The sequence below is a fragment of the Perca flavescens genome, chromosome 13 (assembly GCF_004354835.1).
Source record: "Perca flavescens isolate YP-PL-M2 chromosome 13, PFLA_1.0, whole genome shotgun sequence".
Taxonomy (NCBI): Eukaryota; Metazoa; Chordata; class Actinopteri; order Perciformes; family Percidae; genus Perca; species Perca flavescens.
The window spans coordinates 8,304,821-8,376,680 of NC_041343.1; the positions used below are offsets into that span (position 1 = coordinate 8,304,821).

General features: G+C 40.6%; 4 protein-coding genes across 5 annotated transcripts in view; 2 read left to right on the forward strand and 2 right to left on the reverse strand.

Annotated features, from left to right (window-relative positions):
• Positions 1-429: 429 nt before the first annotated feature.
• Positions 430-6,021, reverse strand: ftr82 (finTRIM family, member 82). The gene is made up of 7 exons (XM_028595182.1): positions 5,188-6,021; positions 3,609-3,704; positions 3,134-3,367; positions 2,277-2,436; positions 2,115-2,171; positions 1,857-1,916; positions 430-1,759 (listed from the first exon to the last, which is right to left on the reverse strand). Exons 1-7 carry the CDS (start codon positions 5,776-5,778, stop codon positions 1,239-1,241), a joined length of 1,719 nt encoding a protein of 572 aa, XP_028450983.1. The 5' UTR covers positions 5,779-6,021; the 3' UTR covers positions 430-1,238.
• A 4,573-nt stretch (positions 6,022-10,594) lies between these two features.
• ftr83 (finTRIM family, member 83) lies at positions 10,595-16,240 on the forward strand. Its single transcript, XM_028595876.1, has 7 exons — positions 10,595-11,176; positions 12,185-12,280; positions 12,455-12,688; positions 13,366-13,525; positions 13,650-13,706; positions 14,310-14,396; positions 15,714-16,240. The coding sequence occupies exons 1-7, from the start codon at positions 10,601-10,603 to the stop codon at positions 16,238-16,240; spliced, it is 1,737 nt and encodes a 578-aa protein (XP_028451677.1). The 5' UTR covers positions 10,595-10,600.
• Positions 16,241-21,792: 5,552 nt separating this feature from the next.
• On the forward strand, positions 21,793-27,522 carry ruvbl2 (RuvB-like AAA ATPase 2). Its single transcript, XM_028595184.1, has 14 exons — positions 21,793-21,898; positions 23,102-23,156; positions 23,261-23,316; positions 23,610-23,751; positions 23,924-24,053; positions 24,138-24,204; positions 24,425-24,531; positions 24,622-24,715; positions 24,948-25,166; positions 25,241-25,359; positions 25,537-25,656; positions 25,750-25,879; positions 26,043-26,157; positions 27,108-27,522. Exons 2-14 carry the CDS (start codon positions 23,102-23,104, stop codon positions 27,131-27,133), a joined length of 1,380 nt encoding a protein of 459 aa, XP_028450985.1. The 5' UTR covers positions 21,793-21,898; the 3' UTR covers positions 27,134-27,522.
• Positions 27,523-41,242: 13,720 nt separating this feature from the next.
• Positions 41,243-71,860, reverse strand: part of spns2 (SPNS lysolipid transporter 2, sphingosine-1-phosphate) — a 69,073-nt gene continuing 38,455 nt past the window's right edge. The window contains exons 4-13 of one of the 2 annotated variants that reach the window (XM_028595973.1): positions 68,379-68,530; positions 65,547-65,613; positions 62,031-62,170; positions 60,857-61,003; positions 60,416-60,605; positions 57,497-57,562; positions 56,836-56,934; positions 53,269-53,432; positions 50,581-50,617; positions 41,243-44,098 (exon numbers count right to left, since the gene is read on the reverse strand). In XM_028595973.1, coding sequence (XP_028451774.1) covers positions 44,084-44,098; positions 50,581-50,617; positions 53,269-53,432; positions 56,836-56,934; positions 57,497-57,562; positions 60,416-60,605; positions 60,857-61,003; positions 62,031-62,170; positions 65,547-65,613; positions 68,379-68,530 — 1,077 coding nt within the window. In that variant the 3' untranslated portion in view covers positions 41,243-44,083. Of the gene's footprint in view, positions 44,099-50,570; positions 50,618-53,268; positions 53,433-56,835; positions 56,935-57,496; positions 57,563-60,415; positions 60,606-60,856; positions 61,004-62,030; positions 62,171-65,546; positions 65,614-68,378; positions 68,531-71,860 lie in introns of both variants that reach the window. The other variant, XM_028595974.1, reaches the window with a different exon arrangement.

Consider the following 71,860-nt stretch of genomic DNA (forward strand, 5'->3'; position numbering starts at 1 on the left):
AAGTCTGAGTTGTTTATTAGGTGTTCCTACCTAAAACTGTCCAGTACATCAGTCCTGCATTAAATCCTCTCTTCATGAAGATTATAATAGACAGATGTTGTTGAAACTGCAGAGGTGTTGAATCAACTCTATGATCATTTTGGAGGACGTAGTTTGTGGTGCTGTTGAACTGTATTACGTTATACACAGTGTACTCTGTTGAATAGTGATACAGCTACTTTTGAAATGTTTTAGAACGTGCATTTGTGAAAGCACAAACAATAAAAGGAATCAAACAAGTAGCTCTATCTTTTCATTTAAATTCATATCATGCAGAGCTATTATTTCTAATCTAATAAACCTTTAATTTGGCAATATAGATACAACAACATCTGGTCCTTATGTTATAATGTAGAAATTGATAAATAATTTCAAAAACACAAAAATCAATTCGTTCACATAGCTCTTTATTTAGAACTATAAAAAAAATAATTTTGTTACAAAACAAGACTTTTCTTGATATCAATAATATTCAGTTTTTTTTATATAAGTAAACCTACATACAAATTAAATAATAGGGGTTAGTTCAAGTGAAAAAGAAACTCAGCAACTGATGACAACTATCACATAATATCAAAACATGACAAAATGAAGTGACAATGAAATATTCCTTTGAATATGTTGAAACCATAATAATACCTGTTAATGCACCAATTCGAATCTTACTGTATTACTCATAAAGATCATAAGGGAGCAATATATTTTAAATGAACTATGCAATACTATTGGCTAACAATGTAATGACATCATATAATGATCTTAGGTTATCCCAGGTACATTTTTAATTTTTTAATTTTATGAAGTTAATGCATCTGTGGGAACACAGGTGTAGCTCACGTTTTTCACATAGTGACATGTCATAATAGTATCCAGAAGTTATGATCCTGAAGTGATAACACTTTATATTGTACTTGTGTGATTATGTAGTAATTATGTATTTCAATAATGTTTTTATAAAACTACAGTGACAATGTATTTTGACAAAACAATGCATTACGTAATATGTGATGTGTAGTGTTAAAAAATATATAGTCTATACACATTGGGGGGTGGGGGGCATTTAAAAAAAACAACAATGTGCTTTGGTACGGTTTAAAAAATTAGCAAAAATATATATTCCAAAACCATTGCTGTGTATTATGACAAACATGTGGAAAATATTTCCAGATTTTCAAACTTGAGAGCTTAAATACGGGTGTTCACTTGATATTGCAGATCCTGACTGAGGTTCCAACTCCAAAGCCTGGATAGATAGGCTCAACAAATGTAGTCTGAAACCTGTGCAGGAGGGTCATGGTGTTGCCTATGCTGTAAAATGCCAGCACACCAGCACTGTGGTCCAGGTACACGCCTATTCTGGGGGAGTGGGGGCCGCTGACGGCTTTGTCCACCCGGTTGTGCCAGGCAGAGTAACCCGTGTCAGAGCAGAGCAGACTCCAGGATTTGTCGTTGTATCCCAGCAGACACAGTGAGCCTTTGCCCTTCCGGCTGATGCTCTTGTAGGCCACTCCAATGGAGAACTCCCCGCTCCACTCGATCTCCCAGTAGAAGCGGCCTCCGTACAGGGCCTCCCGGCACAGCACCTGGGCGAAGCTGTCAAACCTCTCTGGGTTGTCTCCGTAGGGCTGCAGGTCCCTGGTGCGGATGACTTTTCTGTTGTTGTCTGAGACGTGCAGCTCCTTGTAGGCTGTGCTAGAGTCCAGTTTCAGCTGGCAGAAGTCTGGGGGTGAAACAACATACAGTATACATTTAGTTACAGAATTGTGTTCAGCTAAAGTGAACTGAATTGTCATATTTCAGGTACACCAGATACTAACATTTTACAAAATCGGCTCTGGTCTTCGGCTCTGGAGGAGTGTTGTCCACCATTTCTTTGCCTGCACATAAAGAAGCAGTGTGTTAGGTCAGTGTGACACTCATGTGCCTTTAATTCTTTTGTGTGTTATGTGTTTTTAACTCTATGATTCATTCACTTTGTGTTTTGCCTCAAGCAAATTAATGGCGACTACATTATCAACCTCAATAATAATGGACCTCCTTCAGTCCTTCATTACTAAAGGACATGACAGACTCACCCCTGCTCCTTCTTTCCAATGTTCGACTCTCCGTAGTGTACACTGGGACCTCATTCACTATAAGACAGAACACATTCATATTTAGTAAATTGCGTGTTTGTTTTTTTTGCCATGTTCTGCCCATTGTGTAAAAGTCTTGTTTTTCGGCTGCTAAGGTCACACCTGACTTGGAGATCTTAAGCAGCTCCTCTTTGCCAAACTCCTCCAGGCGTTCCTTGATCTCGCTCACAGCTTTCCTAACAGCCCCGAAGGAGAAGTCAGGGTTCAACACCACTTTCGGTATGAAGCTGTCATCAGTGGGGGTGCAGAGGTAGTTGAAGTTCTGATGACAAAAGAAAAGTGTCGTGATGAGGACGAATATACTGTACATCACCATGAAACCGTCTGAGTAACAGATAGAGGTGACCAAATGTACTTTTACACATGGAGCACGGTTTTAAAGTGTTTTAAACACATTGCTTCACAGCTAGATTCATAGTAAAGCAGGACATCCAAAGATAGACATCCGTCCAAATTTCCATTCACAAAAAGTGATGCTATTAACGCCTCTTAATTGCTTGTTGAGAAATGCTTACGCTAAAAAATGATACCAAGGACAGGCTTAACATGTTGTGACCATAAACAAGTAGGCTGCCACACCCGTATACAGAGATGGAAGAAGTACTCAGATCATTTACTCAAGTAATACCACAGAGTATAAATAATATGTTACAAGTTAAAGTCCTGCATTTAAAACCTTACTCAAGTAAAAGTTTAAATAATATATCTTATCTTTTGATAATATTTTTTTATTCATAATTTCAATCTTTAAAGTAACGAGTAACTCAATTTGTCAAATAAATAAAAAGTACAATAATTCCCTCTGAAATGTAGTGGAGTAGAAGTGTAAGGTAACATGAAATGGAACAACTCAAGTTAAGTACAGTTGTTGAGTAATTGCCCATATAGTAATTACTTCACGCTTTAGGCCCAAATCAGAACTCCATGTATTTCCTATTAAACAGTTTATCTTATGTTACCTGCAGGAAGTGGATGTGGTCCTCAGTGCTGTACAGCTGCTTGAGGCCGGTCTCCTTTTTCTTCAGTTCATCGATCTCTTGTTCCAGCCGCTCGATCAAAGCCTCGGACTGGTTGAAAGCAGCCTTCTCGTTGATACCAATCAGCTTGGTCACCTCTGACCTCATCCTCTCAATGGAGCGGATCATGTCCTCAAACATCTTCTGGCTGTCCACCATGGCTCTCTGGGCCGAGTTCTGCACAGAGCACCCAAGGTGTCAGTGTTTTACACAAGACACTGCTATAGTGAACGTCTTACAGCAACGTCTCTCTTGTGCATGGAAATACAAGGACTCAGAGAAAGAGAAAATCCTGCACACTGGGCTTACTGCAGCATCGCCATTTATTAAAGAAAACTAATGTTTCGGTCCCTCTGGACCTTCGTCAAGAGTATGGAAATACATGAAATTCAAGATATTATCAACATTTAAATCTTACCTTCAATGAATCCACAGCAGTCTTCAGTTCCTCCAGCTCCTTCACCCTGTCCTGGCATTTTTGTCTAATCTCAGCCTGGGAGACTCCCAGGAGTTTCTGCAGAATAATGGCACATTACACACCCATCTATTTCACTGTTTTGTAAAGTGTGCACTCCCATGCTGATTGGCTGTACTGACTTCTTTTAAATTATAAAGCAGAAAGTTGATCATAAAAGTTGCATTAAATCAGATTTGAATATCATGCTGGTTTATCGTATGAGATGTAACGCCTTGTATATGTTGGTTCAGTAAAAACATTCTTTCTCATCAAGGAATATGTGGGGAGGCCCTTTGGCATGTCTAATAAACCCTGCTCAAAGAATCTTCTTAATACGGCCAGCTTTTATCTCAGAGGGAGAGGGGGAGAAAAAATCTGTAATGGAATTCTGGCCATGTTTGGAATGTGAATCTACCGCTGCCTGACTTTTAAAGAGATGCTTCAAGGTGCACGCAGCACTGACATGCAGAATAGAGGGCTTCTAATTCAGCATTTACTCAAGCCCACCAACCCATTCTTCAAGATAAGCTTGAGGAATGTGGGGAATCTACGGGGGGAGTGAACATGAGAGGGGGAGGGGAGAGAGAGCAGGAGATGGAGTGAGATGTGTGAAACTCAGGTTGTAAATCTTTGGATGAGAGAAACCTGACTCCCCATGTTGTAACGAAAACAGTAGGATGACTAATTACTTCATCATGCCCCAAAAATCCTTTAACCCATATTCCTGGCTGCCAAAAAAACCACTCCTCCTAAACCAATCCCGCATAAAAAAAAAACTAGACAGCTCTGAAAGATGCAGATTTATACCCCGGTATCTGTTGACGCTCTTATCTACTCTACGTGCTTTTACAGGCAATGTGATTGGTTATTCATTTGAATGTGCATCGTGGTTACAACATCGTGATTGGTTGTGATCATGAGGTGTTGAAGGCCTTGACTCCCTGACATTCCAGTATCATTACAGACCCACTCCCACATGTGGGAACCAATGCAGCAGTAGGAAGTCAGACAATTTCTGTGTTATCTCTCCCACAGCTGGAACACCGCATTCTCTGAAAAGCAGCTTTTTCAGGGGCGATAACTGTAAGACCCTCCCCCGGCTTCCATACAGCTAATCAGAGAGCTGGATTTGTTTTGGCGGTGAGTGGCTGCCAGTTTAGCTGATAGCTTTGGTGAAATGGGTCAAAGTACATGCGCCAGTCGTAGTGCAGGAGACGGAGTAGGGAAAAACACCCTGTTGGCTTTAACTCAAAATACAGTGTTGATATAAATCTAATGTATCAAGAGTGTGCCTCTTTTTTAAAAGTGTATCAGCCTGTAAACTATACTACAGTTGAATTAGGAGTTTCAGCTTGTGGTTTCTATCATACGTACTGAATTCACTTGCTTATCTTTCTGACAGGAAATCCCACTTTCCATTCACAATCACACTTTCCATTTTCTGAGAAGTTTTTTTCTTCTTCCAACAGCACTTTTCCTGTGCCTTTGAATATTGAATCTAATAAAATAAGTCGTCAAAAAAGACAGGAGGATTTCTTACCTGTTTCTCACCCCTCTCTGCCTCAGCAGAAACAATGTCATGGCCCTTGTGTTCACTGACTGTGCAGATAGCGCAGATACACATCTGATCTGTTCGACAGAAGAGCTCCAGGGGCTTTTGGTGCTGCGGGCAGATCTTCCTGTCCAGGTTTCCCAGCTCGTCCACCAGCTTGTGCCTTTTGAATGTGGCTGACTCGTAGTGTGGCTTCAGGTGCTTCTCGCAGTAGGACGCCAGGCAGTTAAGACAGGACTTCACAGCCTTTAATTTCTTCCCAGAGCAGAAGTCACAGGGGACGTCACTTGGTCCGGCGCAGAAGTTCCCCTGGGGAAAGTTGATGTTGAGGTTCAGACCGCTCTTCTTGATCTTCTCAGCCACCATGCTCAGAGTGGCGTTGGGCCGCAGCACCGGCCTCTGGGTGAATGTGATCTTACACTGGGGACAAATGTAAATCCCTGTGTAGTCCGCCTCATTCCAGTAACCACTGATGCAGTCCATACAGAAACTGTGGCCACAGGGGATGGCAACAGGGTCCCTCAGCAGGTTCACACACAGGGAGCAGCTGAAATAATCTGGAGAAGTGTGATCAGCCATTGTGATGGGGCTCAAAGCGCAGTCAGATCTGCGAAAACAGACAGAGAGAGCCAGGAGCAGATAGAAATTCCGTTGAGTGTGCCTGGGAGCCCGCCCACAAAAGTTAGGTACAGCCTGCCAGGGACAGGACCGACTTGTATTTCTGAATTCCAGAGGTTATTGATTGAAAGCAGACAAGGCCGTCCCCCTGTGCTGTGAGTATATCGAGCCCTGCCCAGTTCAGATAAGCAGGTTGAGCAAAGAGGGAGAGGGAGAGAGGGCGGGCAGACAGAGAGAGAGAGAGAGAGAGAAAGAGAGAGAGAGAGAGAGAGAGAGAACAGAGTGAAAGAATGAATGAAATGTAAAAAGCACACAGCGACAACTAATGTGCCAGAAAAAGCATCCCTTCTATTTACCTCACAGTTTCCTTTATTCACATTTTTTCTCATGTGGCTCATCTGCAGCTGAATTGTGTGCACACTTCTCTGCAGCTGTATTTCCACCTATTGTTGTCAGACAGAATCGCCATTGTCTCAAACCGGTTATAGTCCGACAAACACAAACGCAGCCTAAAGTACTGCAGGAATTTCAGGGACCACCCAATGAACAAACAGAGACACTTTGAACTCACGCAGAGTTTTGAAGTTATTTCAAACACCAGGGATGTTGTTGCTCCTTCTATCACCCAAAACGTGTTAAATGTTTAACTTGCTGTAGGGAGTTTGTCCTAGAGCAGCACATGTTCAGAGCTGTAGTATTCACACTGTCCAGTCAGACCAGTCTGGGTACTTTTACAAGTCATTTTGTAACTGTACATGTGTAAATGTTTGTGCAAGAATATATTGAGACACCAAACGGAAACACACATGCACGAGTGCTTGCGCACAGTCCTTTCAGGTCCAGGTGTGTTGTTGCAATGGATGTTTTACATATTTGTGTGTATGCTTCGTCACAGGTTATGTTGCATTTTTTAATTCCTAAAAATATCCCTCTCATAGTGTAGCAAGGGGAAAAACTTCACAGGAGACCCTGACTCACGCTCTGTATCAAGCGTCTGCTGACAACATAGCCTCGTCTACTGTTTTCAATCAATAATAATGCTCCATTCTCAGTATTTTTCTGTCTTTTGTTAACATTAGAGTCCCTACTGTGAAAGGGCTCTTGCTTGAAATAAAGTTTTTTGTAGTCTACTTAGAATCCTCTGCCTGATGCAGAATCATATAGTAAAAAAAAGAATTCATGTTACTTTAAGGTTGTAAAAAGTATTGGCTGCACCTTCAATTCATATCTTGCATTACTACATGCACCAGGCAGTTTCACCTCTCCATATTAGGTCCGGTTTCTGATAAGCCAGTTTCTTTCCTTCCTGCAGAGTAAAGAGAGTGCTCTGTGCTTACAGATTAACTACCTGTTAGTGGCGAGCGGCACCGCCAGTGGACAAAACTTTGAACAGGGTATAGATAGACAAGTAAAGACTTGTGCACAGGTCCAAAGATGTCTGTTTCTTTCAGAAAGTTATTATGAAGCATGCACATGTATATGACACAAGACACAAGTCCCAGTGATCTTTGAAGTCATCTATAGCTCAGTCCAAGTTTAGCTAAAAACTTGGACCGCTTCCTGCAGGGCAAGTGCAGGACAACACAAATGTGTAGTTGATTAGAGGAAACAAAGGACCCACTTCACTGAGCGTGAGTAATAAAAACAGGAAAAAACAATGTTAAAATGTGTTCTGGGAAAACCAGTGGACACATTTGTTGATGCTGGAAGATACACAAAGGGTGAAGAGTACTTAAACAGACACAGACAAAATTGGAACGGAAAGGCAGCACACCATGAGTAAGCATCACTGTTGTTACGACAACCTCAGCCAGGGGATGAGCAAAAAACGGCACTGTGAAGTGTCTGTCAGAGTTGCATTCAAATAATAATAATAATCCCGAAAATAGCGCTCCCTTATTTTTACGGTGTTGTGATAATAATATGCATGATAGGCAGTTTAAGTCAAACCGGGTCAGCCCTTTTCTTAGAAACCATTCAGGGGATGTTCAAGGAAAGCATGTTTGCGTTTTAGGTTTGGGAGTAGGCCTAGCCTATAAACCTACAATGAGAGTGAACACATGACCACATCGGTTTCACTTGAGTACAGGGAGGTGTTGTGTAAGACTTGTGAAGAGTTGTAATGTGTGCACGGTAGTATATCATTCTTTATTTAAAAATTGTAAACATGCTTATAATCGCCATAATATAGGCAGATACTTCTAATAACAATCTGAACATATTAGTGGCAAAAACTGGAATTTTAGTAGACATACATTGACGGTGTGCATTTTGCCCCTTAAGGCCGTTTTATGCTTCTGCGTCGATTCGACGGCGTACCCCCGCAGACACCCTCTGCGTCTACGCCGGACCCTACGCCATAGCCTGACGTGCACCTCTCGAAAAATGTAACTACACGTCGCAGCGACACACGTCGCTCGGCCGTGGCTTGGCAGCGGTGCATTTCGCCCGACTCATTTCCTGGTTCTCCTTCTCCATAACAACATTACAACATTATATCAAGGAGAGGATTCACTTTTCCTGCTTTTCCCCTTTACGTGTGACGTAGGAAAGCTTTTTTGCACACCTCTTTTGTCGGGCAGGTGCGTAGGATATGATCAAAAGTAGCAGATCAAAAAGTTTAGAGAAAATCCCGCACAATGACCATTACGCAAGCAATAATTTATTTAGAAAAAAACGTTTCGATTTCGGTCTCAGACCCCTTTCTGTGCGAGCAACAGGTTCTTCTTGTGTATACATTTTCTATATTTTAGTTTTATGAAATCAAAGTCCACCTTCTGGCTACAAACAGGGTTAAAGGGCCAGCTAGGTTGGTAGAACAAAGTACAGATAAGAAAACATGCTTTGCAAGACAACAATAAAATATCCAAAATGAATCAAGACCTATTTTAGTGTCAGTTTAGAGGCCTGTTCCAGTCTGGTACTGGCTTCATTTGTAATCAGAGATAAGTCACAGTGACAACCATTTTCAGTTTCAGTTTTTCTGTTGTATTTGTCACTGCCATTAGAAATGGGATCAGTTTACACCTCTTTACATATATTATGTAATTGTACATTCCTTGTTACATTCAGTCTTACTCATTGCAATACTGTCTACACAAATGTATTTATTATATAATTATACTACTTTATTCATATTTTATTGTAGCCCAATATTTTTTATTTTTATTTCATGAGCATTGTTGGAGGTGCCTGAGGCCTAATATTTCCATTGCAAACGACTACTTCTGTTATTGTTGTGCACTTGACAAATAAAGAACCTTGAACTTATTTCATTCACACGCAAAGGACATGCAATAAATATTAACTTTGTCAAACTGTGAGATAAAATGTAATTATATAAATCATAATAAAGTCATTCTTGCGAAATGGTGACATCGCCTAGATCAAGTTGGATCTTTTCATTACTTTACAACTGTAAATATATTGTATGTTTTTGTTAACACTGATAGTTTTCATCTTATTATCATCCCCTCATCAAGTTAGTGTTGCAGCACTTGCATAGAAGAGTATGGCCATGTTTTTTTTTGTTTTTTTATCAAATAATATGCTACATTTAGTCTTGCATGTCAGCAGTACTTACTGTTGTTGACGGACAACAGACCCTATACTGCCTGGCACTCTGCTCGGGCCCTTGCTGGCTCTAACACAATGGAATCTTTTAAGCAGGCTTGCTTGGCCCTGCTGTTATCTGGGCTATCAAGTGTAGTTGCATTCCTATCTCCATTTCAACAGCCCTGAAACTCCATGCTGGCAGGAGGTGTGTTCGCTGTAAGGTGAAATCGGCAGAGGAAGGTATTTAGCTCAGAAGCGGAAACATTCTTAGAATTGGTTTTCAAGGAGCACATTTTTCTTCTTATAGTATTAAGGTTAAGTTTATGCCACAGAAATATAGTTCCAGCGTTGATTTACAGATACTGCAGACGTGCTGTCAAACCTCAGTAAACAAATGCAAAGTAACCCAGAGTTGATCATTAACTGGTTACAGGTGAGGTGAAGGTTAGGGAAGTCTCACAGGCTCGAGAAAGGCCAAACCAACTGAAGCGAACAAAGGTTTGGTTGATGGGCCTACTGATGAGACATTGAAGTTGTCCACCAGAAAAGCAGTTGTATTATTATTAGTCAAAGAGCTGAAGAAGAAGTGTAGAAGTCAGTTTGTACTGTGACTTGATTGGGTATCATCACATGGCCAGATGGAACACACTGTTTTGGGCATTCCCTCAGCAATTAGAGGCCACTCAGCTGAAGAGCGTGACACACCTGTGGTTTCTTTACACTGCACTTTCATAGATGACTATTTACTTTTGAATGTACCTTTTTTTTTTATTACTCATCTTTTCATGGCATGCAAATACTACTAGCATTATTCCAAACAGCACTTGTCATTTTCTGTCTGAACCCATTTCCTGCTCAAAAAAGTATGAAACCCTCAAGGCCTATATTGTTTATTTTATTTTATGTGTCTACATGAAATAAAAAAAAGCATTGAGAAACTACACATTGGCTGCCAACAGTCAAGGCCAAACCTATTTTATGATTACAAAGTCCATTCTTTTTTATTACGTTCTGTAACTGATGAAGGCATTCACTGTGTCCTGCTCTTGCCCCGCCCTTGTTTGACTGGTTTCGGCTTAACCAGTTTAGCCACCCTCTCTGTTTACTCTATATAACGTGAGCCCGTAGTACATGTTGAGTCACTTTGCCACTGTTCCGCTGACACAAGCCACTGACTGTCGACGCAGCATCTTCACTGCATTCGAGGAAACAGCACTTAACCGTCTCCATGTCATCTGACCAGGACAACTGCCACCTGTGTAAGGAATACCTCAGGGATCCCGTGTCCATCCCATGTGGCCACATCTTCTGCTCTGTTTGCCTGAAGACATACTGGGACCATGCTGACCACACAGGCTCGTACCTCTGCCCACAGTGCAAGGTTACCTACAACAAGAGGCCCACCCCGAGACGCATGGGAGGCTCCCGGCTCTCCAGCATTCAACGTAGTACTGAATCCTTTCCGCCTCCGCCTCCGTCCCCTGACTACAACTTTGCAGGACCCCAGGATGTAGGTTGCGACATCTGCATTGGAAAGAAACACAAAGCCGTCAAGACCTGCCTGATGTGTCTGGCGTCCTACTGCGAGAAGCATCTCAAGCCCCACTATGAGTCCAACACTTTTAAAAGACACAAGCTGGTGGATGAAATCGGCCACCTGGACAGACAGATCTGTCCCCAGCATCAGAAGGGTCTGGAGCTGTTCTGTCGCACCGATGATATGTGTATCTGTGTGCTGTGTACAGTGAAAGAACACAAAGGTCACGACATGGTGTCTGCTGAGCAGGAGCGGGCAGATGAGCAGGTACGTTTTACTTTACTTAAAGGGATAGTTTGGATACTTTGAAGTGGGGTTGTATGAGGTACTCATCCACAGTTATTGTATAAGCTACAGTAGATGGCAGTCAACACACCCCCCAGTTTGGAGAAGCAGACACAGAAGCAAAGCAAAGTACTGCTGTGGACGGGGGCAGCAGTAAAAACCTATTTTATCCAGTTCTCCTAGACTCCCTCTGCAAAAGTTCTTCTTCGGCATACTCTGGCTCATGAAAGTATCCTCTTGTCTCCACAGTGAAAGGCATTTTGTCTTTGCGGTCATAATCACTCTTTTGAATTTTCATGTATTTGTGTATTCTATGCTACTATCGCTGAAAGTCTGACCCAAACATCTCATCTGCGGCGTAAAGTTGCGCTTGAGAAAATGTTGTGCCAAAGGGAAAAGCTGTCTCATGGCAAGGTGAAGCGTTGAAAATATTCTAAATATAGCGTACACATAACACTTTTAACTTGGCCGAAATATGTTTTTGTTGCTGCCCCGTCAACAGCAGTACATTGCTTAGCTTCCGTGTCGGTACTCTGGTCTGTTTCTCCAATCTGGGGGCATGCCAACCGCGATCTACTGTAGATAACACACTATGGAGAACTTCTCTTTACAACCCCACTTCAAAATATTCCTTTAAAGTGACAACGCTGGTTTTCAGACTGTCACCAGCAGGTATACTAGGAATGCTAAAATGGGCTAAAATGGGCTTAGCTATCGTTTGATGTACAAAAGACTTGTGAATCATGTACCTATCATGATTTATTGCACCAGTGACACAGTTGCAGGTAATGAATGACAGAGCAGCTTACAATATATGAAACACGCCCCTTATGCAGGTACAGCTTCCACTGTCACCTTTGAGCTGTACACTGTTATAATAAAGTCTAATGTTTAAGTTAAAAAAAAAAAAAAAATTGATGATTTTGTTGAGTTCATGATTTGTGGAATTGCTGTCATCACCAACAACAACATCTATTGTTTTCCCCGTAGCAACGGCTGGGTGCCACCCAGGCTGAGATCCAGGAAAAGATTCATGACCGACTCAAGCAGATGGAGGAACTAAAACAAGCAGTGGATTCACTCAAGGTTTGTGCCAATATAATATAAAATCCAAACCAGAATAACCACTATACATTGAATGGAAGTTAAAATTAACTACCAACACGGACAGCATTCCTTCGTGTAGTAGTGGTGACAGCTTCTGTCAGTGTGCTACCAAACCCAGTTGATTTATGGCATGTGTCCTTGTTTCCTGTGCAGAACTCCGCCCACACAGCACTGCAGGAATGTGAGAAGATGTTTGCCGACATGATGCGCTCCATTGAGAGGATGCAGCAAGAGATGACCAAGCTGATCTCCTCCAACAAGAGAGCAGCACTCAACAACGCAGAGGGCCACATGGAGCGTCTGAACCACGAGATTGCTGATCTGAAGAGGAGAGACAACGAGATCACCCAGCTGTCCCGCACCGAGGACCACATCCACTTCATCCAGGTAACTGACCGCCGCTACCACAGAGGCATGCATTAGATACCACCTTCATGATATGGTATTGACACAAGACCGCCATCCATTCATTTGGTTTTCACCAGTGTGCTAACAGACTTTTGTTACAAAATATCGTATCTAATACACCGTATAACATACAGTCCCATTCTGTAAATGTAAAACAGAAAACTTCACTTCACTGGGTTCACCTGTACCATGTGATGCAATCAAATATGACAGCTCTGGCATGAATTCTACTTTTACAAAACTTATAATCTTTCAGCTTTTGTTGACACTTTCAAGAAGGTATAGATTCTACGTTTATTATTAAGGTCGTAGTGGGTGCTGGTGTTGTGCTGGAGTGCATTATATTGAAAGGTGTTTCTAATATTCTGCCCCTCTTATGTATGTAAATGGGGTGGCCAAAATATTAGAATCACCTCTCAATATCATGCAGTTCAACACCACTGCAAACTACAACCTCAATAATAAACATGCAGTTTGATTATTAATATCTCTCTGACATTGTCAATCACAACTGAACACGATCATCTTAGTAAAGGCAGAGTTTATGGCAGAGCTGTTGCATTGGATCACAATAGATTGAACAAGTGTACCTAATGAAGTGGCCAGTGAGTGTACATTATCATGACTGTTGTTTTTGTTGTCGTTGTCCTTATTAGAGCTACCACATGCTGATAGCCCAGACCGAGGCTGAGGAGCTGCCCACAGTGAGCGTCAACCCCTACTTCACCTTCGGCCCAGTCACTAAGGCCGTCTCGGAGATGAAACAGCACCTGAATGAATTCAGCAATGACGAACTGGTTAGGGTAGCCAAGGCGGGTGAGTTCAAAAACTTAGAATTTAAATATTCAGCTATATCTCCAAATCTCTGGTATCACTATGCACATGTTATCAACATATCACCACTGTTGCCATGTTAACTCAAGATTCTTTGTTTTTGCAGTTAACAAAATGACCTTCTGTCAGCTGGATGAATCCAAAAAGAGACAGTCCATAAAAAGTGAGTCAGCCATTTAAGAAAAATGATTTGCCTGTTATTGAATGTATGTGGACAACAAAGTAAGTGGTACTAATACAAGTACCACATTACTTTTAGACAATCCATAAAGCCAGCAGAGCTATGGTATTTAGAAATTGAGAGTTAAGCATCATTGGACAAGGAACAGTTAGATAGATTTACAACTTCCCTTTGTCCTTAATGGGACTTTGTGCAGTCCTGTTTGATGTTATTTATTAGAGGGTAGCCTGAGGTTACTTAGCAGCCACATGGTTAAATGTTTACTTTGATTAGGATGTCAGAACTGCCAGCCAGTTCACATTAGCACACTCCTCTGAAATATAATTTGGCTAAGTTGCAGTTCTACTCAGCTCCATTGATGATGGCAGTATCTGGGTTAATATAACAAGAATATCAACAGCACCCACATTATGTTTATTTTCTACCAGTCTTTATAGGGATAGCACATGTATTGTGCCGTTACTGTTGATGAATTTTCATTGTTTAATAGCATGATGTAATAGAAAGTAATTTCAGATCAGTCAAATAAAAACAATTCTTTCTTTACTATCAGTATTTTAACCTTACATGTATTTACTTTCACAGGCGAGGAAGCTGTAACAAGTTCTAGTGTACAAGTCTACAAGTCCATCCCAGTCCAGGAACCTCAGCACAGGAACGATTTCCTGAAATGTGAGTCACAGCTTCTTTGATACGGTTTTCTGCATGCAGTGACACAGATCACTGCTCTCCCTGCTCGTTTCAGTGCATGAGGCAAATTAAAAGCTGATGAGGTTCTCTGTCAGACCCTGTGGTTGACCACAAAATCTGGTTTTAGTAACTACTGTATGTCCCACAGTGTTGACAGAGACTGGGATTGACTCATTACAAATATATTAGCTGTCACTTACACAGCTTTGTGATTTTACTTAAGTTTGCAGTTGATGTGCTCCCTCCTTGTTTAATCTGAATGCACAAAAAAACTGATGTTCACTAACCAGTCAGATTAGAAAAAAAAAAAAAAAAAAAAATCAAAGTAATCATCATTTTTCCTGATATTAGAAGAATATTCTGTTTTAAGCAAGTTGCCTGGGGTCAGTTGTTACTAGTATTTAACTAAAACAACCGCGTAGTGTTTACGGTCACAGGAGAAGGGGGACAAAGGTTGTGGGTCAGTTAAGGTTAAAGATGCACTTTGTTAGATGGACTTCTGTTTGTGGTCAAACTCACAAACTGTTGATACCTCTGGCATTCCAGATAATAGGCCGGGAGATAATAGGCCGAGCAGATCTAGGAGAGGCCACCGTGTGTCCCACCAACTGTGACCCGCAGAGGTGGAGATAAACAGCAGGCAGGTGACATCCAACCCCAGTTATTATTTTGATTTCTGTGTCCAGCCAGAGGGTCTCACACTTTTCCATTTCATTTAAATCGTATATACAATAGGGGTGGGGGAAAAAATCGATACAGCATAGTATCGCAATATTTTCTGTGGCAATACTGTATCGATACACAGCCGCCAAGTATCGATCTTTTATGATATATGTGTTGGTCAGTTTGTCTGCTTGACAATCTGATTTTGCAGCAATACAATTGAAATGAGATGAACAAAGAGAGAAAGTTATTTTTTTAGATAAAACAGATGTTGACAAAGTTTCCTTTTGGGGACATCATTTAAAGTTGGGAAAAATTTGAAGTTGGAAAAAACTTAATGAATTGCAATATATCGCAAAATATTGCAATATGTTTGAAATCGCAATAATATCGTATCATGACATAAGTATCATGATGATATCGTATCGTGAGGCCTCTGGTGATTCCCACCCCTAATATACAACTAATTACATACTTTATAATATAACAATATAACAGAACTAGTAATCCAAATGCAGCTGTTGAGGGGTGCTTTAAGCTGCTGTGAAACTGAGGCTTTGTCCATCTTGGGGTTTCCTCATTTAACATTTAACCCTGCTTCCTCTTGTGACGTAAATGTTTAATTTGTCTCCCTAGATTCTTGCGACCTCACTCTGGACTCAAACACAGCCTACAGACAGCTCTACTTGTCTCGAGGGAACAGGAAAGCTGCACTCAAGAGAGACCCCCAGGCTTACGGTGACCACCCTTCCCGGTTCGACTCCCTGCCCCAGGTCCTGTGTAAGGACGCTCTCTCTGGAGGAGCTTACTACTGGGAGGTTGACTGGAGCGGGGAGGGGGCTGCCATCGGAGTCACCTACAAAGGCATCAAGAGGACGGGTTACGGAGACACCTGCCGCATCGGCTACAACCGCAAGTCCTGGAGCCTCTTCTGCTCCGATTCCAGCTACTCAGCCCGCCACAGCAAAGACCAGTTAGAGATCAAAGCCCCCTACTCATCACGTATAGGGGTGTTCCTAGACCACGCTGGAGGTACCCTCTCTTTCTACGCTGTAGGGGACACCATGTCTCTCATCCACCGCTTCAAGGCCTCCTTTAGCGAGGCCGTCTATCCAGGCTTCTGGGTTTGGTATGAGTCAGCCATCACCATCATCCGTCAGTGATTGAACAACACACCTCCAATGTACAACTGGGATTCAGTTTTGGTAAACATATTAGTAAACATTACTATTCTCTGATGATATGTTATAATTTTTATACAAGATTGGATTTTTTTTAGACTATATATACTATGTGTTGAGTATCAGGGGAACTGTTCTTGATGACTGTAAATATATTCTGCAAATCAACATGTGTGAAGATCAGGTGAATAAAGTGAAAGCATTTAAATTATAATTTCAAAAAATGAAGGCTGTACTTGATTGAAATATGTCATGTAATCATTTATATAGGTTATGATACACTCATTTTTTATAAATCAACATTTTCTAACAGAAATTAACTGTGATATCATTGTTGCATTTTTTACTTTTTCCTCTCAACCTGCCTATTAAAATAAAGGTCGAGATGGAAGTAAACTGTTCATTCATTCATTTATTCAAGCGTTATCTTATCAAAATGCAATGCTGTCCTCTAGTGTTTACTGGGTTTCAAAAATCACATCTTTTATGCCTTAAGAATATTAAAAATGTATAACCAACATCACCAACATTCAAAATAAGCAAAATAAAAAGAATCTGTTGTGAGACAGTACAAGTTGAAAGAATGTGTTAGTGTTGTGATTAATGCTTTGAGAGGCTCTGAGATGGAATTGTACAGGAGTAAGTGAGGTGCAACTGAGAGTCTGCTGGGTTTACAGATGGCTGAGTCTCATCGATCAGCAGTTTTAAATGTTTGTGGTATGCTGACGAAGGTTTGGTCCAGTCTGACTCTGAAGATCTTTATCACTGAGTTCCTGTATTCATTAAAATCTGGATTCAAGCAGTTTCAGTACTAGTGATGCAGCACATTAGCTTTCTTTCTTTACATAAGTGGCTGTAAAAGTGGAAAGTTAGACTTGATTATTGTAGGAGATAAAACTATATGCAATTCAAACTAGTGGCCATGTTTTTTCTTTACAAAATCGACCTAAGGGCTTGTAAATGAGTGTCCTAGATCCAGACTGAAAACCAGAGGGGACAGAGCTTTTTCAGTAGCAGGTCCTAAGCTCTGGAATCCTCTTCCCCTCAATATTAAAGCAGCTAGCTCTATTGAGTCATTTAAATCACTTTTAAAAACTCATCTTTTCAAAATGGCTTTTAACACAAGCTGAGCTGTGACATTGTGAATATTGTTTGTAATCATGTTTACATATGTTTTAATTATTATTGTTTCTGGGATATTATGTTTTCAGTGGGTTTTTACTTCTTCTTTTTGGCTGATTAGTTTGCTTTTTATAATGTTTACCGGTATCTAGTATCTGTACAGCACTTTGGGGCAGTAGTGACTGCTTGTAAATGTGCTCTATAAATAAACTTGACCTTGACCTTGACCTAATGTCAAAATGGCCTAATAATAAAACTGTAATCTTTGTCATTTCGTTTTCACTGGCAAAATTTTAGAAGAAACATTTTTTTTCATTTGGACTCTGGTACATGCATTTTGTCAGTTACATATTTCCATATCTGATTCTTCAAACCCTTTTCTGACGAACATGACATTAACTCTTTAACAAAAAATGTGTCTTGAACATCAAACAGCTCACTTATGTAGGACATAACATTGAACACAAGCCAACGATTAGACACCACGAAACATCACAACTGATGACATCGACAAACAATAGGTTTTGTTTAAGTTCTAATTGTCTAACTTTCAGTATCCTGATTTTGGATTGGGAAATCCTAAAACTGCGGCCTTAAGGGAAAGCTTTGAAGATACGCTACAGAGGATATGAAAAACTCCTCCAGGATCCTTGAGGTTAGGGTCAGCGGGTGAGTTTTGCCATTTTTCAGATATATTGCATTCCACAATTTATCTGAACACGGGGGTCAGACTGAAAGATACCCTCTAGACCAGTGTTTCTCAAATGGGGGTACGTGTACCCCTAGGGGTACTTTGGAGTACTGCAGGGGGTATGTAAAATGTTTGCAAAAATGCTAATTTAAAAATATCTCATGCTTAATTCCTAAATAATTATACTATAATAATGAATGAATTAAGTGATGGATTCTAAACATTTTAAATGTAGCATTTAAATGTTTTTGTCTAAAAAAGGTTGTTGTTTAGCCAATCTATCACTGCCGGCACTGTATTATATAGACTTTTTTTTTCTACCAAAAATGTTTACCGCTGGTCAGGGGGTACTTGGCTTAAAAAAGCAATTCAAATTGGGTACAATATTGAAAAAAGTTTGAGAAACACTGATCTAGACTGTCACTACAAAAATGAGTGATTTTGCAATTTTAGTAAATATGGTAGGTTAAGAGAGCAGCATCAATACAATTCTCCATCTACTCAAATCACATTAAAGGGTTTATGATTTTAGCTGCTGCTTTATACAAACACATCAGCAAGGCCAAAAACTAAAATTGTCATTGTGTGGGCCTATTATTTTATTTTACAGACAGAAACCCGATGACAGGCAGCATATACAAAGTTAGAGGTTTTACCCCTGACAAAATTAATAATATTGGTATATTGTTGAAATTCCTCTGGTGAGCAGTCATCATATCAGTGTCAATTTGCTGTAAATTCCCCAAGAGGGTCTGGCTGCAGACCTCCAGTGTCAGGCTGCTTCCGTTGCAGGCTCCACTCTCAGGCTGCCCCCAGTGTCAGGACCGGAAATAACAAACTTTTTGTGCGTGTCTTGAAGGAGTCTGGCTCAATCTGTTCCCACTTCATGTTGTAGTGATCACAATATAATTTACTCTAACGTTAGTTTAGCTAATAGCTAGTTCGGCGGACCGCTAGGTGATTATAGCGGTCTGCCGTTAGCCTCCACCGGGAAGCTAACGTTAGTTTAGCTAACGGTTAATTTGGCTAACCGCTAGCTGATTGTAGTGGTCTGCTGTTAGCCTCCACAGTTAAGCTAACGTTAGTTTAGCTAACAGCTTATTCGGCTAACCGCTAGCTAAGACAGCATGTAAACTTTATGTGCCAGTTAGTGTCCAAAACCAGCTGTAAGTTCAAAGATTACCTCTAGTTTTTATGTATTGTGATATCACCATGTTTCTAGTTCTACACCCGTTTCTGCAGGTGTTGTTTTTGATATTTTGAATTTCTGTAAAGAAGATTGCAGTGCCAATTTGTCATTTTATTTTCATTATTTGTAAATAAACCATCTGTTGAAAACGTACAAACCGGTGTCTCGGGTTTACTCTGTGGCTTGGGGCATAATAGCTGAGATTACTTCAGTATGTATAACCCTCTGATCGCTAAACTATAGCAGAGACTATGACTATATATGAATGGCGTTTATTTTGACACTTGATGTAGGCTAATGCGATAATAATGCTGGTAGACTTATAATGCAACTTATAAATTCATGTTTTTCGTGTTAGTGTTGATTAATTTTAAATTAATTAAGAATAAATCAACAACAAAGCGGCTTCTTCCAAAAGTGTGTATACGGTATAAGTTTCTTGCGCATAAGAGATCGTCAGATAACCTGATTGTCAGTCAAACGTTAATTAATATTGCTGCCACGAGGCAGTTACCCTGTTTAGGGCTACTTGTATTCGTTCAATAGTTTGTTTGATATTTCTGCCCCTTTTCCAGATGGTCCCGTCATCTGCATACAGGGAAAGTCCATAACTGGTCCCAATATCCTGAAAAATATCATTTATCATAATGTTAAATAGAAGTGGACTAATCACACTGCCCTGGGGTGTTCCATTTTCCACCTTTGTACCATCAGAAAAAGAATTTCCAACCCTGACGTGAATACTCCTGTTCTTTAAAAAATCTTGTATCCAATTAAGCATCCGCCCTCTGATTCCAGCCTCATAGAGCTTTATAACTAGCCCCTCTTTCCATAACATGTCATAGGCCTTTTCAATGTCAAGAAATATTGCCACTAGGGCTTCTTTATTTACCATGGCTTTCTTAATATCGCTGTCAAGGGAAAGCCCAGCATCCATGGTACTTCTCCCTCTACGAAAGCCACTTTGTACAGGAGTAAACCATCTATCCTTCTCTAATTTATACATTAATCTGTCTGTAACCATTCTTTCCATTACTTTACATAACACTGAAGTAAGTGCAATAGGCCTATAAGATCCTGCCTTAGATGCGTCTTTCCCTGGTTTTAATATTGGGACCACCACTGCTTGTTTCCAGGAGCTAGGAAGAGTTCCCTCTTGCCATATATAATTGATCAACGACAGAAATTCCTCCAACACTAGATCACTCAGTTTATTAACTAGATCATAGCTAATACCATCCTTTCCTGGAGCTGTAGATCTCCCTTTACCTATTGCTCTATGCAGTTCTTCTAATGAGAAAAAGACATTACAAATATCAGAATTATCTTCATTTACCTCTAGTTTAAACCTGTTTGGCTCCAAAGTCTCATTTCGTTTTCTTATACCTTTCTCGCCAATATTAGCTCCACTGTGAACAGCTTTAAATTTATTTTCACACATTTTAGCTTTATCCAAGTCACTTGTAGCAAACATGCCCTCCTCCTCTAACATTGGCATTTTCTTTATCCTAATAATTCCTGACATATAATGCACTACCCGCCATATTTCCGTTACTGACGTCTCTACCCTTAGTTTGCCACAGTAGTTCCTCCAGCACTCTTTTTTTGCAATCTTAATCACTCGTCTTGCCTTAGCCCTAAACCTTTTGTATTCTATTGCATTATACTCTGTCGGGCCCCTTCTTAATTTTCTATAAGCCAAGTTCCTATCCCTCACTGCTTTATCACATGCCCAACCCAGGGATACAGGGTTTCCGGTCCTGACACTGGAGGCAGCCTGAGAGTGGAGCCTGCAACGGAAGCAGCCTGACACTGGAGGTCTGCAGCCAGACCCCTCTCGTAAATTCGTAGCTGCTTTGCACAGAACTAGTTCAACCTGTCAAATCACTTGTGAGGCTTGAGAAATGTGCACAGTGCTCACCAAGGCTGTCAGCGGCCACTGTTACCTCACTCTGGGAAAGCTTCTGTGGGGAGGAAGTGATTCACTGTTGGAGATACAAAACATTCTGTAACAGTGGAAGTATGTTGTCATTGGCTAAACTGCACTGTTCCAGCTTATCCATGTCTTACAACTTGGGATTGGTTAGCAACATCATATTACAGGCTAGGCTACCACCCTGTCTATGCCCTGAACAAATTCACCCTATTTCCGTACTTTGTAGCCTACGAGTTTGTTTGTAAATCCTACAATGTGTAAAGGAAAGATAAAGGTAACATTTTATGTAGTCACAGGTTTTATTTAGTTTTTAGATACAAGTCTTTGTTAGTTAGCGAACAGGAGACGAGGCAGTGTGTAAAAATCTAGGACATTAAATAGCCTACCTTTCCTGGGGAGTGGGGACACCAAATGGGGACCATATGAGGCAAGCTGTATAATGGTTTAAATAGGCTAAAATACACAGTCCAAACCTACACAAAAGGGCAGCCCGACCACTCTTACTAAACTGCTTATAATGTCTAAACTGCTTATAATGTTTTTATGCGATCAAGAGACCACCCTGCCTGTGGTCTGTAGAGGGCAGTCAACTTCACAACTGACATAGAAAAAGAAGGACTTGTTTCTCCTCGGACACATTTACCCTGCGCACTATTAGAAAGAAGCGCCGCATTCTCACATTTCTGAAGTGTGGCTGCACAGGTGAGTGTAAATTCATACGATAACTGTAAATAAATAAATAGTACATGAGCCCTTGCTCTTTCACTTCCTGATAGCGTAGCATATTTGCTGTCGTTCAAATCCCTTTATTATCAAGTCCTCGGCTGGTTGTAACTAACGTTACAGAAAACCGATGAATGGAGCTAGCTAGTTTGCTAACATAACATTAGCTGGCGTTAGCATTAACGCTATATTTCGATGTAACGTTATATTAGCGCTGTCGAGAAGAGATGTAAGTTTTCTTTCTTCCGCATGTCGTTTACCTCAAGCTCACGTTGACAACTGGCATGGGTGTTTTTTTTTTATAAAAACAACAATAAGGACAAATTAAAGCCACATGCTCTCATGTTCTTGTGTTGTGTGTGGCATGCGTTACAACTGTCACTATGACAACCGGCTGGACAGGACAACCTGTGCAGTTAATTGTATGTGCTCCAGCTTGGTTAACTTGCTTAATATTAGCACTGACACTTGGTGTAAAACCTGGGGCTATTTGCTATTTCATTAGAAAATTACTTAATTAGCTTAAATAGAGGTACAAAGCACGGAAGGAAATAACTGATCCTGGAGTAACGTTACACATGCACTGAAAATCTCAGGGACTATTATAGAGAGAAGTGGAAAATATAAGTCCGGAATCTGGATTAGTGAATTGAATATTGTCTGTGACTTGGAATGTTATTGAAAAGGAATGAACCAAAAATCAAACTTAGATTCAACATCCTCTTTGCACTATTATGATGACTTAATAAAAGTGTCTGAGCTGCTTCAGCCATTGACTGTATAAAGTAGCTTTCAGCCCAGCTTCTGGAGTATTCCTCTGTACTCTTGGGGCAGAAGCCTTGTTCACTCCAACTTAATATCATGTGCAGCCAGCCTTCTGTAATAAACATGTTTACTGATTCTTTTGTTGATCTATTTTAGCCACATTTTTCTTTATCAGTTTCACTTTCACCCAGATGCCTTTTTAGATGATGTAGGCCACTGGAAATTTTTATGGCAGTGTTTCTGTAAGATGATATTTCGTTCTTTAAGGTAATAATAGTTAGCATTTCAGTGTTGCAAGCTGACTTCACACGATTACTTCCAAGTGTAATTTATCAAATCCCACTTTTGCCAACAGGAGTAGTATTAATTCTTTAAATATTGAAGTTATCTATGCCGTCTGCTTTTAACTTGATACAGATGGCGACTACAAAGGTTCCAGAGGTTCGTGACATCACGCGGATCGAGAGGATCGGTAAGCATCCACATTCACAGTGGGCCCAGAATGTTTGCCGATGCAAGGGGTACCTCTTCCTAATGTGCTTAATATTAATGTGATCATTCCTATCTTGTGTTTAGGAGCACACTCTCACATTCGTGGCCTTGGTTTGGATGATGCTTTGGAGCCAAGACAGGTAGTGTAAAGTCTTAAGTTCATAGTATGTGGCTGTAGCACTGGTTCCCTCTTTAGTTGGCATTTATCAAAACAAGAAATGTGTATAGATGTTTTTAGAGTATAACCCTGTAAGAAAATCCCATTTACTTTGCTTCCAGTGTAATCAAGTAATTGAAAGACTAGCTCAGTAAATGATTATGAGCAGAAATGTTGTAAATTTGGCAGATGTATTGGATTGCAGTACAGAATGATGTGCCGATGAGCATTAATATGTGTTTGACTGCAGTAATACCTGTTCCTATTCACCTCCAGGTGTCTCAGGGGATGGTTGGCCAGCTGGCCTCCCGTCGAGCAGCAGGGATCATTCTGGAGATGATCAAAGATGGCCACATAGCTGGCAGAGCAGTACTGATAGCTGGCCAACCTGGCACAGGAAAGACTGCCATCGCCATGGGTAAGGGCCATGTTGGAGGCTTTCCAGAACACAATCTCCTTTCATCATGATCCTCCACTGGAAGTCATATTGTTGTTGTAATTGGCTTAAGTTATTTTTTTCGTTAAAGTTCCTTTTCCCAGATTCACTAGCTGAGTATCGGTTCAGCTGAGATGTATTTTTTTTAATGCAGGCATTGCCCAGTCTCTTGGCCCTGATACACCCTTCACAGCGCTGGCCGGCAGTGAGATCTTCTCCCTAGAGATGAGCAAGACCGAGGCACTCAGCCAGGCTTTTAGAAAAGCCATTGGAGTGAGGATCAAGTGAGTGAGCAAACACAATAATTGTGTTTTGTGAGTCTCATTGTTTGAAATGAATGAAGTATTCATATTGTGTTTCTCTTACAGAGAAGAGACCGAGATTATTGAAGGAGAGGTGGTAGAGATTCAGATTGACAGACCAGCCACTGGAACGGTAAGCTCCTCACGCGTCTGCTCCAAGTGCACTCATAACTTTGTGTCTGTCTGTCACAATCATTAGATTGTGAAAAATCATTCTTAATGCCGGAACATAATATTTGATTTGCCAGAAGGCAGTCACTACTGATATTACAGGACAAAGGAAATTGAAACAAGTGTAAAACAGTACACACTCAATATAGACAAATGTATACATATTTAACTTTGTCTCGCAGGGTGCCAAGGTGGGCAAGCTGACTCTAAAGACTACTGAGATGGAGACAATATATGACTTGGGCAACAAGATGATCGACAGTCTCAGTAAAGAGAAGGTTCAAGCAGGGTGAGTTCTTTGATTTTTACACATCAGGATGACTCGGGCCGCTCGGATAGCCATACGTGATCTAAACTGTCTTACTTTGTTTTCTCTCAGAGATGTTATCACCATTGACAAAGCCACTGGAAAGATCAGCAAGTTGGGCCGCTCCTTCACCAGAGCCAGAGACTATGATGCCATGGGAGCTCAGGTATGCTGTAACTGTCACATCAATATCATTTCACTACTGCAGTCACTAATTCATACTCTCAAACAACAGTAGATATTTACGTAAATTTGCCTTTGTCGAATCACACGATGCATTAGCCTGAACATGTTTGAAATCCATTGCCTAATATCGCTACACTCCTTGTACAATAGTAATTAATTTAATGGGACGTATTTATGAAATTAATTTGATTGCATTTGTGTTATCCTTGTAGACACAGTTTGTACAGTGTCCAGAGGGAGAGCTGCAGAAGAGGAAAGAGGTGGTCCACACAGTGTCCCTCCACGAGATCGACGTCATCAACAGCCGCACACAAGGCTTCCTGGCTCTCTTCTCCGGAGACACGGGGGAGATCAAGTCTGAAGTCCGCGAGCAGATTAATGCCAAAGTGTGCGAGTGGAGGGAAGAGGGCAAGGCCGAGATCATTCCTGGGGTAGGTGCAACTGTGTGTGTGTGTGTGTTTGTTTATATTTGTACCAGACTAATTTTCTATGTCTGTGGTTTCAGGTGTTATTTATTGACGAGGTCCATATGCTGGACATGGAGTGTTTTTCCTTCCTGAACCGTGCCCTGGAGAGTGACTTGTCCCCAGTTCTCATTATGGCCACCAACAGAGGCATCACTCGGTACTATTGCATCTACATTTTCCTCCCATCTGATTATTTGAGATTTTTTTTAGGAATACACAAATATGGTTTCTATGTCTGATACCATTTTTTGGGGGAATCTTAATTCTTATAACTTGTATATTTTTTTTTTTTTTTTTATTCTTTTCAAATATTTATCTCCTTTTTATATCTTAGTATCCGCGGCACAAACTATCAGAGCCCTCATGGCATCCCCATCGACCTGCTGGATCGCCTGCTCATCATCGCCACCTCCCCTTACAGCGAAAAAGAGACGAGGCAGATCCTCAAGATCCGGTGAGAATCTGCGCCCGTCATCTGTGAGCGGACTAGGTTTGCTTCTTCCCAGCGTTTATGAAAAGGAAATCAACTCGCATGGTTTCGTTTCAGGTGTGAGGAGGAGGACGTGGATCTGAGCGAGGAGGCTCATACCGTCCTGACTCGCATCGGCATGGAGACATCACTGCGCTACGCCATCCAGCTGATCAGCACTGCTGGACTGGTGTGTCGCAAACGCAAGGTAAACTCAGTCTGAACAAGCAGATTATATTGCTGCGGCTGTAACACATGTAAAATGTAGCAACTTGTTTTTTAAATCATTAGGACGGATTTTTTTCAGTAGTGTAGTCATGAATTCCTGTAGTCTCTGTGTTGATGTCATCTCTGTGTCTTTGCTTCTTCAGGGGACAGAAGTTCAGGTGGAGGACATCAAAAGGGTTTACTCTCTGTTCCTGGATGAGGCCAGATCCTCTCAGTACATGAAGGAGTATCAGGATTCCTTCCTCTTCAATGAAACACGTGAGTTTGTGGTTCATTAGGGCTGTGTATTGGCAAGAATCTGGCAATACGATACGTATCACGATACATGGGTCTCGATTCAATATATTGCAATATATTCCGATACTGTGTGTGAGGCGATATATTGGGATTGTTTTAAAGTATAATTTTAGAAAAACTAATGTTTAAAAAAAGACATGATGTGCATAAAAGTCAAAGAAGTTTACTTTAGGTAAACAATTTGGTACACAGAAAATCAAACTGGCAGTTTGGGATTGTGGTTCACGGGTTCTTAGTGAGCAAATTTTGAGCCATAGCTACATTGTTAGCTTCTAGCAAAAAGTCAGACACTGTTAGGCAAGGACACTAGTGGTGTGTCTCAGCATAGCCATCTAGTAGTAGGGGGTTTAAACACAACATCACTGTGAACCGCTGTCTTACATGAATATTTTTTAACGTAAACTAAAAATCTATTGCGTTTTTGAAAATCGATACAGTATTGCAAAATAAAATATTGCGATACTCAAGTGTATCGATTTTTTTTCATACACCCCTATTGTTCATCCTCTATGTCTCTGGTAGTGGCCAAAGTCCTTTGGATCCCACACAGCAACAGTTCACATTGATGCTGCATTCACACATGTTTAATAAAAGTCAAACAGTGGGGCACCTGGGTAATCTGCTGCAGTCATAAGAGAAGATTTCTGTTTTTACATGCTTACTAAAACGCCTCTCCATAGCGGCAATTGGTTTGTAGTTTCTGTAGCATATATGTATATGGAAAAATACCATGACAGTGAGTAGGTGCAGCTCTCCCATCAGGTCATTTGAAATAAATAATAAAAAGTCTTCTTGCAAAACAGAATGTGATATGCAGATTTTAAATTAAGGTGAATACATTTGCTAAGCAATATATCCAAATTCTACATTACATGGTGAATAAGCAAGATGTATTTGTTCTTACATTTCAGAAACGGGTTCAATGGACACCTCATAATGAAGATGACTGCTTTGTTTTCTTACTCTACTGAAGTTTTAATGTTGTCGAATCGTCTCTGGGGTCAGAGTCAATTCAGAACTGGATTTTACTTTCATTTGGATTCAGCATTGAATTACATTGAATATAGAATTCAAATGTAAAAACTCGACTGATTTCCTTACATTTTTCTTCTCTGTTCAGCTTTAATTCTCATTGTTTGAAATCAAATTTATTCACTGAAATTTGACTTAATTCTGAATTTACCACATTTCTGTTCATCATTGAGGCCTTGTTTGTGGCTGGAATATCTATATTCCGTCAGTGTTTCCTTTTTTTTTTGTTGAGTTATCTTTACATGGTTTATTTTTATGAAAATTATTAAACAGGCTTTCCCTTAAAAGTCAAAAGTATCTTTATTAGTCTCCCCATGGATACATTTGTTGTGGACACTGGGAGAAATTGCTGCAAGAGTTACAACAGAGACACACAACAAGCACAGGGTTAAAACAATTAAAAGACAAATGTACAGTAAACATTTGGGCTACTCAAAGAGTTATGCAAATTGCTAATTACCATTTTCCTTCCTACATTCTTCTGTTCTCCCATACACACCTTACAAACACTCATTCCTACTTCCTAAGCATCCATGCATAAATAAACATTCATTTATCCCTTCATAAATATCCATACATTCAGTTATAAATATGCATTCATTCCTCCATTCATATCCATACATACATTCAGTCACAGATATACATTAATGAATTGTATTTGCACAGAGGAACCCTGTACCTTTCCTGAGTTCAATAGCTCAAACTCTGAAGACCACACGTGGGATTTATCAGATAGAATGGTCTTTCCTGAGCACACTGTGATGATTTGTTCTTGTCTCTCAGTCTTTGACACTACAAAACAGATTTTATTATTAATATCAAAAAGTTATGCACTAAAAATATTCTAATGAGCCTGCATGTGACATAGGAAGGGATGCCAGATCTGAATGGCTGGTTAAATCCCATGTTTTCTGATCTAGGCAGCCCCCAACAAACTGACTGGATTGTCTTATTTCACAGTTTGTGTGTTGGTAGGCACACCAGATACCCAAATGTATGTGCAAAAGCACAGAAAAAGTGAGTTATTGATGATATGTCCACTGGAGAAAGAATACATTTTTGGTTCAAAGGCTGTAGATTTTGTCCCTCATCTCTTACAGTGGAATTGTGTTTCAAAGGAATTTCTTCACTGCCAGTCTGGACAGTAGGAAAGATTACAGCAACCAAAACCTCTTTCAATGTACATACTGGCATATAAATATTGTTTTATGATGGACTTCAAAATATGAACCTATCCTTTAAGACCCTGGCTTAATTGTTTAGCCTGCTTGTCTTTAAATTAATTTGGCTAATGAGATTTCAGACAGTTTTGAACCAACATTTAACAAAAGGAGCAGAGTCAAGGTTAACAGAACATACTGTATATGACAAATGGGCATCAGAGAGAAGTTTGTAGTAGCTTGAAATTGTTGCCACAAGGTGGAGCCCAAAGATCTCTCTTCTAGACATGTTTTCTACAACAAATACACTGTGCAAACTGTCATAAGCTCAATGGAAGCCCTGGACATACAAGTCAAACAGCATTGCAGACATCCTAAAAATATCTTTCTTTTGCATCATTTGGTTGATTAAAGATGCCTTTCTGTATCATGGGTGGGAGCTTGTACTGGAAATCACTGCAGCTAGTCCACACCTCAATCTCACACCCAGGCTGATGCACTGCAGGTGCTACCCTGTTCTCACACACACACTGTGGATATCCTCACACCTAGTTCATTCTGTATTTCAGTAATAAGATGCTTCCTTCCGCAAATACCATAAGTCAGTGTTTTTCCATTATAGGTTTATCATTTGTTTAATTCATCTGCAAACGGTTGCCTTTTTAATCACAATTGCGAAAATGTTATTGACAAATTACAGTTTTCACATTATATAACATTCACTCATTGTATTCTATTCTATCTATTCTGAATTCTAGTAAAACCACAGCCGTACTTTCAGTCATGAATATTACATACCGTCCTCTACCAAGAAGCTACCTTTAGATCATAACCAGGGCAGATCAATCAATTCTACCTGCATATAGTATGAGACTGTCTCCTACGTGGAAATTAATATTTTATGTTTAGTGCTGGTGGGAGAGAGTTCTTCGTGGATTACCCTGCTGCCTACATCCCATAACTTCCGCTCAGTCCCACAAGGCTGCTGTTGGCTGCTGCCTACCACCGCATCTGATGTATTCACTGATTGGATTAAAAATGGAATAAACTTCATTAGGTTTCAGTTGTTTGTATGTAGAACAGGGTGTGGTTGTGCGCTACCTCTCTCTCAGGACAAACCCATTTTCTGACTCTGACTCCCATACACATTGACAATCATGTAGAGAGCACATAGAGAATCTAAACCCCAATACCTCTGGGCACCATCATACCAGTCTCAATGTATCTAATATCTGTTTGAATAAGACCTGAAGACATTACTTTTTCTCCAGTGTCGCTGTTGGTCTGAAGCATTGTGTACAGATCATATTCAGCTCAGGCCCTCTGGGTGAGAGCAGGGTTTCTTGGATTGGTTCCCACTCTTTGTCTACACACCACTGTCCACAGGCTACAAAGCTGCACAGCATGCTAACATGTTGTGGCATTTTGCCTGCTGCACAGATTTGGGTGCCCTTTCTCCACCACAGTCAGGCCATGCTATCATTCTGCAAATGTCCCCATCATAGAACCCTACCCTTCCATCTGTTAAGGTGAAGATTTATCACCAGACAATTTCGTTCTATAGGAAATAGAAATGAGGGAAGGACCTTTCAAACACAGCCAGCACTAATGGTTTTCACCTGGGTCATTGGACATTCTCAGTCTAATGAGGCGTTCAATATGAATGTCATTAGCCTAATGTATCCATATCAAAATCAATTCCGTCACTCATGAAATGAATTGACTTGTTGATCAATTGAATTGATTTAAAATATTGTCAGCTAGTATCATGACATTCATCTTTGACCACAATTAGAGTCCTTTTGAAATTCCTAATAGCAGAATCAAAGATGTTGCCAATATCTATAGGTTTTAAATATTTTTGTTCATATGGCCATGAAGTAGCAATGTTAGCTATTTCGTTATTATGTGAATTAATTTGCGTATCACCCATTTAAGTTAATTGTTACCAAATGTGGTCACAAATAAGCAATGACTTTAAATGTGGCATGATGATGCTCCCGGCTGAAAAGCAACTTAGCATGGGAACTGATTACACTAGAACCTCTCTTCTTTTTATCTACCTGGACCTACACTTGACTTTACACTCAAGCCCCTTTCTATGTGTTTATGCAGAGGTTGGCTACTTAAAGCAGAGATGACTTTAGTGTCACAAGGAGGTCAGGAGCAGAAAGTCAAGTTAGCTTTTAATGCAAAAAGACTGATATAGCAACACAAAGAATGGACAATTACCATAAGAATCAGATATTTCCATCTGGTACCAACACCTTTAGCATATGTCTGTGTTCCTAGTCCTATCCTATACTATTTATTGTGTCTCTCTTTCCACATTTTCTTTTTTGATTTCATGTTCCTTAATAGGATTTTAGGATGTAAGCACCATTTGGAATGTGGTGCTTGTGAATGGATAGAATTCAGGTCCATTTCCTGAGGTTCCCTAGAAAAAATAAATCCTCTCTCTCTTTGCTATATGTGAAGGGCCGAACATGTGATTCCTGTGGTAAAATAAGAGAATGAGGTCAATGGAAGTGCATACAGTACTGTACTGTTCTCGCTGAGGTGTAGCAACTCCAACTAAACAGTGAGCTAAACTCTCTCTATTCATGAACATGAAGAAATCCTGAGTTCTTTTTATGCAGATTTATTTTCTTCACATTGTGCTGAATCCATACACATGAGATGAGTGATGAGAGACGAGAGAGTGAAACTAGGAAACAAACAGCAAAATACTATAATTAGCTAAGCCACCTAGCTTACATGAACATTACTTTTACAGCAAAAAATCAATATGCTTCGAAGTTAACAAGGATTATATACATACAAGCGATGCTTCTGCTGCTTCTTAAATGCATAAAAATTCAACTTAAATGCCTGAAGGGCAAAACAAGTACACTCTATGTGCTTTACTATATTGTAGTAAATATATTATAGTATATTAATATAGTATATTCTTTGATTTTTTAAAAACAATTTTAGATCCAATAGAAAGTCAATTCAGGAATTATTTGAAAAGTAAATACTAGTGGGCTGCCACAGTGCACGAAAATGTACAACCCTTCTGTGTGCACTGATCTGAAGGTTGAGTGGCAACACACAGTCAGTTTCAACATCACTGTCTGACAGAATGCAGTGCATGTTAGGTCACCTACTGTACCTTCATGAATAATCCCCATCAGTCATTTCAGAGTGCTCCTTCAATGACATTCATTCATTTGTGGTTAGCAGCTTCCTGCTCTCATTCCTCTGGTTGTGTAAGAGGTGAGATAAGAGAGCAGAGCATGAAAAGAAGCTTGAGTGAAGCAAATCATCTTAGTTCAGCTAAGGGTTTGGCTAGAGTAATTCCGGATAATATTTGATTTAAATAAATGTAGATTTGTGATGCTTTACTGGTAAACAACAGAAGCCCTAATTTGTGAGGCTTTTTTTTTTTTTCACTCATTTGCTTTCTGATGACAAATCAGTAGTGAATAAATCCTAAAAAATTAGATAAGTAATTTAATCTGTACTCACACTGTCAGTGTGTAGTTTATGAACATCATGCATGGAAATGACTTTCCGTGTGCCAGTTCTATGACTTATGAATACTCTAAAACATGACATTAAATAGTAAATAATGTTGTGTACAGCCACAGTAGCAGCTCTGTGAGACTGTACTTAGGAGATGTCATGCTAACATGCTTACAAGAAAAATGCTATCATTCTGATGTTAAGCAGGTAAACATTTACCATTTTCACTATCTTAGTTCCTGAACATGTTAGCCATGCTTTGTTAGCATACATTTCTAATTAGAAAACACCAAGTACAGTTGAGTTTGATGGGAATGTCATTCATTTTGCAGATATTTGGTCATAAACTTCTTTTGTGAATTGCCTGACTTCAGTATTTGCTTATAATACTTGTTGAGGTGAGATTCCTTCTGTGAGCTTCTACACTTATTTCTTATAAATCTCACCTGCACCAGTGTTGCCGTGTTTCTGCTGCTTTGTTTTATTGTGCAAATAAATCAAATCAAATAAAAAAGAAAAAAATCAAATCAAACCAAATGGCGCTAGATGAAAAGTTATGGGATCACCAAAGTTATTAAGATTCATCTTGAGGAGGACATGAATGTCTGCGCCAAATTTCATGGTAAACCATCCAGCAGTTGTAAAGACATTTTACTCAAAACCACAAATGTGAACCTCGTGGTGGCAGTTGAGGTAAAGTCAGGGGATCACCATGGTCTGTGGGATTCATCCTCTGGGAACCATTATTGTCTGTACAAAACTGTGTGCCAATCCAGCCAGTAGGTGTGAAATGTTGTACTGCCTATGTGAGGACTTTGACCTGCTGGTGTGTCACAAATACCACCAGAGACATTAGGATTAATCCCAATGGGCACCATGATTGTCTGTAAAAAGTTCCTGGCAATCCGATATCCAATAGTTGCTGAGACATTTTACTGACATCCCCAATTGTCAACCTTGCACTAGATGAAAAAGCAGGGTATCACAAAGTCATTAGAACTAATCCTCTGAGAACCATGAATGTTTGTACCAAATTTCATGGCAATCCATCGTATCGTTTAGATATTTCAATCAGGACTCTTAGTGGTGGATCAACCGACAAACATCCCCATTGACATCCCCAGCCCCCCTAATGTGGCTAAACATGACTTAGGCACCAAGAGGTTTAGCTGTAATGATGATACACTGGTTTGAATTGGACTGTGTGAATTGCAGGTATTCAGACTACTGTGTGCTGTAAGTATTAGAGCATAACTGATTCAGCCCCACTTGGAGAGCACTTAATTACCCAGGGAAGTGCAATATTAGCTGTATGTGTAATGTATTCCTGGTTTGAAGCACTTTTAATTACACAGCGCGATATAACGGAATATCCTGAATACATTTCTTTAGCTTTCCATATTTAATGACGACAAATGCTGAAATTAACCCACTTGACCTCTTGTTCTCTTGTAGAAGAGTGGTTTCCTGTGTGCATCCAAAGTTAAGTGTGTGTTCTTGTGGGTGTGGGCTGATCTATTTGTGTGCAATGTGCATCAGTGTATTCGTGGCCTTTTGGGCTGCACACACCTGTATAACCTAAAAGAGACGGCTATTTGTTGTGTAGTGTATGTACACACACATGCACACACAAAGCTCCTTCTCAGCTTCTGCTTCACGTGTGGGACACATGAATGCATTTGCTATTGTGGACACATGCATAAATAGACTTTGGAAGTATTTCTGAACCAGGTTATGCTGCAGTGGAAACGGTAGTTCTAAATATGGAATCATGTGAGCTAAAAACAGCAACTAAAGCCAACTAACATCATTCACTCTTTGCCCAGTCAAGCATAAGCTCATGTTTAATTCAGAAAACCCTAGTATTCATAACTCACACTTGCTGCACCCGCGACACTGAACCCACTGCGGCACATAACAAGCACAGTTGCGGTAACACTATTCCACTGTCAATTTACATTACATCCTCGTTAGTAAGCATGCAAATCAAATTAATTCCTCATCGCATTGGGGACCTCATTTGTATAGTTTGAAATGAAGCCCCTGCTTCAAGGCCTGATGGGAGACGAGGAGGGATCATTATAATGGGCTGTAGGGTAATGACGTCTTCTGCTGCTGTGGCTCCAATGACAGCAGGCCTGACCATTTCTTGCCATTTATGTCTTCTTGAATTGTTGGCGTTGGTTCCTTCATTGACATTGCTCAGCCTACCGTGAAGCACATCTCTTAGTCATTCCACATGGTCAGACAGTAAAGCGGAGGAAGACATGCTTCCTCTGGAACATGTGTCGGTTTCTTTAATGACAGTAACACATGCAGAGCCGTGCATTAATGCAGACTTTGACAGCTGAGGGTTAGTTGGCTCCTCGGGCTTGGTAGTCCATTCACACATGAAAGAAGTGATGCTTACAGAAGAGATTCTCAACAACGGGAATGGAAGAAGAGGAGGAAAATCTCTCAGCTGTATGACGTTCAGTGTGGGCAACAAATCTGACACCTTGTCTGTGCAATACATTCTTGATGTCAATTATCCTTGTCATTTTCTCCTAAGTCAGCTGTTTATGTATTTGCTTTCATGTTATTCTGGTTTCCTGTCTAAAATATCTACATTAATGAACGTCATGTCCCTTTTATTAGTAATTCTATTTAATCTGCCAATAAGAACATCTTTTGTTGTTGATCATATTATTAATATTAGGCGCACCTCAAGGATCAGTTCTTGAACCACTTCTGTTCTCACTCTACACATTACAGTTAGGACAAATTATATGTGATCATGTGGTTTCTTTATTTTATTAGGTATAATATTTATTATTATACATTTAAGTAAAATCCTAGTGATTCAGGCTACACTAGTTGTTTAACTGTGGTATTTTTTATAGGCAAACCGATAAAATGTAGGTTCTAATTATTGACCCCAAATTCACTACAAAACACTACACCAAAAAATAAGTTGGTCGAAGCATCTTCTTTAACTAGTTTATTTTTGCAGATATAATTTATTTATTTATTTATTATTATTATTATAATTAGTTATTTCTTTTTTGTGGACCTGTAATAACATTCTTCCCAATCATATATTACTGTTTTACTCCTATTACATGGTTGTTCTTAGGATAACTTACAGTAGGCTATATCTTTTCATGCAATGTAATTTCATTTCCTACCCATTAAAAGCAAATGGTCTTTCTGTGTTGAAAGATTGTATATAAATTAAACAATAATTATTATTATTGAAAGGCAGGACATACCGTATGTTCCTATTGCAGTAATTTGTAAGTTCAACGTGCAGCTCTCACATTGTACAACGGAAGAAGAGTTTTGAAGAGGTTTCCTCATCTTCATGTGTAATTTAATATAGACAGAAAGTGTTTTGATTTGACTCATGCGATGAAAACACTACACACTCAAACACGACTTCTTTCTGCATCTGCCAGTCACATTTCCTGGTTTCCTACATTTTCAGAGGTGGTGTTTTATTGCCACCAGCGTGATGTGAGGTCACTCAGTTGTCAGCTCCATCGTGTCTTCTTGTAATGTCTGTGGTTGAAGAGTGGTTGAAGACTTGAGCACGTCCCCGCCTCAAGTGAACCTTCTAATGAAGCAAAGAGCTATTTCTGCCTTTTCCCCTCGATTGCACTAACAGCCTGGAGAGTCATTTGTTGTTCTCTAATCTCTGTTTCTCCCTTTAATCCCTCGTGTTCAATCGCGATGGTAGCAAGAAATATGTGCTACATGGGCCAGTGAATGACTTAGTTTGTCAGTTTGCATCTTCGTCTTCACACGATACAGTGTGTACCGAAGTCTTTGCTCATTTCATCAATGTTTCATCTGTGTCTAAGGGGTTTCAAGTGCTGTGAACTGACTGTGAAATAAAAACAAATACATTCCATCCTAAAATGGTCTTGGTGTAATAAATACGTCACTGGAAAATAGATCCTTTATCTCACATCCACATAAAGATGATACTATTTCACATCAAATAATTTTCGGAACATGACAAAACTCTCACCAGGTGCAATCGGACACTTCTGTAATGTTTCCACCACGCTTGCTTTAGTGAAGGTTACTGTGTTTCTACACTGTGAAGCAGATTGGAAAAGTCGGTGGGTGTCAACAGAGAGAAGGTGAGAGATTCACAGTGGAGATGTGATACCGCAAATACATCTTATTCATGGCTTTTTTTCTTCTTCTTTTTTTTTTACTACAGACAGACATTCGTCACGTCTCCTTTTCTTACCTCGACCTCTGTTTGTGCTGTGCTGGTTAATCTGCATTAACCATCAGGTCAGCCTTATCACACGAACATCTTTGCCTGCAACCAAAGTTTTTGTGAGGTACTTAGACATTCCTACAGAGAGTAAAGGCAGCAGTCACATCTGTCTGAAATCCGTTATTCCAGCTCAGCAGGGTGACACATTTTCAGGAGGAAACATATAAATCAAACGGATTAAACTTCTTGTTGAATGTGCAAATTACTGACGAATGCTGTGAGTCATGTTCCTTGACAGATTGTTATTTTAAAGTCACAGAGTAATCAAATGTGATTGTGGTTGTCACCGCAACATAAACCTATTGTGTTCTAGTTCTGTAATAAGACACTGCCAACATGAGCCAGTTTCAGTATTGATTTATGATAGAAACCATTTTAGGTGTTTAATTTTAAGCCTTTTTACATCCGTAAACCCCTTTAGATGCTCCGCCTCCACAAGTTTTAAGAATGTGTGTTTAATGCTGGCAGTCCATGAAAGTTACATAATGTTAGAGTTCTGTGTGAAGATTTACAAATATGAACTAACATAATGTAATATTGATTTCATAAGTCAAAATGTACTTCAGATGATTTTTAAGGTTTAGAAACATTATCAACATCAACAAATCTTTAAAGGCTTGAAATGTGTGACATTTGAGTTGACCACATGGTATTTTATTTATCATTTTGAATTTAAGATGTCCATTTCACATAACATGTCCATGACACATTCAAAGTAATGTCATTTTCAAGTGTAACATGTGCGTACAGTTTAGAATTGAAAGCTGACTTTATTCTTCATAAGTACATTTCAAAACAACAGGCCCCTGTGATTCATAATGCATGGTAACATTTAAAAAAAAAAATGGATGGCCTAAACAATGCTGCTTTTAATCCCCCCGACAAGCTGACATATTAAAGCTTCACATCCACCGGCGGCTATTTTTTAACCTAAATTTACCCTGCGTGTTGTACAAAGTTTGTCCTCTGTGAGTTTAAGTGGCAAAGTGCAAATGGAAATTCCAGTGCTCGATAGAATGGCTCCCCTTTTCCTGTCTACGCCCCAGTGTTTCCTGCCTGCTGCATGACTAGGTGTGTTGACTTTGAGATTGGAGCGTCTGACTTTGGGGTACGTATTGGTCTGACTGTGGGAAAGGGTGTTGGTTTCTCCTGGTCATCCACAGACCAAACACTAATTCTCCACTTTGAGCTTCCTTTGGCTCCTCTATAATCTTGCCCTCTTTAAACTGAGCGGATAGAATGATCCGTTTAAAATGTAGCTCTGCCTAATTAAAGGCCTCACAGCCAACATCAAGTCTTCTTTTGTCCCAAATGCACTGTATACTTACTCTTTGTATTTGTGCAGCCCTGTCATAGACAAGTCCATTAGTGCTATTAGCTGCCATGTTAGGTAACTCTGGCTTTCTAATGAACGTCAGCACACAGAGGGCCTTTAGCTGTGGACTTCCTCACTTCCTGTGAAGGTAAATAGTTGTTTTTTCACTGCATCCACAGCACGGATGTGTCATGTCTGTGATGTGTCAGTGCGTTTGTAACCACTCTGGGAACTGCAAGATTACTTTACAAACTGAGCCTCACAGAGGCCTGGCTGACTGCACCTGAACAATACAGTAGTTCATTCACAGACTCACTCTGGCCTTCTCTCACTGTGATAAGAATCAAGACTTTGTAAGCCTCTGCAAAGATGAGGAGAGGAGGAAAAATAGTATCCAGTTCTCAAAAGTGGTGCATATTTTAAAATAAAATAGTTTATGCATGAATACCTTTGACCAAACTCATGCTTGTGTGTCTTCACTGTGAACAAGTGCATGAACTATTTAAAAACAATAGATGACTTTGAAACACTTTGCAATAAGGTAGACAACATAAAGGCTAGATACTAAGAGGTGAGTAAGGAACAAATCAATTGCTCTGAATTGTAGACTTTAGATATTGATGGGTGGCAAGTAGCCTCGTGAGACCGTCCTGATCTCGCTCGCTAATGCTTTTTTTCTCTTGGATCTTTCTTTTGAAATATGGACCGGGAACCTGAAAGGGTGCCTTTTATTCCTAAATTCTCGTTACACAAACGGCAAATCTCCTTTACCGACATGTTGCTTGCTTGCTGAGCTAACGAGCTATGCTTTGCCTGCAGCAGCAGGGGCGGGCTTGTGGTTGTATTTTCATACGCTTCGTGGATCTGATTGGTTGATTTGGCCCGTCTATCACCAACATAGGTGATAGACAGATGGTTTATCCAATCAGCTAACCAGTATTTTCACCCCTTCCCAAAAGTTCTCCAACGGAAAGTTCCCAGATGGATATGCCGAGCAAATGTGAAGCAATCCATCTGGCGGAGTCAGGTTAGGTGGCAAGTGTATCAATTTGTGAACTGAGATGCACAGTACATACTGTAGTATACATTAATACAAGCTACATAACAGAAGTGTCTTATTGTCTACAGTAATCGGCATTTTCATTCCCATTCAATAGTTCTAATATTAAAGTCTAATCCATAAACGTGTCAATAATAATAATAATAATAATAATAATAATAATAATAATAATAACTTTATTTATATAGCACTTTTAAAAATCAAGTTACAAAGAGCTTTAAAAAGGCATAAAAAAACAAGAATTTACCAGAAAATCAATAAAATTGACACAGTAACAAGCAAGGTATGAATTACGAAAACACAGTAAAACAAAAAAAAGGTCAACTTTAGAATAACCAATTCAAGAGAAAGCCACTTTGAAAGAGTTTGTTTGTGTTTTTAAGAGCGATTTGAAAGACAAAACTGCCAAGAACTGCCTGCTGTCCTCCGGCAGGTCGCTCCAGAGACGTGGGGTCCTGCCTCCAAAGGCTCGGCCTCCTCTGGTTCTCAGCCCTGATCTGGGGATTACAGACCTCAGCTAGAGGATCTCAGGCTGGTCAGGGTTAGTAAGGCACTGATATGATCAGGGGCCAACAGCAAAACGTGCGTTCAAAGTAATGTTGTGCACTCTTATGTTGGATTTGTGAGGAGTCTTGCTGCAGCATTTTAAGTATGACACTGAGTGAGACAGGATACAGTGAGTTACGGTATTCTAAGTGGGATGTAATGAAAGCTTGGATGACAGTGTCTAGATTGTTTTCTTATTTTCAAGATATTCCAGTGTTGCAGAAAGCATGAACGACTAGCAACGACTGACTTCACTTGTTGGTCAAAGTAAACAACTGGCCGGACAGCAGCCATCACCTCAGGAAATAAGAATACCACTCACCAGGTGCTGTGGTGTAGATGGCTTTACTCATTGCTATGCAAAGGAACAACTTACAACTGTCAACAATGTTGTGAATTAATCCACAAGATGCAATTATTTATGTCAAAAGTTTCTCCAAGGTAATGATTGTTATGGATTGGAAATGCTTCACTGTAAATCTAATTTGCCTGTGGAAGACCATAACTTAGAGATCTACAAACTGCTGCTAATTGGTTACAAAACACACAAAAAAATAGGTTAATGACAGATTAGATCATTTACATATTTGTGAGTCAACACACTTTCTTCATGAGTCGCTCCTGATTAACTCTGAATCAGCCGCTGAGCAACATGAAACTGATAACTATTTCACCAATGAATCACGTATTACTTCTAACATTAGTTACTGTTTTTGTGCCCTCTCATCAAAGTTTTCCCTCATTACTTCACATTTACCCTTTTTTGTTCCCCCTCAAGAAAAGTCAAGCATCAACGTACAAGACTAACAAGTAGCTCCTTTAGTTGCAGGGAATTCATAATTATTTTCTTAATCACAAAACCAGAGACAGCAGGATTCTCAAAAAATGCTTTAATCATCTTATTCAGAGCATACATTCATATACACATCTAGATGCAAACTGGCTAACTTGTGGGGATATGATTGCAGATGATTCCTGTTTAACACTAAACTAAAGCAACTGAATCCTGGTTCTTGAACTGGAATGTTTTTGTAAGGTGTTCGCAACACTAATGCTACAGAATATGACATAATGGACGTGAATATGAACAAATATGGGCTTTCAAAATGATCAGTGAAATGAGAATCCAGCTGTCTCTGGTTTGTAGTTAAGGAACTTAAATGTAGGCATAGCACACAGCATGTGGTGCATAATAGTATATAGCTCATTCTTAGACTACTAGACACTTCTGCAGTGCAAAAGCTAACATCTTTTCAAACACTGGCTCGATTTAACTTTGCTCTGAAGCTCGACATGAAAGTCTCCTAAAATAGATCAGGAGAAAGTAATTAAGTAAAGAATCATTTCTTAATGGAGACACAGCTGGGTGGTGATTCGTTTGGATGTGCTGAACAGAAACAGAGACAACACGATGGTATGAAGTGATTAAATAGGTTTATTTGATTTACAGACATGTACATTTTCTATCAACCCCCCCCCCACCCTCCCCGAGGGAGCATCACAGTTCAGTTCTAGAATAATATCCTTTGATTCCTCTACACTTCTCTTGTATTGACTTGCTCTAAAAATAAAAAATAACCTCTGTTTTCTGCTCAACTTCAGAAATAGGTTTCTTTATACATGATTCTTGTATGACAAGAAATAGCACATTCTCAATACATCACTTCAGTGATTTTTAACATAGAATTACTCAATACAACGGACTTATATACACCTAAAGGATTGGTGCTGCTAAATCAACTAAATTTGGCAAAGTGAAACTCAATTCATGACCCATCTGACCAGAGCCAACGTCCCTTCTCATAACAGATGACAGTATGTCAGCAACGTACTGTACTGCGAGCACGAAGCGACAGACCTCGGTGGCAGAGGCTGTGAATTTGATGCTAGGCTATGGTTCAAATCAATCCCTGAACATTACGTGTGCAAAATGGTTTTCGATCTGTTGTTCTAAAAACAAAAACAAAAAAAACAGCATTTACTAAGAGCTACAAAATTGAATGCAAAAGTATTGCACCCTAAACATGAGAGCGATACGACGTCTTTAAACCAATCGCATTGCACTTCCTTTTGTGTGTAATATGTGTGAGATGTCCAATTCAAGATCACAGTAAACAGGATGAATCGTAGTGATGTAAAAAGGTATTGTGTTGTTTCATTGTGATACAAAAGGATGAACAAAACAGGCATTTCTAAACCCAGTGACATCCAACAAAGTGTTGTATACACAAACCTTAAACTTCCCTTTATAGATTATTCTCCATTATGGTAACAAACAAATAAATACATTGCATCCAAGCCATCATTTACAATATATTAGAGTTGCTGCGTGATATAGCTATATATATTTATCTCTCTATCGTAGTTATATATATATATATATATATATATATATATAAAAAAAACCTCATTTGGTAACATTAAGAAAAAGAAAATCAATAAAAAGGAAGGTAAGAAGCTTAATTCATTAAGAAAATGTAGGTGTGTAAACACGTCAGGTTGGACAGAATCACATTCAGAGAGCTCCACGCAGTTGGAGAGAAGCTAAAGCTAATGATCTGGCAACAAGGACACAGCCCACACAGCACCCCCCCACACAGCCAGCAAGCCGTGAGTCACGCTCAAACATCAATGCTACAGGAACCACTTCAACGTTTCCCTTTATTCCTCCGCTAAGGTCATTCCATCCTCCTCCTTCTGTGTTTTTCTTGGAGGTCTGCAAAGGTCTTTATGCACCAGTTTGAAAACCTTTGACTCCATTAGTGGCTTATAGGTTTTTAGTAAAATTGTATCCACCAGGTCATTTACAACAAAATGATCCTTCAGGGTAGCTTCTAATGAAGCTTTTGCCTAAATCTCTGTATACACAAGCAACTAGCTGTGGCAGACCTTTTTTTTTTCTTCTTTGTGGGATTTTGCATGAATTATTACTAATTACAAATACGATGCACATACTGTAATTAAAGCATAGAGTACTGAAACCAATTCCTGGTTTTGTTGCACTTCTATTACATATTTAAATCTCTATGTCATTCTCTGGTACAGGTATGGAAGGGGACTCCGTTTTTCAGCTCCTTCTGTGACATCTGAGGAAATTCTGGTCTGGTTTCAAAGGGGGATTCCTCTCTTATCCGTCATCAACAATAAGAGCTCGCCATCAGTCTAACCAGGGGTGGAAGGATTGCCTGTTCCTGTCTGGGATTTTGATTTCCCTCAGTAATAAACTGATGACCGGGACTCCAGCTCTTCTCAAAGGTCCTTTCTTCTAATGGTGGAATGGGATATCTACAATTGCGAGGGGGAAAGGTCTCTTTTCACAATGCCTGGTATTGTAACCAGGGGGGACAGGAATGGAATCCATCATTAAAATCGACTCTGTCTCTGTGTGGGTGAAGTGTCCAGAAATTCAAAACCAACCATCAGAGAGCTAAACCCCCTTTAAAGAGAAACCTGGCTCACTGATAAGGCAGTGTGGATTAAAAGGTTGGTTTCCTCAAAAAAAATTTTGTATTGCTTCTTGTGTACACAAAAACACAGGTGTTACTCCTTAAAAGTAAAAAAAGTAGCATTTCATTTACTTTTGGGAAAAGCATGTACATTATAAATTATAAAATATATTGTCCAGTGTCCGCTTTAAATCAGATTGCATCATCGTCCTTCTGAAACAATCATAGGCAGTATGACCTCCAGTTTCAAATCCAACACACAGAAAAAAAAGAATAAAAAAGAAATCACAAGAAACCTTGTGAAAAATAATGTGCAGAAATCTGCCATCTCTGTCCTGTTCGCTGGCACTGTCAATGCTGATGTAAGTGCTAAAAGCTAAAAAAAAAAAAAAAACACACACACACACGTTGGGGTCAAAAGAAGCAGCTGTTGATGTGAAAGCTCCAATCTTTAAGGCTGATTCACTGACCTTTAGAAAGTAACAGTTTTTTGGCTCTTGGTTTGACGGCTATGTTTACACGCACAGCTAAACACCGATCGATTCTGAGAATACTGCATTCATCATGTAAACACTGTATTTACGTGTGAAGTTCATGTTGTTAGCACTGCCGTTACGATGTGCAGAGTAACCTGATATTAGGGCCGTTGCTGGAGGCTTGAACAACACTTAGAGAATGATATTCCTGCAGCAAATTTTAACAAGTTGCATCACCTGCTCCACAAAACTTGAATTTTACAGCCTCTGTCAGGTTACAGGCTCCAAGTGTTGAAAGCCAGGGCAGAATGAATTGCGGACCATTTTAATGGGAGCGACAGAGACACCGATGGAGCTTTATGACTGCAGTTTACAAATGTCGACGCAGCTCCTGCTGTCTAGCAAATGCAAACAGCTTAATCAAAGTAGTTTCATAGCCGACGGCTGAATTATAGTGTGCATGTAAACATAGTCAGTGATGAAGTCATGAGTGTCGTTGGTGGTCAGTGCAAAGTCTGAAGGAATGTAATGACGCTATGGCACTTGGTGCAGATTGACAGCTGATGTAACTTACAGACAGACAGACAGACATAGGGACAGACCGTTTGGACAGACAAGCAGACAGACAGGGCAGGTTCATGGTCAGCATTCAGTAGTATGACATCAGGAGTCGGAGGGGTCACGGGGGATATTGCCACCCCACCTCCTCCCTGGAAGGTTCAGTGGATTCTCACAGGCAGAGGTGAGGAGGACACCAGCTGTCAGCCGGCCAGCTTCAGCACACCGCTGTGCGCTGTTCTCACCGACCTGTGATTTGGAGGCGTTTCAAGGAGGGGCAAGACGCTCCCTCGTTCCAGTTCTGAGCAGCCTCCACGACTGTGTGGAAAGGAAGAGCAGCAGGAAGCCGACAGGAGGATGAGGAGGACGAGGATGATGAGGACGAGGATGATCGTGGCGGTGGCGGCGGTGATGAGAACACGGGCGTAGTTTTATAGAAGTGGATCAGCTGCCCTCGCTTTTTGTCTCCAATTTGTCGTCCTCATTGAGTTTGGTTGCCTCTTCAGATGGCTCCTCATGTGGCTGTCACCTGAAAGAAGGGGGGGAGAGAGAGAGAGAGAGAGAGAGAGAGAGAGAGGGTGGGGAGGAAACAGTTAGAGCCTGGCCTCACCACAGGATATTCTCATGTAATTAATGTTGATGGTGATGAGGTCGAAAGCTCCTAAGCCATCTGTTAGGACCTTCCTGATAACGCCTGCACACTAGGACCAGTCTGTGACCTAAATATTTTCCTGCACACAGCATACCAACACATTTGTTTAATGCAGACCCCCCAATCTGTACAACAGCAAGCTATAAGCCACAGAAGCACACATACTATGTAAGTGTGTCTTTGCCTCAGTGTATCACACACTGTGAATCCAGATTTAGTTTTAATTAACCTTTTTTTAGTGGTCACTACTTATGGTCACTATACTTATTCTTTCATGTTTTGTTAAATACCATATTCATATTAATAAATCACATCAGTTGTTTGTAATAATCAGCTTAAGTATGCAGTGCACAGATCATATTAAGCAGAGATAACTAAGGATCTTAAGTTTCTGTATGGGAGGGGTGGGGTTCATTAGAACTGTTTTGCGCTGCAAAGGCTCATGGGTAAAAAATGTATTTTCTGAATGGTTTCTGTTCTAGTTAAAGTGTGTTTTAATAATGTTCTGTTAATGTTGGGTGTGCATGTATGCTATCTGGGTTTTAGTTTTGTATGGGTGATTTAGTGTTCATGTTTATCTACATTTATTGTTGCACCATGACTGAGACCCGGGGGGGTACTGATGGCCTCTGGGTAACCATGTAATAAACAGATTGGGTGTCAGTGAATCTGTCTCTTGAGTGAAACATTCTGAGAAACAGGTACATTGGAATATTTCAATATTTTGTGTTGATTTTCTTTTGTTTTTTTTGGAACCAATGTAATGAGTACATTACATTTAAAACTATTTTGTAATAAAGAAAAAACAATATTAATGTAGAAAAACTATTTCTTAAGTAGTAATAAGTACCCTGAAGTTTGTATTTTTACTGTAGTGTTTGAAGTGCTCATATTATGCTCATTTTCAGGTTCATAATTGTATTTAGAGGTTATATCAGAATAGGTTCACGTGGTTTCATTTTCAAAAAACACCATGTTTTTGTTGTACTGCACATTTTTGCAGCTCCTCTTTTCACCCTGTGTGTTGAGCTCTCTGTTTTAACTACAGAGTGAGGCATCTCACTTCTGTTCCATCTTTGTTGCTACTAGCCAGTCAGAAGCAGAGTATGAGGGCGTGCCATGCTAGCAGCTAGGCGAGCATTATAACGTGTGTTACAAAGTGACCACGTTTGTCTCTGAAGTAAAGGCTGGACTACAATAGAGCTGTTTGGAGCAGTTTGTGAACAGTGTTTTCTGTTGGAGATGGTAAGTCCCTTTGGGGGCGACTTTGGGCTTTCTCACTTTGTAAACCTATAATGTGCACATAAAATATAAGATATAATAAGATAAGATATATGACACAATAAAGGAAAGGGGAAATGCCAAAAAGCATAATATGAGCACTTTAACTAAACATGCTTATTTTAGACTCCAGAAAAAAAACTAATGATGATAATGATTACTAATGATATTTAGTAATGACTACTAATGTAAACTTGATTTGTCTACTGCACATGTGTCAAACTCAAGGCCCGCGGGCCGAACCCGGCCCCTGGCAGGTTTTGATCCGGCCCCCATATAAATTTAGGTTCACGATAAATGTTGCCCCGCCTATTTGTGCACCAAAACAAAAAGACAGGAAACTGTTTTTCAAACGGCAACTACAAGACACAGAATTTGGTAGATTTGCTGACTTTGAGACTCCCAGAAATTCCCTGGAGCTGACAGAGAGTTTCCTCACCTCTGCCTGTGAAATTAAACCTCAGGAGGAGGTGGGAAACAGGTTATCCCAGTGACCCCTCCGACTCCTGATGTCATACTTGAAATGACCATAACTGTCTTTGTTTTGTTCTAAGGAACTATTTGCTAGGGGCTTAGGGCTTTATGTGGACCAAACTGTAAGTGAGAAGACTATAAGAGACATGGAATAATACAGTCAAAGATATTTGACTTTTTTGAAATAAAAGCATGAAAATAAACTCTACATGTCTGGCCCTTAATGCCATTATCCTTTTCCAGTGTGGCCCTCTGGGAAGTTGAGTTTGACACCCCTGATCTACTGCATCAACTTACTGCTCTGTGTTAATACAACTTAACCTGTTAAGTATTAACTTGTAAAATAATGTTTCTGAGGCTTTCAGCAAGCTTTCGCAAGACTTTTACAGACTGCATAAATAGCATTGCATTAAAGATGTTAAAAACACTATATGACTGACCAACTTGGAAACTTTAACTTTTTTAGTTAAATATTACATAATCTCTAACTAATCTATTGATGTAAACATGCTATTGCTCCAGCTGCTGAAATGCGGCACCAGGGGGGAAAACTACACTCCAGTTGGAGATTAAATCATTAAGCGCTCATGGGGCCATAGCTCGTGATCTCTTCTGATTGGATGAGAGAGATGGCGGTGCGTCCCGTTGTTTGTTTGCGCTCTGTCATTACGGTGCCCTGGATGCTCCAGTACACAAGCTACTACAGGATTAGTGCAGGGAGAGTGAGAGAGTGTCTCACACTCTCAAGCACACATCCACACACACACACACACACACACACACACACACACACACAGACACACTCACAGTGTGCACACATAGACATATATGTTCACACTCATGCAGACACGCTGCTGTGTTCCAGAAACACAACAGCCGCACGTCGTACAAACAATGGTAATAGCTTGAACAGGAGGATTAGAGGATTCTCCAAAACAGGGATGAACCATTTCCTTCAATTATAAGTGTCAGTTGTTGCTGTAAACTGTGAATTGTTTATGAGCCAAACTTAAAATTAAATTGCTCAAATGCCAGTGTGACATAGAGAGAATTAAAGCTGCGAATGCTTTGTTGCGCGAGACTGGCCTGCCTCCTAGCCTCCTAGCTTCATTATTACTGTGCTGGAGACTGTTGTCCTCTCAAGCAAAGGGGAGGTGTGATTGGTCTGGCAAGCGGACGAACTCTAATCAAACCGACTTGTAGTGGTTTTTGGCTGGGAGGATGCAAATCATGATGGCTGACATTGCTATAGCTTTGATTGGCTTCTAATTCGAGGATGGATGGAGAAAGCAGTAAATGGTTTGGTAGACGCGACCAAAGACGCTTGACTGTAAAGAGGGCACTGACTGAGTTCTTCCTTTTCACGTATTCATTGGACTATGAAAGAGGAAGGTTTGAAAGATTAGGGCCTTTCTAAATGCATCGTCAGCTACACAGGTCACATCAGAGCCTGGCTGTACTGTGTGTGTATATACTGTATGTGTGTGTGTGTGGTCTGTGGTCACTGCCCATGAGCCCACTCAGCTCTGCTGACTGAGGACTCGGAACTTTTGTTGAATGATAAGCGTGCGAAGAAGGAAAGTATGCGCCTGCAGCTGTATAAACACTTTTAACACTTAAAGTTTGGACAGCAGTGACTAAATCGGAGTTTGACCTTGTGGTGTGAGATTCCTCCCCGTGTAATATGGGATTGTGGTTACTGAATAAATGAGTGCGAAGCTCTGCTGTCAGATCTCATGCTGATCTTTTGACAGCACCCAGCTTGGGGATGTCCTCTTGTTATCACGCGGCGTGAGGTGAATCTGGTCAGCAGAAGCTGGTTCCTCCTGCAGAGGAAGTTAATTGGATCTCAGTGTATCAGATCTCCGTCTGGGATTGCATCACCGGAGATTAATGGCTCGCGATGTATAACAGCTTAGGCGATTACTGCTTCTCTTCATCCTCATTTATTCAGCGGTCGTGTGTCTTTTCTCTCCTACTCTAAATTCCTCTCCTTCACTTCCACCCGCTCGCTAGAGCCAAACATTTTTTCTGTAATGTAAATGGTCTCCTTTAATCTACCGCAGCACTTCACAACGGCATATGTGTTCTTTTACCTCTTTACGTTTCTTTCTTAATTGTTTCTCAGAGCAGCGGGTTAGTAAGTGTTTGGACTGCAACACTTCACATCATATCAGATGAACTATGAACTGTATTGATCTGTGAGTCAGACCCAAGGGAGGAAATATTGCCTGTCACTGATTGGATTACCCCCCCGAAAAGAAATAATGTGTTGATAATCAATCACCACTGAGCGCCTGGGTGGTTCACTTAAGAGTAGATGTGATCAGGTTTGCAGGCAGATTCAACTCTGACCTCATGTATCTGTAATCACTGCTCTCTATTATTAGCCCTGTTTGACAGCAGGGAGAAAATGCTTTAGTCGCTGTGTTTGACAGATAACTGATGAAAACCACAGGCTGAGAGCATAAAGTGCCGCTGAAACCTGACGTGTGGCAGCCATGTGGGAGCCTTTCATGTCACCTGTCATTAGCTGTGCATACTAATGTCACCCTGCCAATGGTAATGACATTGCAGTACTTGCAGTAAAAGACCACACTGGTGGTTTTGCGTATTATAGCCATACTGAGAAATACAGAGAGAGTTGTGTGGAGCTGATAGTCTTACTTAGCTTTATCAACTCATTGGGAAATGGCTTGAATGTAATGGAAGTTCATTATTATAAAAAATGTACGCACTAAAGCTATAACTAACTTACAAGTTGTTTTTACAGAATATTTCTCCAGAATATTTAGAATATTTTAGATTGATTTACTGCCTTCAAGACAGCCATTGCCTCCTATTCATTAGTGCACAATGCAAATCAACTTGCAGAGCTTTCAGACTTGCTTGTGATGGGTGATCCATCACACTTTTACTTTTTTGGGCCTATGTTTGACTAGATTATGTGGTTAAGCAGCTGCAAGCATAAAGTGTTTGGAACAGTCTCATAGTTGGCACATTCAGGCACACTTGGACACTGCAGATTTGAATTGTAGCTGACTGCGGATAAGTTATGTCTAATAACAATACAAGAAAAGAATATAAAGAATTTAGAAATGAAAAAAGAATAGTAAATACATATGATCCTTTTTGGCATGTATTCCCAGCAATATATCTTCTGAATTATTCTTTACGGAGTAGTTTTTAGTCTTTGTATTCATCGTTGTTATACAATACAGCATTGCACAATTAGACAATAAAGCTGGACCTTGAACCTTTGATTCAATGATTTTTTTTTCATCATAACTGCTTTATGGTATATAGATAAAACAGAAGGATACCCCTGGAAGTAGACGCTTTATTCTAAAGTGAAATGAATGGAAACTAATGGCTGTCTGGAAGGCAGAAAGACATCTGAAAATGTAAATGAGGGCATGAGGAAATAGACAGCAAAGTGTTCTTGTACTTCATGGGATCATCCTGTCTTCCGCCTGCAGGATATTACACCTTTGTACAGTTTTTCCACCAAGTCGACTGTTGCGTTCAAATACTGCAGGGAGTTGCAACTGGCAGATCGCCCTGTTTCCTCGCCTGAACTCTAACCATTCTGTAAGAAATCCCACACACCTCCATTTCCTGGTTTTCACAAGTTGCTGCAATTTTATCACGGAAAACACTAATCAGAGCACATGTCAGTGAGTTTATAATCAAGTCTTTCTTGACATTTTTTATTTCTCGCAAACCAAGAAATGAACGAATTATATATATATATATATATATATATATATATATATATATAGGGAAGTGATTTGTTCTCTTTTTCTGACCTTCTCCATTTCACACTGGACACACACAAAGCATTATTGCGAGGTGGTGATTATAAACCCAGCAGTGTACACATTCATGACCTATTTTTCTGCACTGTGTGTACATTTTTGGCAAATGTTTAGTGGACAAATAAATCCAGACAGAGATACAAAGAAATTATAAGGACCTTGACCTTTTGGCTCAACATTATAACCTTTACATAAAGTCACAACAGATAACTTGTCCTTCTAATCAGTGAGTCAGAGTTTAAGCTTGTTATTCTGTACCCGCAACTACAGCAGCTGCCCATTGTCCTACAGTGCGGAGTTGGCCGGTGTGCTGCCAGTTATTGTGTCTTTTCTTTGCTTAGTTACTAATTAGAGAGGCTTTGCACCGTGTGTGTGCGAGTGTGATAAAGGCAGGAAGGAGGGAAGGCATCTCGGGTCTTGATAAGATGCCAGATAGTTGGTCAAATAACCACCACTCTAAGGACACTCCCTGAGTAAACTGAGACAGGAAATAGATCATAGACCAATCATTTGTGTATCATAATGTGTATCACTTTCAGTGTTTACAATGTCATAAAGTTTTGGATAGCATCAGGGTCAAAGTGTCTTTTAAGTCCTGAAAGAAGTCCTCCTAATGAAAGGAGCTCGACATTATGCTTCCCAGGTAATGAGGAGAGAGCTCTATAAATGTTGATGTTCCAAAACCGTCTCATAGCAAGCACTTAAACTGCTTGTAGAACTGCTGATGTGGAAAGCACTAAAGTGTAAAAGCGTCTTTGGGAGAAAAGGCAATTTACCTGGTCATACCTTGACTGAGGAAGGTGGTCGTGTTATCTGGCTCAACCTGAGGAGAGAGGTATAGTTTTAGGATTTATGGCTCCACAAACGCTTCAGACAGATCTTCTCATATCACATTTAACATTTATTTTTCTCTTTTTCCAACAGATTCTCCCAGTTTCGCTCGTCACAGGCTAACTGTCTTCCTCGGTCTGTCAGTTGTCACAGTCTGCTGATCCTCCAGGCTGTAGTGCTCACCCTGCTCTGACCCACACTGAATCTCTATTGTCAAAGCGCACCGGCATGGCGGATGAGACAGTTTTGCTCTCACACATCACTAAGTGTAAATGTGGACTATTAATGGCAACCCTGCAGCCCAAAAAAGCTAACAACCTAGAAATAATAAAGCACTCTTTAAGGCTCGAAATAGAAAGGCGCGCTCCAGTGAGTAACTTGTTCGGCTCCGCGCCTTTTATAAATAGCGTTGAATATCTGAGGACACACTCAAAGGAAGGGAAAAAGCCGCAAAGCGCTCTGTAAAGTCAGGGGAAATTTATAAATCAGGGGCTTTATAGCGTGAATGGAATCTATAAATATCCCAGTCATGAAACAACCCTAGTTGTACAAAGTTGTGGATGTTGTCATATTTCTTGGTCCCTAAGGTGCTGTTTGCAGCTTGTTACATAAAAGCTGCTGTTGTTTAAGTTTGAGGATTTTCTTCATTGGGATGTTTAGTACAAATCTGTACAGTTCTATAGGGGCCTCTAGTATACTATGTGAGGTAAGCAATGCTATGTTTGCTATATGTACACAAACCTTGATGTAATCTAACAAGCTGGTGTATGATTAACCCATCTATAGGTGAGACATACAAGCAAAGGTGGAAAATGAACTATTCTGATTCTGGCAGCTCTTTGTAGATACAGATGGAAATGTATTAAAGTTAAAGTAGGAGAGTAAGGCATTTGATATTGAATATGTTTCAAAGTGTATTCTCAGTGTAATGTTCTGATATACATGTGTACTGGATACATGTATGTAGTTCAGGAACGGATTTCTAATTAGGCTGGTTATTACCATTTATAACTGCAGACTTGCTGTTTGTTACCATGTATTAATGGCGTATTAACATGTCTAACTGCAGACTTTGCTCATTAGAAAGTGACAAACTACTGGCCCTTTATTAATGGTCTGATAATTTGACTTTATTAAAGACTCAATAGCCAGAGAGATTTTTCACAACCTGGCAACCGAAAACATATAGCTTCTAATCTATATCTAATCTAAAAACCATTAGTAAATGATTCATTAATGATTAATACAACTGTTAAACCTTTATTTAAGGTACTGTATAAGCTTTAAAATGTCGAGCCAGCCTCCTCACATCTATGTTGAGCATTGTGTTTGTAATAAAGCACATCCAGTACAGGAATAAGCTTTCAATGCCTCCAAGTGTTTCAAGTCTGAGTCTTTTTAACTCCATCTGTTGCTCTATTAGCTTTGCCCTACAGCATGTAGTGTGAAAGTCAATGGGGCTGTGGTTAGATATAGTTTGAGTGAACATGTGCCATCTGCCCACACTGTGTAATAATGTGGTGAGATAGCTTAAACCACAAATTGGACCACAAACTAGTATCTATTACTGGCACGACAGCAAGAGTGGGACTTTTCATTGTTCTGCATTTCTTCCCTTTTCTTCCCTGGATCAGGCCCAACAGAGGCCACACATCAGCTTAGCGGTGCCTTTGCAGAGACAACTTTAAAAAATGACACACAGGACATAATAACGGCTTGGATGGTAGCTTGACCCCAGGATTAAAAACTTGAAAAACTTCCACTGAAACTGAAAATTTCAGTTTCCACATTTCTAGCTGTCCTCTTCAATACATATGATTGCAAATATGCTTATTTTGCTTAAATTGGGCTAAAAATCTGTCTTAATAAGGGGTTTTGGTGTGGGAACAACAAGCTCCTCAGGGTGAAGACAAGGCTGACTGCAGACAGACATCAGACTGCCATCCTGTCTAAAAATGTCCCTCATCTTCAACAGGAAGGAAGTCATTTCTGACAGTGCTGGCACCAGGGGAGTAAGTCAATGTGATAAAAAGTAGGAAGAAATAGTCAGAAAGAAACAAGGAGTCATGTCTCACCATCTGAAAGCGGATGAGTGTGTTTGTTTTAGCCTTTTAAGGCTATGACCAGCTACCGTGACCTCTGGGCTGTTCAGGTTTTTTGGTGTTAGAAAGAGGAAATTGTGAATGCTTGAATAAAAGGGGAGGTAGTTGGTAAAAGTCTATGTAAGGACACTTAAACAAATTGATGGCTAGAACAGCTTGTGTCAGCTCTGGAGCACTTTTATAGTAGCTGACTGGGACTTTCTATTGGCTCTGGAGCCTTTCTGCTTTCTGAGTCTATCTGAGCTCCATTGTTGGCATCACTGGGCAGCTTGTCCCTGACACACTTCAAACCCCACAACTGGGTTAAAGAGAATATAATTGTCCCCATGTCTAACCTCGTCATGTCTGTATGGCACTCAGAATAACCCCAATATTATTGCTGCTTCTCCAGCCTCTTGCACTGAGGTGGTGTGTTTGGATTAGTGGAGCTCAGAAAGCCAGCGGAGAACATCTCAAGCAAGTCTTAAATATTTAAAGAATGAATGGCTAAATAACAAATGAAATAATGATGAGTTATTCGAACACTGTCTGAGTCACTTACTGTTTCTCGGCCTTCTCCCTGTCATCCAGGAAAAACAGCGCAGTGGCCAGGAAAAACATGCCCCCCAGGACGATGATGAATGGACAGAGCATGAGGGCATAGCCCAGACTGAGGAACTGCCACAGCGCAGAGGTTGCGTAGCTCTGCTGAAGGGCGTCGGAGATCTGCACACAAATACACAATGACAAACACGTACCGCCACCACCGCCGCCAAAACCACCACACATACGCACACAGACAAACACAGACACAAAGACAAGAGAGATTTAATTCAAGCTAATCATCTACCAAAAGTTCTTAAAATATCCTGTCATGCTCCGACACACTCTACCTGACGCTATATGCTCAACTCACTCACAGACAGTGGGAGCTCTGCATGTTTCATCACAGATCAAAGTGACACACAGCATGATGTGAGACGCCCTGATTTTGTTTTAAGCGTGGCAGGATTTTTTACAGCTAATAGCTCGTACTGTATTGTTGTCAAAGGCTTGGGTAACGCTTGTGTTCAGTCTGTCTGTGATGCTTGGCGCTGAGGAAAACAGCAGCTGGAGAATAGTGGGTGTAAAGTGACCGTTGTTGCTTTCCAGTGTCACTCACAAGGCAGCTCTCAAACATAGATCACTGTACTGACAATCGCAACGGAGAGGAGGCTGCCCATGGTAGCTTTTAGCAGATTATGTGTATGTGTGCACAGCAGGAAGAAGAGGGGGCTTCTTGTCTGTGTGTGAGTGAGAGTCTGAGCGGCCATAGGTCACCCTGGCTCAAGCACATTATACAGTATGTTAGCGTCAGCAGAATGAGATTCTCCACGGAGAGAGCTGGAGAACTGCTGACAGGAGGATGTCGGAAGGGAGTAAACGTGTGCGTACAGTGCACGTGTTCATGTGCATGCACATATCCTGGAGGAGTGATCAGAGAAAGAGTGAGGATAGTGGAAGGAAATAAATGAAATACACGTGTGTGGCAAAACATGGTGTACGTCCAGCAGCTGTGTGTGTGTGGCCATTGCAGAGCTATTTCGCCAGGTACGGTAAATTGCCTGCAACTTGCAACAGTACAGCTTAGCTAAAAATACATTTTGTATTGTGTAGTGTGCTGCTGCATGTCTAATTATCGAGCTAGAAGGAATTTTTTGGGAGATCGCTGAGAGATTGTTCCTGGCGTTTCCCTGCCACCCACTCTGACCGCGGACACGTCCTGCTCATGCAGTATAGGAGGAGTCCATTAAGTGGTTCTCGGGGGACTCTTATGTGACAACTGTTTTGGTCTACGTGCTGATGGAGGGGGATGTTGGCACAAGCTCAGGAGAATTTCTGATGCACTTTGTTTTTTACACAACAGGAAGTGGTAATTGTGTGGCATTTGGGCACCAATATCTGCAGGCGTTCCCGCAAAAAGCAACTATGGTGCTATGGTGGTTTGTAGAGTTGAGCACATCATCTGCTGGTCTGTTTGGTGCGCACGTCAAAACCCAATTGTGAACCAAAATGACTGACTCACTCGCTCACTTTCTCCTGTGGTTGCTTAGCAATAACCACCCGTCTGTTTTCCTTGAGATTCTCCACTTTGCTCATTCACAGGATTTGTGCCAGTGTGCATAAGTGACTGCATATCTGCCCGCACTCAGCGTGCGTCACGACTAGTCCATCACACTCCCGTGCTAAGCCTCAGTTAAAAAATTGAGGCAGTGAGTGGTGACGCACTTGGAGCATTCTGGCCCTCGTAGGTCGGGGGTTTGAGGAGGGGGGAGAAACCCCCGGACACTCAGTATGTTACTCAGAGGAGAGTCGTGAGCCCCGGGGGCTGGATGGAGAACCTGGGTGACTGGCGAACGTGGGGCCATGACTGGGTAATTCTGGCTGGCAGTGTGTGTGGGCTGCATTATTCTGACATTTGAAACTTGTTGAAATATTATGAGAGCAATCATATTGGGTAGCATATCATATTGTAAGGCTGAAACTAAAAATGTAACTAACGATGATTTTAATTATCAATTAATCATTCATCTATTTAATTGCGTAGTCTATGAAATGTCAGAAAATGGTGAAACTGTCAAACGTTCCTCGAACCCAAAGTGACATCTTTACATTGATTGTTTTGTCTGACCAACAGGCCAAAACCCAAAGATAATTCATTACTAATCAATTAATTGATATGAAACAGCTGTGTGAAGCAACAAATCCTCAAATTTGAAATAAAATAATAATAAATAAATGACGTAAAAATCAGGTATCTAAACTGCTGTCAGTCATTTTTCTGTGGATCGAATAATCCATTAATCTTTTCAGGACTGGTTGTAATATTTACGTCAGTTAGAATTAAAGTGATCCAGACTGAATCACACATCACACATCACATTTCAAAGTACTGTATCTCTCTTGTGTCAACAGGACGTTTGTAGAATATAGGTTGACACTGGGTTTTATTTGATCTGCAGGAACAATACAGCGTTGGATTCTGTTTCCCAGAATTTGGATTTTTTTTTTTTTTTTTTTTTAATGCCAGTTCTGTTTAGTCTTTTAAAGAGCTTGTCAGTACTTGGACATAACTTACTGCTCCTTTTATCTGGCTTCGACAATAGTTTAAAATTTCCATTTAGGAAAGAAAAGAAAAAGAAAAACAGGACACTTTGAATGCAGCTCGACAGACAGCTGCGTCTGTTGCCAAACTGTCAGGCCCTGACAGTGGATCTCCAGGATCAGTTTGATTCACTAATCAAAGACTTTCACTTTGTCTTTGTTAACATGACCTAGGCTGTGAACCAGAGGCACAACAATAAAACACAATGTAACACTGAGGCAGTCTATTCACTCCCAGCAAGTCACTGGCACATCATAGAAACTGATATAAAAAGTTAAAGATTCGGATGTGATGTGAAGATTGGGACATGTAGTATGTCTGTGATGTTTGTTTTGTATTGTCTGCGTAAAACAGCGTATTTTTCATCGTGTCCTGTAGGCTCAAATAAGGAATACGGATTGTGTATCTCCATGGAGTTACTATTTAACTTCAGAAATGTTCATTCTCTATTGGGAATGAGAGGAATGTTGCTTGACAGTCTGAGGTGGATCCTGTTTTACACTCCATTAAATAGCAAGCAGCACTTGTATTCTGGCCCCCTGATATATGCATGGGGGGGGGGGCTGTTGGGGGTTGAGTGACCGTGACCTTGAGAAGCCTAGCTTCCCAGTAAGAACCCCTCTCTCATCTCCTGACCAATCAAATGCAGTAACACTGGCCCCTCCTGGGAACCATGAGATGTAGGCCTGATAGGAAACGCCACTAACAGCCTGAAGAGCAGCGGAAATCGCAACACTGTTCACCGGCCCTCCTGAGACGTGTGCTAAAAGCTTGTACTTCACTTTGCACTGGCCCACTTAAAGCAATGCCTGAACTGGTATCTGAATACATGGTGTGTATGAACGGGCCGCTTACATATACGCTGAAGCTGTGCCTTCCAGCTGAGATTTACGCCCTAGGAGTACATCTTAAATATACCTCCCCCACCCTTTCCCCCCGACCCTGAGATCCCCCCACCCTGATATTCCTCTGGAAGAGCCTTACCAGGCCTATCAGGTACGGACTTCCTGCGTCACCCAGGAGATGAGAGGTGAAGCTCTGAAAAGCGACCGCCGTTGCTCTCCGCGTGGGGATAACGACAAACTGCACAGAGAAAGAGAGAGAGAGAGAGAGAGAGAGAGAGAGAGAGAGAGAGAGAGAGAGAGAGAGAGAGAGAAACGGAGGGTGAAAAATACATGAGACGGTGTGAGGTGATGAAGAGACAGAGGTAGAAAGATTCACTCAGCCATGTTAAAACAACTCTTGCTTCTTCAATTATGTACACAGAGCCCACCTCATTGGTTCAGAACACCCCAGGCAGACCTGTCACTCAAATGTCAGTACTGGTTTATCTCTGTCTCTACATACTCACCACAGTCTCCAACCTAGTTACAAATTTAGGCACTTTTTGGTCCGCCCACCTTACTGAAAGTCTAATTTCATTTGGCTTACTTTTCACTTTTAGATACCAAAACATACATCACATTTGTTTTCCTGAACAGTGTATGAATCAATCATGGTAAAGACAGTAATTATCAGCCCCACCCAAACTAGTCCACTCACACATCTCACAAAACTGTGTCTAATTAGATGGCCACCGTTTGGTGTAGTTTGTTGCAGGAATTTCCACTGACCCAGTGGATAAGTATAGGTTCTCAGTACTTACCATTAAAATGTCTGCTGTTATGGCCCAGTTCAGGAAAAGCAGCGTCTCGCCTATAAAGATGCAAACCTAAATAAAGCAGAAAAAAATAGTCTATTTAGTCGTGCTAATTAAGATCCGCCAATTTCCACTTCACAAAAGACTGGTAGGCAGACATGAAGCCAAATAAGGAGGTTGCAGATATTGCTACTGTGTGGGAATCCAATGCTGAATAAAAGTGCTTTGGTTGCTGTGGTTTAAAAACATGTTATTATGCTGTGGCCCAATTATACGTGGAGGTGCAGGCCCTTCATTTTGGTCCCATTGAGCCTACAAGCTGAAAAACAGCACAGGAAGATAAGGATGGTCAAAGCCGTATATTCAATGTGGGAACATTTGAACACTAAGTTTAAATCCAGCTGCAACGTTTGCATTTATGTCCTACTGTACTTCTGAATGGGTGGAACAGAAAACGTAAGCTTTAAATAACACGGTAGACTTGAGGCACAGCGTACTACAGTATATGTGCAAACAGGCTACTGTATGTACACAGGCCGGTACCAGCCGGTGTTGCTATTAGGCCACTTTCTTAAAAAAAGACCCAGAGGGATTTGGTTGGAGTGGAATCTCGCGTGTCTGTATTGGCTGGTTTTGTCTGGCACGGTTTGACACGGCAGGTTGATGTGTGTTTCCTGCTGGGGAATAACCCTTCTGCCAGTGTGCCAGACCTACAGTACAGTACAGAGAGCTACAGAAGGGGGTCTGACAGAAGAGATGTAGACAAGTGTGTTCTGAGAGCTGCGAACCAGACACCGTGACCGACATGTTGCCTCTTAGAAGAGAGAAGCCCAGCCTTTCCTCAGATTAGCTGTGTGTTGACGATTCAACAGCTGCGAATGGTCAATGGTTACACAGCCACGTCACGCCTTATAACATGACACATCTGTCAGTGCTTCGCAATGAAACCTGAGCTGATCACTTACAACTGCTGCTGTACTGTACAATGATTTAACCTGGTAGTGTAGAGTAGTCCGAGAAGAAGTGAAGTCACATGTTTAAAGTCACGGCCTGTTATGGTTTAACTACTAATACTGTTGTATGTTTCCTCCAAAAAAAAATCTTAATTGGTCCTGGGTAAGATCTGAAACATTTGAGAGCATCCAATGCCTGGATCTTTACCCTTTTGTGACAAATGTCACACAGCATTTGCCTAGAATTGAGTTGGACCGGTCTGTCGTCATGTAATAAATATGGACACCTCAGGTCTAATTGTCTGAGTCATGCCTCACGTCAAACACCTAATAAATGGGCTCCTTTGACCTCATGGGAGTTCATTCATTCATTTAATTAAAATTGCCACTTAAGCAAGTCATTATTTATCATTTAGTAACTACTTTTTTCAGCAGCTGTTGAAAACCAGTACGCTCCATATACTCCATACAGTATATGGAGCATGGCACATTGAATTAATAAGGTTATTATTTTAAATTGTCATTCTTTGTTGATTGAAATGGCGTGTTGTCACAGTTTTATAAAAGCAGTCATTGTCCAATAATGTTCCAGTCATCCTGCACATATAAACAACGCACCTCACACATACTTTAGTTTTTACTATTTTAAATTTTCATTACTATTGTTATATTATTAATTTGTAATTGTTCATTTTACTGTTATTGGGTATTATTTTGTAACAATTCTTGTCTTGTGAAGCACTGACTTTGTCTGTAAAAGGTGCTATATTAAAGGCGCCCTGCCACACGTATTTCATTACTTTGTCGTGATGTCTGAAGTTCTAGCATGGACTCTGTAACATTTTTTTGTGGAATACATGCCTTGGTTGCCTTGTTTCTAGCATGGTATAGAAAGCCTACAGGAAGACTCAGTTCGATTTATGCCAGTTCTCATTAATATTCAACAAGCTAAGCTGCTTGACTCTGATTGGCTAACAGCTAGCCAATGAGAGCCTGGCTGTCAGAATCCTTTACCCAGCCCAACTGGGCGAGCTCATGAATAGTAATGAGCTCAGGCAATATGATGTCGGACTGACCAGCTTTTGTTATTGGCCTGATTTCTCCGCTTATTTCTTTTCAGTGGCTAGAGCTGACAGAGGAGGTAGCAGTTCATTTTCACATTCACAACATAACACAAACACATATGGACCTAACATATTTCAAAAAATACAACTAAACGGTTTTGTGTGGCAGGGCACCTTTAAACAAACTTATTATACTGTTAAAAAAAAAAATCAAAGGTCAGACATGGCAAGATTACACATTTAGGATATGGAAGGCTGTTTGTTATGTTCCCCTACACTCATGGGGAAATATTTTCCATCTTTCCCAGCTTTCCAGCATTATTACCGCCCGGTTGTTGCGAGTTAGTTCCTATTCCTTTGTCCCTTGATAAGAGTGAGAAATGTGTGCCTGGTGAGTCCAACAGCCCTGAGTGCATTGTTTCAGGGCAGCGATTGCTAAGTTGCACCCTTTCCTGCTTCACAAGGCAATTAAGCTCTCTGGGCATTTGCCTGAGATGTTTAACTTTTGGCCAGATGAAGTATGAGCCTCAACCACCTGCAGCAGCTCCCGAGGCCATCTCAATCTAACCTGCAATTAAGGCTATTCATTATGAGGAGCAACATCCCACTCACTGCCTCTGGGCCTGAAAGGAGCTGGCATCAGGCAAAGTGTCCTTCTACTGCTCATTCCTGATTCAAACATTAACCCCGCCTGATAAGCTTTTACTAAGCCTTCTCTTGTTAGATTGGTTACCAGACTTTCCCTTTTAATTCTCAGCCCCTAAAGCTAACCCATAATTAACATACTAATCGCTCCTTGGCAGAGGGACATTTTCACTGATGACCAGAAAGCAGAAAGGGGCCTAATCATAAACTTCCTCTGCTGCAGACACAATATATACAAACGGGTAACAGGAAGGGATTCTTACATAAGCTCCTACGATGCTCTTCTTGGCCACCACGAAGATGAGGCAGACGAAGATAGCCGAGCCCAGCATGCTGACAGCGCACACGAGCGGGTCGGCTCGCTCTGTCTTCTGGCGGCACAGGCGCGTGGTGGCGGCCCCGATGACCACGCCTAACAGACCCGTCACACAGGTGATCACCCCAAAGATAAGGCTAGACAGGAGAGCGGAGACAAGACTTACGTTACTTCACACATTTCAAAAATAAGTATTGGACATTATAAATGGTGCAACATTGAAATACTTCCAATATAAATAGATGAACTGGACTCGCTCTGTAGTAGTTCAGTCCAGTTCATCCAGCTTTGAACACAAAGGATGCTGGTATCTTTCTCTTGTACACAGTTTCAGATTACACCTGTGACTTTAAAGCCTGCTCTCTATGTTTAGTCATTAACCTCTCACCTGTCTGTGCTACTGCAGATCTCTTTGGTGCAGGCCGTCTTCTGCACCACCTGAGCTCTGGCCAGGTACAGAGGGATCCACATGCCAAACGCACCAGTGGCAAAAGACACCGCCGAGGACGCCAGGGAGGAGAACACATAGCTCCGACTAGCCACACGAGAGAAAAACACGCACAATCAAACAGGTAATTATCTTGGCTTACAACAGAAACAAGCTACTTTTTTTCTCACACAATCACAAACATCTCACTTGCTCTCTTCGTAAAAACCCATCTGATAACATCTGCAAATAGATAATAAGGGAACACAAAAAACAAAAAGCATATCTGTGCTACATTTTAGACTGAATTGATATGCAGTTGACATTTTTATGTAGGAGACAAAAATAACACACCGTTTAACACATTCCATTGGTTGTGAATGTGGAAGACTGTGTACAGCTAAAAGTCACACTGTGAAGTGCATAAATATGTGGTTGCTCTCCTAAAATAGTTCCCATAAACCTGCATGGCTACATCACAGTAGCTATATAGAGTTTATAACATTTCTTAAAGAAATGTAGCCCACAGGTCATATAATAACAAGGGCCTTCAGTGTCATGGATGCAAAGCTCCCTTCACAGGTCAGCAGTATTGCATGAATGACACTGGTTCACTGTGTCTTGTGTTGACATTTCCATGCCTCTAATGGCTACTGTAGGCTAACCATGAGTGAATGTATACATGTAAAAAGTGTGTATGTGTGTATCTAGGGCTCTAGGATCATTTTCATTATCTTTATAATGTGCCAATTCAATACATCAGAAAAACAGAAGACAGTTTAAAACCCAAATAGAGTCATTTTCCTATAATGTTAAGGCACAAAAAGAAGTTGGAACTAGCAAATATTTGGTATTGTTGCTTGAAAACTGATTTAACCGATTAATCAAAATAATTGATTGTTGACTAAGTGATTAGTGGACTAATCGTTGCAGCTCTATTTATATCCAAAACCTCAAAACAACTCCAAAGATCTAATATATAATGCTTGCAGCCTATCATTCAACAAGTGTAAGCTAAATTGTTAGCACGTATGGCTCTTAGGAAAATGGATGATCTTAGGCCCAATACGAATCAGTGAACAGATCAATCTCCCCAAAACCTGGTGTATTCTCTAAGGCTGATGGGAGGCCTTACTTCTTGGCGAGCGCCTTCATGTCACAGAGCCAGGAGGTGCGGGTCCTGATGCGTCCCATCTGGTCAACGATGCCTCTCTTTGGCTCAGGCACGAAGATCAGGATCAGAGTTCCTGCGGTGATCCCTAAAAGTGGGGACACCTACCGGGGCAAGAAAGACCTATTAGGGCTTTGGATCGTGTGAACACATCACACTGACATGATATCCATAGGACAAAGAACAGCAGGTTTACAATGTGAATGGACTGTGTTTGCTGATACGCCTGACAATCCTATACAAGCCCTCTGGAGCTAAGAACATTCCCTCTGCTTAATCTGTTGGCACTGTGTGTGTATTTATGTGTGTGTGTGTGTGTGTGTGTGTGTGTGTGTGTGTGGAGGGGGGCTTGCCTATGTGTATAAGCATACAAGACTCTAAGACTCTGAGAGCTTTTGACTTTGAGAGCTGCTTTGTGAGCTCTGTCTGCACCAAGGTGAAAACCCATCTGCTATTCTGTTCACTATCATCTTTTATGGGTTATGAGGTAGCATGTTTGTGCATGTGTGTGTCTGTGTATGTGGGGGAGACAAAGACAAAAGGCAGGATGGGATGTGTGGGAGAGGATTTGTTTGACTAATACAAATTGTTCACAAAAGCAAAACCAATTTCATCTGTCAGGGGAAATTCATCATATGATATTTTGTATCTTATAAAAGCCATTTATATGCACAAGGACTGTGGTACTGTGATGTGTGTGTGTGTGTGTGTGTGTGTGTGTGTGTGTGTGTGTGTGTGTGTGTGTGTGTGTATTTGTGTGCGTTCTTAAGATTTTTATTGAGGGAGTAATTCTGAGTCTGATGTGGCTCATAATGTGACTGAGTGCAGTGGTTATGGTCTCAAAGGTGTGAGGATTACACCAACACTGATAATTTCCTTTCACATATTGTTTCTTCTTTCCAATCTTTCTCTGCTTGTGTGGAGCAACTTAATTGGATCGACATCTATAGCAGAATCATATAATGTGCTGGAGGCAGCTTAATGGAAGATACAGAGCTCATCTCAAAGAAAATAAATATTAGCTTTGTTTTGCACTCAAGGCCGCCCATAATTATTCAAAAAGACAACAGGAGTCTGTGACTTTTGACCTCAATTCCAACAGGGCCCATTAGACAATTCCTGTATGGATGGTTGGCAATCAAAAGAATTAGCTACTGCCCTCTCCTGCTCCTCATTTCTATACATCCCCTTGTTCCTTCTTATCGTCCACATTTTCTATAAACAAGGAACTTAGCTGGAACTGGTTGGGCAAAAACAAACGGAAGCGCTGCAGTGTTTTTTTCCTTAAAGCAGGAAACTGCTGCACAAAACCTGTTTCATGTCTTGGTATTTGTTTTTCTCTGCATGCCACACCGGTGATTAATTGGCTTTGAGATTGTTTTATTGGAATGTCATTGTGACTGCTGTGAAGCAAACTGCCCTGCTCTTTGTGTTTCGTTTTTTTTTTGTTTAATGCTCCACAAAGACAAGAAGAAATGAACGTCCTGTTTCCTCAAAGCCAGCGAGCTGTCACATCCAGGAATCTCTTCCACCACGGCATGCTGGGAGGATGTTTAATGTCTTCCTTTAAAATGTCACTCGGTTCATAAGAAGAGTCAGGTCATAATTTGTCTTAAGGATTTTAAAAGCTGACCCTGAAGTCAGCGGCTCCTGGGGAGTCCTGTTAGACCTTTCATTGGTCCTCGCCATTACTGCTGGTATGCCTTATGGAGCTGTTGACTGCTTAACGTTTTGTCTCAAGTACTCATTGGAGTCCCAGTAAAAAAGTGCTATGACAACAGTGATTTATGCTCCTAATTTAACACCTCTGTCTGCTCCTTAGTACTGCAACAACAACAAAAAAGGTCAGTAAGGATTTTTTTGTTGAAGCAATACTTTATCACGGTGGGGAATCTCAACAAATTTCTACAGATAAATTTCTCTTAAGAGCTGAAATCAGCCTTTAATTAAAAGGATCATCCAGCTTAATGCTCTTTGACCACCTTTGGGGTATTTTGTGAGCCAGCACGTAAAAACAAATGTCTCTTTGTGCTCCGCACGGAGGGTTACTGCCTTTTCTGGCACGCATTTTCATTTCTTACAGTGGATTTTTGCTTTCTCTGAACAGCATCTTCTCCTCAAATGCTTCTCAGGGCAGCATTTCCCGTCCATTGTTGTCCTTTGTTTGAAAAAGACGTTGTTGCTGTTGCAGATGCTATAGTAAGCTGGTGGTTATTGTTCTGTTGCTGCTCCTGTACTTTCTGTTGTGATGTAATGACACATTTGTTTGACCGATCACAAATCGCAGCACAGCTAGCACCTCCGAAAGTACCTGGAACACGCATGTATACGGTGTCCTGGGCTGGGCCAAAATGTAGCTCCAGCAACCTCTTACTAACATGTGTAGCTAACAATCAGTGTGTTTACATGCAGTTTAAAAACCAAATTATATTCGGGTTAAGGCAAAACTCTGAGTTCCCATACCCCGGTTAACAGACCTAGATAACTCCTTTAGTAACCAGGGTATTCATGCATGTATACACCGGGGTAAGCTCAGGTTACGTGTCTGCGCTTGCTCAGTAGGTTATAACTGCCCCTCCCCACTCTACTGCAGTGGTTTTTAACCCGGAAATAGAAGAGAGAAGTTGGAAGCAACGGCGCCAAAAACAACTGCAACAACACAAGCTTTAAACCTTTAAACTCAGGACTTGTACGAAAAGTAAGGCATAGAGAATGTTCGAAGTGGACAGTGCTGAAAAGTCGTCCATGCTCTCCCTGCTTTCCAAGCTTTCCCACCTACTGTACTGGAAGTAGAGGTCATTCTTTCCATTCTACCTGCTCATGTAGATATGGAGAAATGGCAGCACCCGGTTATTCACTTATACCCCGGTTATTGCCGTGCATGTAAACGCGACTGTAAACTGATGCTGTTTTATTATGTTTTTGCACCCAAAAAGACATAATACACAGGTTGAGGAGGCCCTGACACTTTGTTATTTCACTTTCAGGCCGACATTGATCGTGCTTCACAGGAGACCACCTCCGTGGGTAAAGTGTAATGAAAGATAAATGTGTTTGCAGCGACTGAGAAAGAAAAAGCTAGCATCAGCCTTAATCTTTAATAGAAATCCACTTACCTTGCTGCAGCCATCAGATAAGAACTGAACCACTACAGGACACAGCCTTTTAGCTTAAACACATATAAGATGTTGGGAGAGTTTGATGTTAAAATTTTGAGAAACATTTTTTTTTAGAAAAGGCTGAGCTGATGTGAACATCTGTGAGAGTTGTTTAGCCTTTAGCTCTCTCTGCTCTGTCACTTCCCTACAATGTCAGGACCTGTTCAGCCATGTGTGTCCCCCCGGTGCTTCGGCCACCACCGACCCCTCTGACCCCAGATCCAAGACAGGCCCCTTACCACCGAGCCCTGCAGGAGGGGCTCTTTATCTGTCTGTGTGTGCATGTTTGTGTGCAGTGTTGGGAGGATGATGATGCCCTTACCCTCAGTGCCCAGTGCCAGTCTCCTGCAGCTACCTTGGCGCTGGCGCCCAGGATGTAACCCAACCCACTGCAGGGAGACACAAAGACACAAATCATCATATACATTACACTGAACATGCTCCACTTAGGTCTATCAGTGGATGTTTTATATTAAGTATATGAGTCAGTGTCCTGAGTCCTGACGCCTACACTATACACATCCTGTTTGTCTGCTGTGTTGAGTGTTTGGGTACTTGACATGGAGAGCTTAGGACAGTGCAACTTGGCTAGTTGGTCTATTTGTGGATGTTCGATTTGTGCACATAGCCACAAAATGAAGGTGCAACGTTACCGCCCACGAGCCTACAGAGCGCAGCACTAACATGGTTGTCTGGCCGAAGGCTGTGTGTTGTCACAGTGTCATTGGATTTCACTCCATTTTGCTTGAGTTAAAGGCTGTTTTATGTGTCATAAAGGGAAATAACAGTGACATGCTTTGAGGGAAATGTTGCTAGATCAGATCAGATCAGATAAAGGGCGCTCTTATGTTGTGATAAGCCTCTGCTGCGAGATAGCATCAGCATTTAAAGGACAAAGAGGCTTCAAACAGTAAACCGAGGGTATGAGCGGCAGAGGACTGATAGTTAAGTATCTAAGCATCATCTTCGACACAGTAATGCAGTAGGTAATGAAGAGCTGATTAATCTTTTTTTTTTTTTTTTTTTTTTAGTGATCACTATGACCTGAACTATTTTGATAAGCAATTAATTATCTGGGGCAGCTTCTCAAATGTGATTTGTTACTTTTCTTTGTTTTAGGTGATAGTAAACTAAATACTTTAGGTCTTTGAACTGTGAACACACAATTTGATGACACCACCTTGAGCTATAGGAAACTATGACGCTATTTTTCACATTATTTGCCATTTCATAGACCAAACGATCAATCCATTAATCTAGAATATAATTCGCTGATATATTGACAATGAAAATAATCGTTAGTTGCAACGCCATACCTGAAATGCCTCCAGTAAAACACATTTCTCAAAAATGACCCTGCTTTCTAATATATTATCCCTCACATGCCTCCATACCGATTGGTTTGAAAGTGATGTGAATCATATACTCTGGCCTTCACAGTCACCAGAGCTCAACCCAACTGAACACTTATGGGAGATGTTTGTGCGATGGCTGATTTTAAGTGACACCGCTCTTCACCGCATCATCAAAACACCAAAAGTGGAGATATCTGGTGTTCTTAATGGACCAAAACCATACTAAGACATTTTATGTTGTTTTTTCCTCCATGTGTCACCCATCTCTAGTGTATAAATACTTGTATGCCTCTTCACTAGAATTAGCCAGTAAAGTCAATCAGACGTCATGATTTCTCAGAGAACCTGTTTGGCTCAATGTGCAGAGCCTCTGGCCAAGAGATGCTCTTTTCCATTACAATAGCAGATTGGAGCAATAGATTGAAGACTAAACTACTTTGCAATGGGTTCTTATTAGCAATGGCTGCTAAAGGGCAATAACATGTTTAACTAGGTTTATACACACATAAACACACACATACACACTAAGAGCAAAGGGGGAAACAGTCTATGCTTGTGCTTCCATAATTAGTTCTCCAAAAATAACACCGCAGTATACACGGGCTCAGACAGCATATGATATTTCCAGTGAGTGACTAACAGCTAATCTTATCAGAGTGCACCCAGAGAGTGTTTGGAAAGTTCAACACCAACAATAAAACTCGAGCATGAAAAATATGCTCACATCAAACACCGGCGTCGCGCCGAAACCTGTCTCTGCGGCCAAGTTTAAGTTATCGGGGGAAAAGGGAGAGCAGGGGAATCCATTTCCTGTGAATCCGGTCTAATTCCTGAGGTCATTTCCTGGAAACGGTCAAAACAACCTCAGTAAAGACAAACAAGTGTGAGACTGGGTAGGATGTTTGACTGCACCTTACTGAGGCCAACTCTTTCACCTTCTATTGTTTGCGTTGCTGGGCAGTCCACTGTGACCCACACTTTTTGGCAGCTCATTACACAACCAATCAGAGAGACTTTCCCTTCCTGTCCAACTGTCTCCAATCTGCAATAAAATCTCTGATGTTAGTACACTAAATTACTTATATGACCATTCATCAGTGTTGTTTGCTCTGCAACAACAAAGTTGAATGACATGTTATAAATACATTTAATTCTAATTAAATCTAGCACATTTCACCTTTACTACCTTACTACATTTCCTTGTGTGATTCTGCATGCAGAAGCTGGAAAACACCGCAGCATGCGGCAGCTCGAGCGCATGCTGTTAAGCACGGTATATAACGATCAACCTCAAGTGGCTCCTGTGAGGCATCCGTCGGTACATTTATCTTTTATTACTGGGCTTTGTTTGTTATCTCCCTGTGGCCCTTTTTCTGATTGAATGACCTGAAAAGGCTGGAGATTTGAGCTTAATAATACCTCCTACTCTCGCACCCCCACGCCACATCCCCAAAAAGACTCCCGCCTTCCTTTAAGCTTCACACAGCCAATTGTAAGTTCTGCTTTTCTTTCCGCAGAGGGCCTGAGCTCTTTGTGTGGCCGCGTCTGAAAAAAAAAAGAGAGAGCCAGAGCGGGGCGAGCCTGACCTTCTCTATGTGAGGATAATTTCAATTATCTCTGCTAATTCCCCTGATTCCTTTTACACCGTTGGGTTTGACATGTGAAGGACCGACTGGATTGGATGAAATCACCAAGCTATAGTTTCACAAATGTCCGCATGAACATCTCCCAAAATAGAACATACATCTTGTTGTTTCCTGGTGTATGCTTCAAGAAAACAGGATCTGTCTGGCTCTTACCTTCCCAGGGGGATGGCCAGGTAGAAGACAGAGAGCATCATGGTGCGGCTGTTATTAGTGAACAGGTCTCCTATGATGGTGGGGGAGATGGAGGAGTAGCTGGACTCTCCGATACCCACTAGTCCCCTGGACAGTACAAACAGCCAGTAATACTGCAGAGGGAGAAAAAGAAAAAAAAGAAATAGGGGTTTTGTTATCAAGCTCCGTGTCAGACCAACAGCCCTTTCTCAGAAGTCTTTTTCATTAGAGCACAAACCAGTCCAACTCTCCCTTTAGCCCTAAGAATACTTACTCAGTAGCAGGTCTGTAAATGTCTACATAGTCATTACAATCACACTTGGAATGCCCATACTGCTGATACTGATGGGGCTAGGTATTGACTATGGTTTTCCGATTTGATTCACATGGTCCCGATTCGATTGCATTTTCGATTTGATATCAATTAGGTTAGGGGAATTTCAGTTGTAATACCAATCTTGCTTGCAGACAAATGAGATTCTCGGAGAACTTATGCTGTAAATTGTACAAGCAAGACGAAACCCTGGAAGTTTTTTTTTTTATAATGCACCAGGTTAATGTTTACATTTCACCACATCCACGGTGAAAAGGCATATATTAAAAGATTGATTTCTGGATCTTAAAAATGGATATCAGATCACTCAAACAAAGAGCGATTTTAATTGGAGATTCGATTGTTTTATCCCAGCCCTAGATACTGATTCAGAACTGATTCATCACATGTATTTTCTATCTACCAGATAATCAACTCTAGACACTCCTGAAACGGGCGCACAAGACAGTAAATTACAGTAACATACATGTCATAACATCCCAAACATGTGACTCTTCATTAATGAGCAGCGATGACTTTCAATAGCTCAACCAACAGCTTTAATGTTGTGATTTTGTTGCCCTTAATACAAAAAGCTGAACCAAATACATTTCACTTAATGAAATGAATGAAATAGCGTCATGTCAGCATTATAATCTAATTAAGCTATATTAAATTACCATTGCATATTATCTTCCATTAGATAATATAATATAATAATAACTTAATACATGAAAAGATAAATGCTTAAAAAAGGCTTTAAAAGGAGCATGCATGCTGGCGGGGGCACCTGTGTAGGAAGCTGGATTGTTAACTGTTTCCACGGCAACCACTACTAACTGGAAATGGACTCCCTGTCCGCTTGTGAAGCTACAAAGAAATCTGGTTCCCCCTACACACTGGAATGACGCAAAGCTACAAATATTATAATATAATATAATAATTTACATACCGACCATTAGTCCCATGACTAATATTAGGTGCATGTAGAACATGATGTTGTATTGAAGTTACATTGTTAGCGTTTATGCAGCTATATGCACTATTTGTTTAAGATATTTGATAATAAAATGCCTACAAATCCGTACATTATTTGAGAAAAACATGATATTTGATATTAAAACATCTACATCCTATTTTGTATCTAACTGTTCTCCAACTGTCTTCATCACTTTGGAACCAGAACACAACAAATCTTGTGCCACCTAAAGAGAGGCAAAAAATGGTCTGATGTTACTGTTACTATTTCGAAGATAGGCTACATAGCATAGGTAGGGTAGGAATTTGGCGTAAACAGCATTACTAATCTTGGAACCTATTTTTGTTATACTATGCTGTGAGTAGAGTTCACTGAATTAATGGTGAAACTTTTGCTCTATTGATTTGCCGTTTCAGTCAGAGAGTCTGAGGGGAAATGACAACAAAGTTGAAGGTGTTTTAAAATACTAAAAGATTTGGAGCTTTTTTGAGAACACATTTGGGGCTGGAGCCCCAGAAGCAGGTGACACTTAAGGGATACATCCAAAGTAACAGTCTCTGCTGTGCCATATTCGTTTCAATGTGTTTACAGTTGCCTTAAACGGTTTTCTGCTTCTTCTTTTGTGTTACAGTATTTGTGAGCTGCTGTGTTTCGTAATTGATCACAGCTGAGCTCTCTTTGCTGTATATCTTTGTGTTTGTCACATTGTTTGGAATGATCTAGTTTCTTCTTTTAACGGCCCATCGTTTAGTGGGATCACAATAGTAGTCCTTTTTGTCTATGTGGTCACCAGACTATCATCACCACAACAACAATAGGCTGCCAGCAATGCCAGGGAAGCGCAACAGAAATGAGGTGTAAATTCAGATGGAAAAGTATGATGAGATAAAAGAGAATAAGGAGGTTAAGGAAAATCTACTCTTTTCAACTGTTTTGAACCTACCTATAAACAAGATTAAGGCCCTGTTCACACCTGATATTATCATGGTCTTGGGTGATCCAATCACAAGCGGCTGCTCCAAGTACATCAGTGGACACCTGGCATTAGCATGAGTAGTATCTGAGGGCTTATAAGTTTAAATCTGTATAAAGCTCAAATGTGCTGAGTCATCATGAGCACTGTGGTAGTTTAATGATTTTCCAGTGGAGTGATGTTTTGAAGAGGATGTTCTATGTGGTGCACTGTGATTGGTGGTTGAGTGGGTTCAATGATTTTATGTGTAGTGTTGGAGCCCCTCAAATGGACTCTGACCTTTAATTTATAACTCACATCTGTTTGTTTTATCGAACATTTTACCTAAACATACCCCTTATAACCCTGTTCTTGCTGCAGCAAGACAGAGTGTGTCCATCGGCGGTGTACTCTGCAGGGCTCGTAATTGGTGCTGAAAACTTGATGTAATAAATCTTATATACAATCAAGACAGCGTCACATGTCTCTCTTACAGATATCATCACTTCAGTGCATTCAAGAAGATACTTTGTAATACAAAAATGCTGTAATTTACTACCTACTTTGCCTCACTCTTTGGCCACCTTTTACTTTAGTATTCAGATAAAAAATATTACACCTATAAAGAAAAATATATAAATGGTCATTAAAAGAATAAAGGATCATCAATCCGTACAGCCAGCAGGCTGTATTACAACAATAGTTGTTCAGCGGTCATTATCCCTGTCTCTCCCTCTGTATATTCACTGGATGAAAGTGAATAAAATGAGTCATGCTTTCCATTGGATGAAATTATAAATAGGCTGCCGCTAATGTGCTCCACATTTCAAATGCCCTACAAGTGATCATTTTATGACATTAATCTGTTGTTTTATGGCAGTGGCAAATATCTGTTACATAAGATCTGAACTCCATAGCTGCTGCAAATCCTTCCAAAATGCCCCACAGTGCCTTAAATGCATAATGATAGGACTCAGTTGTAAGTGGTCATTAACATTTCATTACACGTCATGTCTTTCATCTCTCATGGCGACAGCGCCGCCAAGCTATTACATAAGAGCCGTCTACTCTTGTCCCATTCTATTGGCACACTCAGGAACATGTCTGAAGTGAAGTTAAAGTTTAGGCCAAGGTGCAAGTGCTGAGGATCACTTCCCATCTCCTCATCAGCAATCAGCTGCATTTCTGGCATTTGTCAGAGGGAAAGAGGCCCTTCATTT

Excerpts from the sequence above, each read along its gene's own strand:
- ruvbl2 (XM_028595184.1), top strand. The coding sequence starts at position 23,102 with ATGGCGACTACAAAGGTTCCAGAGGTTCGTGACATCACGCGGATCGAG. Across the intron at positions 23,157-23,260 it reads CACGCGGATCGAGAGGATCG|GAGCACACTCTCACATTCGT; the intron begins GTAAGCATCCAC and ends TCTTGTGTTTAG. Across the intron at positions 24,205-24,424 it reads ACAGACCAGCCACTGGAACG|GGTGCCAAGGTGGGCAAGCT; the intron begins GTAAGCTCCTCA and ends TTTGTCTCGCAG.
- ftr82 (XM_028595182.1), bottom strand. The coding sequence starts at position 5,778 with ATGGCTGATCACACTTCTCCAGATTATTTCAGCTGCTCCCTGTGTGTG. Across the intron at positions 2,172-2,276 it reads GCTTAAGATCTCCAAGTCAG|TGAATGAGGTCCCAGTGTAC; the intron begins GTGTGACCTTAG and ends TCTGTCTTATAG. Across the intron at positions 1,917-2,114 it reads ATTGGAAAGAAGGAGCAGGG|GCAAAGAAATGGTGGACAAC; the intron begins GTGAGTCTGTCA and ends CTTTATGTGCAG.
- ftr83 (XM_028595876.1), top strand. The coding sequence starts at position 10,601 with ATGTCATCTGACCAGGACAACTGCCACCTGTGTAAGGAATACCTCAGG. Across the intron at positions 13,526-13,649 it reads GGTTAGGGTAGCCAAGGCGG|TTAACAAAATGACCTTCTGT; the intron begins GTGAGTTCAAAA and ends TTGTTTTTGCAG. Across the intron at positions 14,397-15,713 it reads CAGGAACGATTTCCTGAAAT|ATTCTTGCGACCTCACTCTG; the intron begins GTGAGTCACAGC and ends TTGTCTCCCTAG.